This window comes from Aegilops tauschii, chromosome 1, assembly GCF_002575655.3.
Source record: "Aegilops tauschii subsp. strangulata cultivar AL8/78 chromosome 1, Aet v6.0, whole genome shotgun sequence".
NCBI classification, from domain to species: Eukaryota; Viridiplantae; Streptophyta; class Magnoliopsida; order Poales; family Poaceae; genus Aegilops; species Aegilops tauschii.
In genome coordinates, this window is record NC_053035.3 from 88,587,629 (window position 1) to 88,659,717 (window position 72,089).

General features: G+C 45.0%; 1 long non-coding RNA gene across 6 annotated transcripts; it reads left to right on the top strand.

Moving 5' to 3' along the window:
* The first annotated feature begins 7,780 nt into the window (after positions 1 to 7,780).
* Positions 7,781 to 40,051, top strand: LOC109782058 (uncharacterized). 6 transcript variants are annotated; one of them, XR_012203215.1, is made up of 8 exons: positions 7,787 to 8,341; positions 8,883 to 8,957; positions 10,338 to 10,436; positions 10,527 to 10,612; positions 36,231 to 36,422; positions 37,283 to 37,414; positions 37,676 to 37,752; positions 37,934 to 40,051. It is a non-coding gene; the product is annotated as an uncharacterized lncRNA (long non-coding RNA). The 6 variants fall into 6 exon arrangements; XR_012203214.1 differs by lacking the exon at positions 8,883 to 8,957 and having other exon boundaries at positions 7,781 to 8,341; XR_002237431.4 differs by lacking the exons at positions 8,883 to 8,957; positions 36,231 to 36,422 and having other exon boundaries at positions 7,781 to 8,341.
* Positions 40,052 to 72,089: the final 32,038 nt, after the last annotated feature.

Consider the following 72,089-nt stretch of genomic DNA (forward strand, 5'->3'; position numbering starts at 1 on the left):
ACCTCAAAGAGTGCCCCAAGATTTCTACCGGAGAAACAAAGACGAGAACATGCATCACCCCCTATGCATAGATTACCCCAATGTCACCTCGGGAATCCGCGAGTTGAGTGCCAAAATATATATCAAGTGAATCAAATAATACCCCATTGTCACCACGGGTATTCATATGCAAGACATATATCAAGTGCTCTCAAATCCATAACAGTATTCAATCCGATAAGAACGAAATCTCAAAGGGAAAACTCAATTCATCACAACAAGATAAAGAGGGAGAAACGGCATATGATTGAACTATATTAACAAAGCCCCTGATATACCAAGATCGTGCCATCAAGAACACGAGAGAGAGAGAGAGAGATTAAACACATAGCTACCGGTACAAACCCTCAGACCCGAGGGTGGACTACTCCCTCCTCATCATGGTGGCCCCGGGATGATGAAGATGGACACCAATGATGATTTCCCCCTCCGGCGGAGTGCCGGAATGGGGTCTAGATTGATTTTTCATGGCTACAGAGGCTTGCGGCGGCGGAACTTCTGATCTAGGGTTATTTCTGGGGGTTTTGGTATTTATAGGATTTTTCAGCGTTGGAATCACGCGAAGATGGGCCACGAGGAGGGCACAACCCACCAGGGCGCGCCTGGGCCCCATGGCGTGCCCCGGTCTTGTGCCCTACTCTTTCATCTTCTGATCCTTCCACGAAGCTTCGGGGGCCTCTTTTGTTCCAAAAAATCGTCAAAAAGTTTCAGCTCATTTGGAGAACTTTCATTTCTGCACAAAAACAACACCACGGTAGTTCTGTTGAAAACAGCGTCAGTCCGGGTTAGTTCCATGCAAATCATACCAAAACCATATAAAATTGTTGTAAACATGGCATGAATACTTCATAAATTATAGATACGTTGGAGATGTATCACGGTGTGCCTGACCGCCCGTGTGGGGTGCGACGTGTATGCGACAGGCGTGTTGTAATTGTATTGCCTTTTGTTTTGAACTTGTAAATTGTAACATTTGGTTTTGCTCCTTGGCGTGATCTACCGATAGAATTCCCGGTTGAAAAGAACGGGGTGCGGGAGTTTAGCCTATTATCCAGACCACTATATATAGTGTCAAAATAACTTTGAATATTGGTTGTTGGATGAAATGGATCCAACGGTGGAAAAGTGGTAAATTCGAATGGTATTGGTCATTATCCTTCATTACATCAGATTTTGCCACGAGTACTATCTAGAATATTCCACTCGAGATGAGGGAAAGTCATAATATAAACAAACCTCAAAGCAAAGACACTTCTCGTTTGTTCTAGATTATTCCTTATTTTAATTCTCCAACTGTTTCAATTGAGAGAATCGCCATTCATTTTTGTTATAGAGTATCATTTAAATTATAGAATATGCACAAAATACAACCACTTCTCATTTGGTCTATGCCGAGAGAGGTTGGAGCTAAGGGAAACCCTCCAAAACCTTGGTTCGAACACTTGGGGCCCTTTCCGCTACCTAGCAACCTGACAATGACCTTGGCGAGACTATGGATGAGCAGAGCACAACGGGGATGCACGCGAGGCACGACAGGGACACGAGGAGCTACCCAGGTTCGGGGCACTGAGCGGTGTAAAACCCTACTCCTGCTTGTCCGGGATTGCTCTGGGATGGTACACTAGTGTTACAAGGTAGGTGAAGGTGAAGTCCACCTCTAAGGTAGTAGCGTTGCCCCTTATATAGCTGCCTTGGTCCTCTTCCCCCAAAATATTGGCGGGAAGGGTTGCCACACAATGGCAATTCAAAGGAGGACAAGCGCTCAACCCTATCCTGACAAAAGCGGTCTTCGCCTGAAAAGACGCCATCCATGACGCGCCAGTGGGCTCGCCGATGACATCTGCCCTAGCGCGTCGTGTCATCATGGTCTTCTTGCACTGAAGTGGTAAGCTTTGGAACTTGCTTTGGGGGAGACAATCGCCACTACTCCTTTATCACCGAAAGTGGAAACCTTTCCTAACCGCACCTGCTGGCACGACCCCTGCCATTGTCGTCTTGGGTAGGCACGTCACCAACATGGTGGGCACGCAGCTACATGGCCAGTGCTGCATAGCTTCCCCGTGCAGAGAGCCTCGCAGGAGGCCGCCTCACGAGAGAGGCCTCGCGAGGCTGCTTGATGTAGGAGATGGTCCTTGGTAGATCTTCCTTCGCGGAGGGGGTCCTCGCGAGGCCTGGCCCTCGCGAGGTGTCTTATGTCCCGGCTCCCATGGCCGAGTCACCTCTTGAGCCCTTCTCCAGCTGTCGCTTCTTGGGCCGCAGGCAGAAGGCCCATGGTACCCTGGCTCCTACTAGGCCGACAGTCTAAACTCGTCTTCTAGTTTTTTATCTTGCAAAGTACTTGGCATGTTTTTTTATGTTTTGATTTAAAGACACCAGAACATCTTCCTAGAGTCCAATACCATATATTATCCAAAAAATTGTAGTCATAATTTGATTTTTAATGTAATGAACGTTGATACTTAAACCTATATATTATATTTCCTTTTTGTTCTAAGAAAACTTTCGGTCTATTTATCATCTACGAAGGTAATACCATAAGTGAAAATTACATCAAGGTTCGTATATCACCTAGTGACGACTACAAGCATTCTGCGAGCCGAAGGTACGCCACCATCATCACACCTCCCTCATCAGCGTCGGGTAAACATTGTTATAGCACATAGTCGGGAAATCATCGTGTTAAGGCCCCGTATGACCAACACACAACGACAACAATTGTCGTTGATGAAGAGAAGTGTAGATTAGAAGGATCCAATCTGCGCACACACATACGCGGACAAACGAAGATCTGATCCAAGCGGATCCACCAAAGATAAACGCCGACCAAATCCCACGAGAACCATGGACGCCGCATCCGTCCGTGTGGGACTAGTACGTGGACACTAATTCGGGAGCTGAAGTCCAAAGCTAGCCATAGATGTCCAGTTACACTTCGTACGAAATTTGATGAAAGTGAACCAATTTGACGCAAATTTAAACAAACTGGATGATGTCCATTGATACTTGGATAATTTTTACATAAAAATGGATTATATTTCGTCCAGTGAGCTCAAACCCCTAAAAAAGACCAACTGCCCTATACATGATGGTGACCTCGTATATATAGTGTATGTGGATTTCCAAATCATGTTTCACACGAATTTGCAAGTTCAAAACGTGTCTTCTAGATATGAATTACGAAAGCCATGCATGGTTCCCAATTCAAATATTAGGGCTCTTTGATTCACAGGATTATGAAAATACATGAATAGGAAAAGTATAGGATTGGAGTGGCATATCCATTTAAATCCAATAGGATTAGCAAGGAGTGTTTTATGCCACGGGAAAAAACGGTAGGAATTTTAAAAAGACATCAAATGCCCGGAAAAACCCGCAAGCTTCCTTTTGACCGGCGGACATATTTCCTACCTATCTGCTTCATCATGTGTCGCGGTGCCGCACACCCAGAAAGTGCCACCACCGAGGAGACTGCGGGGTTGGCTGTGTCGCCGCCGGATGATATCGAGAAGGATGCGTCCAACAAGTGGAGGCGGGTCGAGCCAGAACCGCAAGAGCCTCCGGCGAGCCTGTGCTTCATCAGCAACCTCCTCGATGAGATGTTGCTCATCATCATCTCCCTCCTCCCCTTCAAATCTGGCATGCGGACAACTGTCCTGTTCTGACGGTGGCGCCCCCTCTAGCACTGCATCCCCCTCAAACTCATCTATGACACCGAGCTCCCCGACGGGGATGACGAACGTATGGATGCATTGTCCCAGATCATCACCACGCACGCTGGCCCAGCCAGATGCCTTGTCATCGATTGCTTCCATTCCAATTGCTAGGTCAAAGCCAAGTTTGACGAGTGGTTCAGATCTCTTGCCCTAGATCAACTCCAGGATCTCCGTTTTGCAACTGGACATCAGCGCTTGTTGACGTCGTCCGTGCTCCACACTCGCGCCGATGCTACGCCGCGCCAGGTTTATGTCCTATTGTTTCCCTGAGATTAATGTCGCACCTGCTCTTCTTCTCCCTCAACTCAAGCAGCTCAAGCTCTTCGAGTTCCGAATCTCGAATGAGGCTATTGAGCACCTACTCTGTTGTTGTACTACCCTTGAGTGCCTTCGTCTTGGGGAGATCCACGGGTTCAGTAGCCTCCACATCCCCTTGATGAATCTTCAATCGATTTGTTTGTCTTGCTGGTGCGGAAACGATATGGTCATTGAGCATGCGCCTTTCCTAGAGATTGGTTGTACTTTGTGAATAAGTCCATCAATACTCAGGGTCATTGGCGGCGCACCGAAATTACAGTCGATAGGTGTTTTTTCTTTGGATTCATTTGTACTAGTTTTCCACAATACCTAGAGGAAATAGAATTAAGTGTTACCATGTTATTTTATCTAGTTGAGCAAGAGCTTTGAGCTGAATATCTTTGCCTCATTAACACTTGCATAATAACCATGCCACCGCTACAACTATACTAAGTTTACATGTCAAGAAGAGGAGGGCTATCTAGGTGTACCGATCGTAAGTGAACCAAAACCTTCTCGTTATTTCATTTTAAACAACTGAGTTCCTATGATTTGGATTTGTCTCTATGTTGCTCGAGGACGATCATGTTTAAACTTCAGGGAGGTGATAAGTATTATTTTTACACTCCTCTAACCTGAGTTTAAAACGAAATATTTCATTAAAGCCGATATATTCGTATCAATATTGCCACTAATAACCAACGAACGCGAAGGATTCCAAATATCCAATCTTTATTTTGTTCCCCATGAAAAGGGCTATTTATGGACGAAATCAAGCCAATACACGGAAATGAGTAAAGTAAGGATAAAGGAGATCAAGTGGGAGGTGCAGCAGAGGCGCTAGAGAACAAGATGGTGTTCCATACGACCGCGCCTACTTGTATAGGCGGTCGTATGGAATGCCAACGGAGGCGTCGGATCCACCTGAACAACCTTTATAAAGGGCCCGACGCCAAATGAACAACATAACATAGGAGAACATCGTCATCTTCACATAAACCACCTCCATCAACCCTAGCCACCGCCATTTCCCATCTCCATAGCCACCACCTTCATCACCACCATACTTCTTAGCCATCTAGCCATACTTTTAATCATGCATCGCATTTGACACCTATTGTAAGGCATATTACCAATCAATCAATCTTTATGATGTGTTCTTCAATGAGTTCTTCATGTTAGCTGATCTGCATGTGTGAGTAGTTCGGAAAGGTCATGGGTTGAGGAAAGGGACTTTCAACCCGATGTATTTGTTGGAGGGATCAATGGAAGTACTTTGAATTAACATCATGTATGTGTAGCATAAAGTTATTCTGTAGTTTTATCTTGTCTCGTTCGCGTTCTTCATCCATGCACGTACCCAGGATCATGGAGAGAGAGCCACTGAAAGGCTAAGGGCAGGGAGACCGTGATGTGTTATTCTGAACACTAGTGACAGAGAAGTTTAGGGCTAGTTCTTTTGGTGGCTTTTTTGGGCTTCTAGAATAAGCTCCCCACATAAAGGTCTAGGGCCATTTCTTTTGGTGGCTTTTTTGGGCTTCTAGAATAAGCTCCCCAACCCAGCTTATTCTAGAAGCCCAACCAAAAATATTTTTTAGAAGCCTACTAGTCAAGTCTTAATGAGTAGGATTTTAAAATATAAATTTGGTTGGGCTTATCGAATAAGCTGGGTATAGGGGCGTCTTATTTCAGCTTATTCTAGAATGCAACGAAAGAACTAGCCCTTAATACGGTAACATGGATCCTATCTCTAGGGATACAAGAGGTGTAGTCCTTAAACGACCAATGATTTTGTTTAATTATTTCTATCTTAATTACCGGGGCAACACCGCGCGGGGGATAAGGCCTTCAGTTGGACAACTGACTCTTGATGAAGGACGTGTGTCGGTCAAGACGTAATTTGCACACGCCCCTCACTTCCATACATAGCGAGCACATCTCGATGGATGACTTATAGGGCACAATTTAATATCATAATGATCCCGACACAAACATATGGTTGTAAGCATAAGTTCTCATACCCATGCCTATTTTTATTATAAGTGTTTTCAGTGTCAGCTTGATTTACGATCTAGTCGAAAGCTAGATTTAATCTTTTGCAAAAGTTTGTTAGAAACCCTTGCTTAAAGGGCACTGCCCTCGCGTGGGTTCGATAAATCAGGGTCACCTCTGGGAAAAATCCAAGAATCATTTATGCTCCTTTATCGGATCACTAAAGGGGCTAATCAAATGGAAGGTCCTCAGTAAGCAACAGGAGCGCGACACTATCAATGACTTATCAGTTAGATTCACTCTCTTGCTCAGTGTCTGATGCCACAACCTTCTTCGAATCCGGATTAGTGTACCCTCTATTTTAACTTATGTGTGTGGGTTTATTATTGAGCTGGTGCCCCCAGCAGACTTGATGTTGGTGTATTTGTACCTTTATTGTGTTTGAACTTGGTTGTTTGACATTGACTTTATCTATAAAGCGGGGCGAAAGCCTATATTCCAAAAAGATCTAGATCCCGCATCATGGCGTCATGTTTTTCCTTTTCTGACAATTCAAACAATAAAGCCCAATCATCCGGTGCCATGAGAGTAGCTACCGCGATCAATCTTACCCAAGATCGAATAAACCCGCTGACTTCCCTCATAATCCAAACCATAGCTCAGAAAGGCCGGAAGTCAAAGGAGAGTACGAGACCACCCCTTGGTCAGCCCGAATAAGACCGCAAATGAGAGGAGAAGAGATAAACACAAATGCCGACAAGAGCGATGAGAGAAGAGACAAACCCTAGCGAGAGGGAAAAGGCGACACCAATGAGTACTTATTTCGTTATCGTTCGACTGAGCTTGCGTAACAATCGGGGAGCTCCTAATTGACACCTTGACTGGGCCGACCCATTGGCGTGCACGCTCGTTCGCCTTGCTGGTACTGTAGTGCAACCCTTGGTCAGCCCGAACAGGACCGTGGATGGAAGGAGAAAAGATAAACTAAAACGCTGGCGGAGCAACGAGAGAAGAGACAAACCCTAGAGAGAGGGAAAAGGCGACACCAACGGCCACTTTTTTCGTTGTTGTTCGACAGAGCTTGCATTACAACTGGGGAGTTCCTATTTGACCCCTCGACTGGGCCGACAAATTGGCGTGCACGCCCGTTGGACCTGTTGGTACTGTAGCGCAACGAAAATTCACAAAAAGCAGTGCACGCACAAGGAATCAAACTATAGACCTCTCACTGGTTAAGGACTGTCCCTAGCCAAAGTTTGAAATTTCAAAATTTTGTTCATGTTGTTCAAGAAATGTTCGGCTTTTCAAACATTATTTGTCTTTTGAAAATTGTTCATGATTTCCAAGAAATTTTCGAAAAAAATATTTGAACCACGCGGATTTTGAAAATGCATGAACAATTTTTGAAAAAGTAATCATTTTAAAATTGTTTTTCTTAATTTTTAATTTTTTGAAACTGTGAATAATTTTTACAATTCTAAACTAAATTTAAGTATTGAGCATTTTTATTAAAAAGTGAAGATTTTTTGAAATACTCTTTTTAAAAAGTGATCATATTTAAAAAATACGAACGACCGTCATATAGGAAACTCCTTACAATTGGTCGTCCGCTGCGGTTGTCGCTTGGTTGGGCCTGCGATTCACTTGGGCCTCCTCTCGTGTCTACTAGCTGCTGTAAATCGGCCCGGTTTTCTGCTAGGTCGATTTTCTGTAAAGGAAACCGTCGGAGCCCACAACGCAGGATTCTACTCCTGAGTTGTTCCCCTCCTTCCTCCCAGTCCCCACCGCCACCACGAACTCTGCTCCGACACGAACTCTGCTCAAGCCCGCTTCCATGATTCCGGTCATCGGCACCTCTCGCATGTTGCGGAAGCCGAAGGCACCACCTATAGAAAGGACTCGAGTCCTGATCGAAATCCCTGATCAGACAGGATTGCGGCGGCGCCACGACAGGTTGCCGGCCTGCAGTCCTTCTCACGGGACAAACTGCATTCGTGGTGCGCTCTCGCTGCCTGCCGGCTTCGACGGTGTGGGCCGGGGCGCCACCCTTCGGCAGATCCGCAATCGAGTCGCGCGTCCGATCTGCCGCCTCCCCTCGACGTCCACGGCTCTGTGCTCTTCCGTGTTCTCTCCTAGCGCAGGCTGTGGGGGCGCTACACCGCTATCTGCCAGCTCCTCATACAAGAGCGATGGACAAACTGAGCCCTGTGGGAAACAATCGCATCAGCTCAGCGACGTCCAGCGTTTCTCCCCGTTGTTTCTTTGCACGCCTATCTCCAAGCACGAAGCCACGACGAGATGTAAGTTTCATCATCATTGATCTGTTTTCTTGGTCATGACTTGATTCCCTCTTTTGATCTGGATATTCTGATTACTGCATGCCATTGCTCTAAATTTCTTGATTACTGCATGCCGCTGGAGTTGCTGTGTATAGGTGGTGATCCAGAATACATGTGTGTTATGCCTTCCACATGTTTGACGTAATGCCCGACCGAATTGCGCACACAAAATTCGATGAAAACAGAAAGCAGCATGGCTTCCAGCTGTCAATCTTCGAGTTTCTATAAATTTTAAGCCCAAAATGTTCCTCTATGTCCCCGTTTCTTACCTCCTCACTCACCGAGCAGATCAAGAAGCAGCACCGAAGTCCCCCTGATGTTCCAATCTCCCATCTTTCCATGTTTGTCTCTCCATCTCTCTGAAAAAATTAACAAGAACTAGTCCTCTCTATCTTTCTTTCTCTACATAAGGTCCAGTGCACTATTGAAGGATACATGTCTTGACGGAGAGATAAAACTCACATTATGCGTTGTAATTCAAATTATTAGTTATTTTTATTAGGTGGGTCATCAGCCTAAGGAAACAAGCCAAGAATCTTGAGGGGAGAGAATTTGACATCACAAATGATTATCTCTAGTAAGACCTTTTTCCTTACATGTTTTTTGTCAATTATATTTCAACCTGCACCTTTCAAATATTATTTCTCTGTGTCCTTACTCCTTATACTAAGTCTACAAAAACAAAATACTAAGTCTAGCAAATCTAAGTATGCTCCTGAAGGTGCCTACACTAAATTTCTCCAAGATTTCTAAAGAAAGCAAAAATAAGAAAATATTTGCCCTAAGATTTCTCCAAGAGATGCATACCACGAGCAAAATTAATATATTGATGTAGATGACTTTAATCTTCATGTAAGGTGGATCAACTGCCATACAGGAGGGTCCAGGTACATGCTCATAAACTTGGCTCATGTTGCCGTGGCTAATCTAGCCTTATTTCTTGCTGCCGGTTTCTATGAACAAGAAACCAACAAAACTAAAGTTCACTTTAATATAAAGTTTTAGCTGCAGCCAGAAAGAATTGCCAAGCTCTTGTATGTTTAGTCGGTGGACTTTAAAGAAAAATCATGGATAAATGAAGAAGCTGGATCTGGCCATATAGTGCAAGAAACAAGTAGTGAGTGAGTCAAAAGCTTAGTGATGAGAAAATAATACATTGGTATTGAAGACAAATACCAGGGAAGCCTTAACAAATCGACTCTCACCCTTTCGGCGTCCGCCCAAGCAGGGACCATGAGAACTCCAAGAACCTCGCTTGAACCCATGGCTCATGTACAACTGGAGTAGTTGCTGCACCTTGAGTCCTGCCACGGTGCCTCTGTTCGATACGTTGGGAAAGAAGGTGGAGATGAAGGTTGTACGTGACATAGAAGATGGCGAGCTACATCTTGCATCTACAAACGAGGGCGACCTAGGCTCGTGTTCAACACTGCAGTTTTTGGTTGGTGTGTCAGATAGCAACCCGGGCAGCGGTGTGAGGCGGCAACGGCTGGACCCGATAGTAACCCTAGCTGTGGTCGCGCTCGCTCTTAACGAGAGAGGAGGAAGAAATCAGATCGGGGCTAGCGGGTTGATGAGGCAGGGAAGAGAGCTGGCGGGTCCACTCGTCGACGAGTATTTGTTTGAGAGAGGAGGCGAGGAAGCGACACACGAACATGCGAATCGACGTACCACAACCTACCATCACAACCGCACTCCCCTTTAATAGTAAAGATAGTAGGAATAACAATAGTTTCTTCCTTCAGAGGTTCATGAGCTCATCAACAAGTGAAGGATTTCTATTGCTGGTTCTTTAAAGACCGTTGGCTAATATCCTTTATTTTCATACCGTGGGATGGTACTTCCAATCGGTACAATGATTGTTGGATTTGATGGAACTGCGAGTGGCCCTTTGACATATGTTAGTGTCATTAAGCAGTACTTAGGTCTATGTCTAACAATTCTGCTCTTTCTCTAGGGTCTGGTCTTGGTATTATGTTGATAGTGAGGGTGCAAGGCTGAAGGGAAGCAGCTGGTTCTGTAGTTCTTTGTATGCTTATGGTATCTTGGATGAGGGGTATGTTTTTTTATACCTTTATATGTTGCTTTGCTCACAGTTCATATTATCTTGAAGTTGCATCCCTTATGTTTGTGCTTTACATTTCAGTTACAAATTCAGCTGCTGAGTTAGCATGGCGGGCTTTTATCACGCAATATTCTGTGACAGAGCTAGTGGTGGCTGTGTTCCTGGTGGTATGCATTCTGTTTCTTAGTTTCTATCCTGATATTTGTTTTGTTCACACTCAATAAGCACGATACAACATGCATGCAGATTTGTGAACATTGTTTTAGAATCCACGACCATTTTTTGAATTCGATGCGAACATTTTAACAATTTTTCGTATTCATGTACTTTATTTGAATTCATGAACTTGTTTAAATACATGAACTTTTTTTAATATGTGATCATTTTATTAATACGTGGACATTTTTGGAATTCACAAAAAAATTTAATCCGTGAACTTTCTTTGAATACGTGAACTTTTTTGGAATTGGCAAACATTTTTCGAATTCGCAAACATATTTTTTGAATTTGTGAACATTTGATTCGCAAACTCTTTTTTTTTCAAATTTGCCTTAGATGTTAGTAGATTCGAAGGATATGGTGTGATGTATAAAGAATTATGGTCAATGCTATATTTAGTGTTTGGGTCATTATTATTTGGAAGCAGGGTAAAAAAAGAAGATTATCATTTGGGCTTGATAGAGTATGATTATATCCCACTCAAACGCGTGTCCCACCTTGGTAGAATACACCAACCATTTTGGTAGGGGGCCTATAACTAAAAAAAAGGCAGCCCGGTGCATGTAGCTCCCACTTGAGCAGGGTCCGACCACTTTGGGCGAGCCTATAACTCATCTCTACAATTCTGTTTAGGCCTTGTTCCGCTAATACGCTAGGCATCATCTCCTTTCCCGTATTTCTTTTAGTCTCACTCCCAAACACTTCACGATCCAACAGAGGGAATGACAACATCCATGGTGACATTGTCCCCTTTGGTCGTTCATGCCACTTGAGAGGATGAAGGCTCTAGCAACATCATGCGAGAGGCATCAGCGCTAGTGATTTTGCCACCATCCTGGCCACGACGACAATGCCGCAGAGCATATAGTGGAGGGTAGAGTAGGAAAGTGGAGCGACGGCGCCGCGGGAAGAGGTGCACTCGAACGGGGGGCACTGCAGTTTGTTTCTTCTACCGGGCGAGTGTCAGTCAGATAGACAAGACTCCCAACAAAATGTTGATAAAGCGTTAGATTAGACAATGGATCAACATCAGTAGTAGGGAGGTGAACATTGAGCTCCATGGGAGCCTCAACAGTGCGCTCATCAGTAAGAGCAACACGAGTAAGAAGATCCTGGATTATTATTTTTGAGCAAGAAGGGACCTCAGTTCCAAGAAAGTAGTAGAGAGGGCCAAGATAAGACATAAGAAACTGCATAACATGCCTTCACAAAGGCAATATGCTCACGGTCTGCGTCGATGATGATCATGTCATCAACATGAAGAAGATTCCTACCAAGAGCAGAAAGGAGGGCAAACAACGTCGGATCTTGAGCACTCGCTGAAAACCAACAACATCCACCATCAAGGCAAAACGCTCAAACCAGGCGGGGGAGGCTTGCTTAAAGCCATAGAGAGCGATGAAGACGACTAAGCATGTCATAAGGAGTAGAATACCTAGGTGGTGGTTGTATGTAAACCTCCTCACGCAGCTCACTATTAAGAAAGGCATTCTTAACATCAAGCCTAGACATGAACTGGTGGCGAACAAAGGCCACAAGCATATGGTTTTGCAGGAGCAAGAGTCTCATCGTAATCAGGATCAAGCTCCTGATGAAAGCCATGACCCACAAGTTTTTCTAATGCTCAAGAGAACCATCAGAGTGAGTCCTAACCTTGTAGACCCACCAAGTGATGGGACGAACACGAGGAGGAACAGAAACAATATCCCACGTGCTGATGCACTCAAGAGCAACAATCTCCTGTGTCATCACAAGGTGCCATTTGGTATGAACAACATCACAACAAGAAGTCAGCTCAAGAATAGCAGCGCCAACGCTTGGAAGACCAAGGCGGTCATCAGGCCGAAGCGGACGAGGACGCAAGCCATAAGTAGGCCAAGACGGGGAAGATGGCACATCAGTAGACGCATCGACAACACGCAGACGACCTATCTAGAAGTTAGGATTTTTTTTTGGAAGAATACGAGCTGGAATCATCGAGGGATAAACTCAGGTGATGGAGACAAGGAAACCACCGGTGATGAAGGTGTAGAATCATGTGATAAGCGAGGTGAGGAAATCATAGGAGATGATGACGTTGGTTCTACAATAATCAGAGAAGCATGAGCAGTACGACGATTGGATAAGGGTTCAATAGGAGTGGTAGGAGTGTCGGGAAAATTGTGAGAAGAGATATACTCCACTTAAAAGGCCAAAGAAGATGGACGTGGGTAGAAGGGAGGAGACTCTACAGAAGTCATATCCTAAGAAATAGGCATTCGACGACCAACATGATCCCAACAATGATATCCCTTATGCTCATCGTTGTATCCTAAGAAGACACACTCAACAAACTGAGAAGTCAGTTTGGTGCATTCACGAGGGGCAAGAAGGACATAGCAAACACAACAAAAAAATTGAAGCGCCGAATAAACGATCAAATAGACGGTTCGAAAGGAGCGTCACCCTGCAGAGCAGTGGATTGCTGAAGGTTGATGAGATAGATGGGAGTGGAGACAGACTCGACCCAAAAGTGCGGTGAAAGAGAGGCGGTGACCATCAATGGACGAGCCGTCTCAAGAAGGTGATGATGCTTGCGCTCAGCCACGCCATTTTAAGCATGAGCACCAGGATAAGAGAACCAAAGTCTGCTCAGCAAGGATTCCACGCAACAGCTTGGAGATATACTCTCCACCAGAGTCACCATAGAACACATGAAATAGGCGTAGAGAATTGAGTGTGAACCATGGCAGCAAAAGGCTTATAGATAAGACCACACTACGAGAAGAAATAAAGTATATATCCAAGTGTGTTGAGAGAAGTCACTAGCGGAGGCAAAGGGAGATGATCTCTCGAGATCAGAGTGAACAAGGTCTAAAGGATGCTGAGACACTGTCTCGCTATGAGTACAAGGTAACTGGACCACGTATTAGAGACATCATCGGAGACGGATCCAAGAAGACACGTCGAACTAAGGATGAGAGATCATAAGATCATAAGTGACCCAAGGTGATGATGCCACTCTTGAACATATCTGGTAGACAAGGCAGAGATTGGCGGCACTGGCGGTAGAGGGACTTTGATCCGATATCCCACTTGCATGTCCACTCTTCATACCCCGCTGATCTGGCTGGGTGTTCCTTTCATGTTTGCGGGTTGTGTGCCACGTGCTTGATTAAGCACCCCAGGTTCTCCTACTGTGCGCCCTTGGCCTCGACTTTAGGTAGCGCCTGTCCTCGGCTCGTCCCGTGTATAATCCAGGTACGCGTCGACTGTCCGAGCTCCTGCTCACCATTGGTGGTGCTCGAGCATGCGGTTATGGTGTCACACATAAAGGGAACACGGGATGTGGGATTGAGACAGTGCTTGTAGCAACCCGCAGCAAGGCAAAGGATGCCATCCAGACTGGCAGGGAGCGGAGGTGGTCACAAAGGTGGGCGTTGACTCCATAGGAGTCTCAACAGTGCGCTCATCAGTAAGAGTAGCACGAGTAAGAAGATCCTGGACATACTTCTCTTAGAAAATAAAGAAGTCATTAGAGGTAGAAGTACCGAAGAGGACCAAGATCGGACATAAGAAATTCACTATGATGAGCCTTCACCAAGGATGCACTTAGAGTCATTGCAAGTGATGATCGACATGCAGAAGAAGTGTTCGGCACGAGTTGAATGGTGGACCGAAAGTGTAGGCTAATGAGCACTCGTCAAAAACTAGCCACAATCACTATTGAGACGAAGCGCTCAAACCAGGCACGAGGGGTTTGCTTAGGGCCATATAGACAACGGCGAAGACAACAAACCATGCCATTAGGAAGAGAACCTAGGTGGTGCCTACTTGTAGGCATTCTTGACATCAAGTTGAGAGACAGACTAGCGGTGAATAGAAGCCACATTGAGAAATGTGCGAAGAGTGGTCAAGTGGGCCATATATATAGGATAAATGTCTCTTCGTAGTCATGACCATGTTCTCACCACTAAACGAGCTTTGTAACGCTCAAGAGTATCATGAATCTTAACCTTGTAGAGTCTTAACCTTGTAGACCTACTTACAAGTGATGAGACGAGCATGAGGAGGAAGAGAAATGAGATTCCACGTGCCGATGCGGGCAAGAGCATCAATCTTCGATGCCATCACATGCGGCCATTTGGGATGAACAACCTCACGGCAAGAAGTCGTGTCGGGAAGAGCTGCGCAGTAAACATAGCGGTCAATAGGTAGAAGTGAGCGAGCTCGGAAGCCATAAGTAGGCTAAGCTGGACGCGGTGCGTTGCCAACGAAAGAAGATATAATAGTTGAGGGAGATGGCTTATCATAAGAATCCACAACACGCGGACCACCACTGTAGTAAAGTTGAGGAACATGAGCAAAAGAAGGAACATATAAAAAGTCAAAGTGAGTCATAACATTCCCACCAAGTGATGTGAACACGAGGAGGAAGAGAACAATATCCCATGTGCCGATGTGCTCAAGAGTAACAATCTCCTTTGCCATCGCAAGGTGCCATTTGGTATGAATAACATCACGATAAGAAGTCGGTTCAAGAACACCAGCGCCAACGCTTGGAAGACCAAGGCGGTCAACAGGCGGAAGCGGAGAAGGAAGCAAGCCATAAGTAGGCCGAGAGGGGAAGTGACACATAAGTAGACACATTCAGAACATGCGGACGATGTATATAAAAGTGAGGAAAAGATGGAAGAATACGAGAAGAAATCATCGGGATAAACTCAAGTGATTGAGACAAGGAATCCACAACTCCACAACTGATGAAGGTGTAGAGTCGTGTGATAAGCGAGGTGAGGAAATCATAGGAGATGATGGCATTGGATTTGCAATTATCGGAGAAGCGGGAGCAATACAACGAATGGATAAGGGAGTGATAGTAGTGTTGGATTTTAAAAAAAGAGAGATTTCCTCCATTGAAATGGTCGAGGAAGATGGACGCGGGTAGAAGGGATGACACTCATCAAAAGTCATATCCCTAGAAATAGGCATCTGACGCCCAACATGATCCCAATAATGATATTCCTTATGCTCATCGTTGTATCCTAAGAAGACACTCAACAGACTGAGCAATCAGTTTGGTGCGTTCACCTGGGCATGAACGACATAGCAAGCACAACCAAACAATTAAAGCGAAAGCATCAAATAGACGCTCGAAAGGAGCGCCACCCTGCAGAGCAATATATTGCTGAAGGTTGATGAGATAGATGGAAGTGGAGACAGACTCGGCCCAAAAGTGCAGTGAAGGAGAGGTGGTGACCATCAATGGAGGAGCCGTCTTAAGAAGGTGACGATGCTTGCGTTCAGCCACACCATTTTGAGCATGAGCACCAGGATAAGAGAACCAGAGTCTGCTCAGCAAAGATTGCACGCAACAGCTTGGAGATATACTCTCCATCAGAGTCACCATAGAACACATGAATAGGTGTAGAGAAATGAGTGTAAACCATTGCAGCAAAAGGCTTATAGATAAGACCTCACTATGAGAAGAAATAAAGTATATATCCAGGTGTGTTGAGAGAAGTCACTGGCGGAGGCAAAGGGAGATGATCTCTCGAGATCAGAGTGAACAAGGTCTAAAGGATGCTGAGACATTGTCTCGCTATGAGTATAAGGTAACTGGACCATGTATTAGAGATATCATCGGAGACGGATCCAAGAAGATCACGTCGAACTAAGGATGAGAGATCACAAGTGACCCAAGGCGATGATGCCACTCTTGAACATATCTGGTAGACAAGGCAGAGATTGGCGGCACTGGCAGTAGAGGGACTTGATCCGACATCCCACTTGCCTGTCCACTCTTCGTACCCCGCTGATCTGGCTGGGTGTTCATTTCCTGTTTGCGGGTTGTGTGCCACGTGCTTGATTAAGTACCCCAGGTTCTCCTACTATGTGCCCTTGGCCTCGACTTTAGGTAGCTGTCTTCGGCTCGTCCCGTGCATAATCCAGGTACGCGTCGACTGTCCGAGCTCCTGCTCACCATAGGTGGTGCTCAAGCGTGCGGTTATGGTGTCACATAAAGGGAACATGGGATGTGGGATTGAGACAATGCTCGTAGCAACCCGCAGCAAGGCAAATGATGCCCATCCAGACTGGTAGGGAGCGGAGGTGGTCAGACTCCATAGGAGTCTCAACAGTGCGCTCGTCAGAAAGAGTAGCACGAGTAAGATCCTCGACATACTTCTCTTACAAAATAAAGAAGTCATTATAGGTAGAAGATACCTCAATCTCAAGGAAGTACCAAAGAGGACCAAGATCGGACATAAGAAATTCACTATGACGAGCCTTCACCAAGGCAATGTACTTAAGAGTCATTGCCAGTGATGATCGACATGTAGAAGAAGTGTTCGACCACAAGTTTTATGGTGGGCCGAAACTGTAGGATAATGAGCACTCGCGCAATCACCATTGAGACGAAGCGCTCAAACCAGGCACGAGGGGTTTGCTTAGGGCCATATTGACAACGACAAAGACGACAAACCATGCCATTAAGAAGAGAACCTAGGTGGTGGCTACTTGTAGGCATTCTTGACATCAAGCTGAGAGACAGACTAGCGACGAATAGAAGCCACATTGAGAAGTGTGCGAAGAGTGGTCACGTGGGTTACATATATAAGAGCAGATGTCTCTTCGTAGTCATGACCATGCTCTCACCACTAAACGAGCTTTGTGTAACGCTCAAGAGGATCATTAACCTTGTAGACCCACTTACAAGTGATGAAACGAGCACGGGAGGAAGGGAAATGAAATTTCACGTGCCGATGCGGGCAAGTGCATCAATCTTCGATGCCATCACATGCAGCCATTTGGAATGAGCAAGCTCACGGCAAGAAGTCGTCTCGTCAAGAGCTGCGCAGTAACCATAGCAGTCAATAGGCAGAAGCGGGCGAGCTCGAAAGCCATAAGTAGGCTAAGCTGGAGGCGGTGCGTTGCCAACGGAAGAAGATATAATAGTCGAGGGAGATGGCTTATCAGAAGAACCCACAACACGCGGACCACGTGTGTAGTAAAGTCGAGGAACATGAGCAAAAGAAGGAACATATAAAAAGTTAAAGTGAGTCGTAACATTCCCACCAAGTAATGGGACGAACACGAGGAGGAAGAGAAACAATATCCCACGTGTCGATGCGCTCAAGAGCAACAATCTCCTCTGCCATCGTAAGGTGCCATTTGGTATGAATAACATCATGATAAGAAGTCGGCTCAAGAACTTCAGCACCAACGCTTGGAAGATCAAGGCGGTCAACAGGTGGAAGCAGATGAGGAAGCAAGCCATAAGTAGGCCGAGAGGGGAAGTGGCACATCAGTAGACACATTCACAACACGTGGACTATGTATATAAAAGTGAGGAAAAGATCGAAGAATACGAGTAGAAATCATCGGGATAAACTCAGGTGATGGAGACAAGGAAGCCACAACTGATGAAGGTGTAGAATCCTATGATAAGCGAGGTGAGGAAATCATAGGAGATGATGGCATTGGATCTGCAATTATCTAAGAAGCTGGAGCAGTACAACGAATGGATATGGGAGTGATAGGAGTGTTGGATTAATGAAAAAGAGATTTCCTCCATTGAAAAGGTCGAGGAAGATGGACGCGGAGGGATGAGACTCATCAAAAGTCATATCCCGAGAAACAGGCATCTGACGCCCAACATGATCTCAATAATGATATCCCTTATGCTCATCGTTGTATCCTAAGAAGACACTCAACGGACTAAGCAGTCGGTCTGGTGCGTTCACGTGGGCAAGAAGGACATGGCAAACACAACCAAACAATTGAAGCGCCGAATAATTGGGAGGGAATCAAATAGACGCTCGAAAGGAGCGCCACCCTGCAGAGCAATGGATTGATGAAGGTTGATGAGATAGATGGAAGTGGAGACAGACTCGGCCCAAAAGTGCGACGACCTTCTTTCGACGCAAAGGAAGATGGACCCTCGACATTGTCTCGCTATGAGTATAAGGTAACTGGACCTGTTTATGATGGCGACAACCTTGATGGTTTAGAGACATCGTCAGAGAAGGATCCAAGAAGGCCACATCGAACTAAGGATGAGAGATTTCAAGTGAACCAAGGCGATGATGCCACTACTGAAAATAGTTGGTAGGCAAGGCAACAAAGTCTGAGATCGGGGCGGTGGCAACAAAGGGACTTGATCCAACATCCCACGTGCCTGTGCACTCTTCGTACCCTGCCGATTTGGCTTGGTGTTCTCCTGTTTGCGGGTTGTGTGCCACGCACTTGATTAAGCACCCTAGGTTCTCCTACTATGCTCCCTTGGTCCCGGGTTTAGGTAGCGCCTTGTCCTTGGCTCGTCCCGTCCATAATCCAGGTACACCTCGACTGTTCGAGCTCTTGCTCACATTGGTGGTGCTCGAGCGTGTGGTTATGGTGTCGCGCAACAAGGGAACACAGGATGTGAGATTGAGATAGTGCTCATAGCAACCCGCAGCAAGGCGAAGGACACCCATCCAGACTGACATGGAGCGAAGGTGGGCACAAAGATGGACGTTGACTCCATATCCATAGGAGTCTCAACAGTGCGCTCATTAGTAAGTGCAGCACGAGCAAGAATCTTGGATATACTTCTCTTAGGCAATAATGAACAATCTCAAGGAAGTAGCGAAAAGGATCTAAGATCAGACATACGAAATTCACTATGACGAGCCTTCACAAAGGCATTGTACTTAAGAGTCGTCGCCAGTGATGATTGACATGTAGAAGAAGTGTTCAACCACGAGTTGAATGGTGGATTGGAAGTGCAGGATCATGATCACTCGCCAAAAACCAGCCGCAATCACCATTGAGAAAAAGAGCTCAAACCAGGCACGAGGGGTTTGCTCAGGGCCATATAGACAGTGACGAAGACGACAAACCATGCCATCAGGAAGAGAACCCGGGTGGTGGCTACTTGTAGGCATTCTTGACATCAAGCTGAGAGACAGACTAGCGGCGAATAGAAGCCACATTGAGAAGTGTGCGAAGAGTGGTCGTGTGGGCCATATATATAGGAGCAAATGTCTCATTGTAGTCATGACCATGTCCTCACCACTAAACAAGCTTTGTAACACTCAAGAGTATCATAAGTCTTAACCTTATAGACCCACTTACAAGTGATGAGACAACCACGAGGAGGAAGGGAAATGAGATTCCACGTGCCGATGCGGGCAAGAGCATCAATCTTCGATGCCATCACATGCAGCCATTTGATATGAACGACCTCACGGTAAGAAGTCGTCTCGGGAAGAGCTGCGTAGTAACAATAGCGGTCAATAGGCAGAAGTGGGCGAGCTGGAAAGCCATACGTAGGGTGAGCTGGAGGAAGTGTGTTGCCAACAAAAGAAGATATAATTGTCGAGGGAGATGACTCATTAGAAGAATCCACAACATGCGGACCACAAGTGTAGTGAAGTCGAGGAACATGAAAAGTCAAAGTGCCAAAGAGTGCCTTTACTTTCTACTAGGAGGGAAGTACCATCAGCAGTAAGAACATGGATAGGAGAATCTGGATGTGGATTGGAGGACAAATTGGAAGAATCATAAGTTGTATGACCAAGGATACATGGAGGTGTACCAGATATTGTAAAGTGGTCTCTTGGTACCATTAGAGTAAGTAGCAAAACCTTGAAAACCTGTCAATGGAGAACCAAAAGAAGCAGCTACCAGACACTGACGTCGTATAATCTCTAGCGTAGTCAGGGCTCAATTGAAGAGGTCGATGAAGAAGCATTAATTTTCTAGAAGCGGACGGGGATTGGGGATCGTTCCAACCAGTTTTTTAGTTTAATCTTTTATCTGTTTTTCTCTATCTTTTTGTTTTTTTGTGTTCGTTTTTCCTTTTTAATTTTGTTGAACCTTCTTCAAATTTGTGAACAATTTTCTATCCGTGAACTTTAAAATTCGTGAACAATTTTTTAGTGTTTTTCGCATTTGTGATTTTTGATTTTTTTTAAAATTCCCTATTTGTGAAGATTTTTTTTGAAGATGTGAACATTTTTTGAACACGTGACGTTTTTGGAATTTGCATACATTTTTTAGAATCCATGCACAATTTTTGAATTCACCATGAACAATTTTTGAATTCGTGAACATTTTGGAGTTTACAATTGTCTTGAATACGTAAACATTTTTCGAATATGTGAACTTTTTGGAATTTGCGGAAGTTGTTTTAGAATCCACATATATTTTTTGAAATTGACTTGAGCATTTTATGAATTCACAATATTCTTCAATATGTGAACAATTTTTCGTATTCATGTACTTTTTTGGATTTGACGAACTTGATTTGAATACATGAACATTTTTTCACAAACTTCTTTTGGAATCCGTGAACAATTTTTAATTTGTGAGCATTTTTTAATTCACAAACTATTTTTTGAATACGTGAACATTTTTGGAATTGGTGAACAACTTTTGATTTTGCAAACACATTTTTTGAATTTATGAACATTTATTTAATTCGTAAACATATGTTTTGAATTTGTGAACATTTATTGAATTCGCAAACTCTTTTTTGAAATTTGCCTTGCATGTTAGTTGATTCTAAGGACATGGTGTGATGTATAAAGAATTGTGGTCAATGCTCTGTTCGGTGTTTGGGTCAAATTATTATTAGGAAGTAGGGGTTAACGTTTGCCAAAAAAGTAGGAGTATGACTATCCCACTCGCTCCTGTTTGCATGGCCCGCTTTGGAGAAGAATACACCAACCATTTTGGCAGCGGGCCTATAACTCATCTCATCAATTTAGTATAGGCCTCATTCGTCTAATATGCCAGTCATCGAGTCCTTTCCCGTATTTCTCTTAGTCTCACTCCCAACCACTTCATGATCCGAGAGAGGCAAAACGCTCAAACTAGGCACGAGGGGATTGCTTAAAGTCATAGAGAGAGCAATGAAGGGAAAAAAGCATGTCGTCAGGAGTACACTACCCAGGTGGTGGCTGCATGTAAACCTCCTCATGCAGCTCACCATTAAAAAAGACATTCTTAACATCAAGCCGAGACAGACTTATGGCGAACAGAGGCCATAAAAGAAGTGTGCAAGAAGTGGTCATATGGTTTGCAGGAGCAAAAAGTCTCATCGTAATCAGGACTCGTAATCAGAACCATGCTCCTGCTGAAAGCCACGAGCCGCAAGACGAGGTTTGTAATGCTCAAGAGAACCATCAGAGCGAGTCTTAACTTTATAGACCCACCAAGTGATGGGACGAACATGAGGAGGAAGAGGAACAATATCCCACGTGCCAATGTGCTCAAAGAGCAGCAATCTCTGCCATGGCAAGGTGCCATTTGGTATGAACAACATTACTATAAGAAGTTGGCTCAAGAACAACAGCACCAACGCTTGGAAGATTAAGGCGATCAACGGTTCGAAGCGGAGGAGGAAGGTAGCCATAAGTAGGCTGAGACGAGGAAGATGGTACATCTGTAGACGCATCCACAACACATAGACGACGTGTATAAAAGTGAGAAAAAGATGGAAGAATACGAGCAGGAATCATCGGGATAAACTCATGTGATAGAGACAAGGAAGCCACTGGTGGTGAAGGTGTAGAATCATGTGATAAGCGAGGTGAGGAAATCATAGGAGATGATGGCACTGGATCTGCAATAATCGAAGAAGCAGGAGCAGTACAATGAATGGATAAGGGCTCAATAGGAGTGTCAGGAAATTTTTAAAGAAGAGATATCCTCCACTGGAAAGGTAGAAGGAAGAGACTCATCAAAAGTCATACCCCAAGAAATAGGCATCTGAGGACCAACATGATCCCAACAACGATATCCCTTGTGCTCATCGTTGTATCCTAAGAAGACACACTCTACAGACTGAGCAGTCAGTTTAGTGCATTCATGTGGGGCAAGAATGACATAGCAAACATAACCAAACAATTGAAGTGCCGAATAACCAGGAAACAATCAAATAGACGCTTGAAAGGAGTGCCACCCCGCAGAGCAGTGGATTGCTGAAGATTGATGAGATAGATGGAAGTGGAGACAGAGTCGGCCCAAAAGTGCGGCGGAAGAGAGGTAGTGACTATCAACGGACGAGCCGTCTCAAGAAGGTGACGATGCTTGCACTCAGCCATGCCATTCTGAGCATGTGCACCAGGACAAGAGAACTGAGCAAGATTACCTTGCTCAGCAAGGACTACACGTAACAGCTTGGAGATATATTTTCTCGAGCAAAGTCAGCATAAAACACATGAATAGGCGTAGAGAACCGAGTGTGAACCATGGCAGCAAAACACATATCTAGATAAGACCTCACTACGGGAGAAATAAAGTATATCAATGTGTGTCAAGATAAATCATCTATATATATTCTCCAGTAGAGTCAGCATAGAACACACGAATAGGCGTAGAGAACTGAGTGTGGACGATGGTAACAAAATGCTTATATATAGATAAGACCTCACTATGGGAGGAATCAGGGCCGGGCAAGCAAAATCAGAGTCCCTGTGCGAAACTCATCCCCGCAGTCTATATCTATATCTATATCTATACCTACTAATAAAGCAAGGTGATATTCTTGGTTTCGTCCCGCTTAAACAATATTTTCCTACTTGAGGTGGTACTAAAAATTCGTCCATCTAGAATAAGCCGTAAGTTGTTTTCGTGACGCTCAAGCTGGGCAGATTTTGGGCCTAGCAACGAGCGAGGCAAGTGGGCTTTCTACTGAAGTTTTTTTAATGGGTCGTGAGCACGTGAGTGGACTTTTCAAAATCGGTGTACATGAGTTGTTTGAACCGAACTCACGAGCTTTCGTCCTGTCTCACCTCGCTTCTTTGGATATAATTTTGCCGGTTCATATACGTAAGCTGTTTGGAGGATCAACAAGCAGGAAGGAGGCGAAAAAGAATTAACCCCAACACGGAACGAAGGAACACCAGAATCGATCGAAAGGAGCAACCGCCGGATCCGGGGGAATCCTGCCCGTTCCGCGAGTGAGTGGACGGCGGACGCGTGGCAGCGGCGGCGCTGGCGCCATTCCGGCGAGGCGAGCTGGCAGTGGGATTGGGCGCTTGGGCGCGGGAGTGAGTGGACGGGGGACGCGGGGCGGCGGCAGCACTCCGACGAGGCGAGCTGGTGGCGGGATTGGGTGCTCAGGCACGCGATCTCCCACGAATCCACTGGGCCTGCCCCATCATCCGCGCCGCAGCGCGACTCCACCGGCATGGAGGCCCGTGCCTGGGCAGCCGCCGCCTCGGCGTTTCGTCTCCTCCGGAGGCACTGCGAAGGGGGCCATTGATCTCGGTGTAGCTTCACTTTATGCATTTCGGGTGGAGTTTCTCTACAAGAGGTCGGATAAGTACTTGGCAGTTGGCATGGCGGCGTGTCAGGCTGGTTGCAGCGGTGCGGAGGGAGACCTTGACCTTCGCCGCTGGCTGATCTGGGGCGGTGCAGAAGGAGAGTTCAAAAGCAGCTCGCGGCTGCACTACGGCTGGCCGGAGGGAGCTGGGCAAGAGATACTGAGGGGCTCTACTGCCTCGAGCATGGCATACAACCCGATGGCATCATGCCAAGTTAGCTTTTTTATCTTTCAATTCTTTCACTTGTTTGTCTTTTACTTTCAGAGCTTACAAAATCTTAGATGTTGCTTACAAAAAATTCAGATACAATATTTTGATTGCAGACTGCATATATTCAGCAAGTAGATGCCTTCTCGACTGAATTGTAAGCCATGATCGAAGTTTAGTGGTATTGAAACAGAAAGGCAGATGACGATTAATTTTGTTATTGCCAGTCTCAACTTTAATCTCAGAATCTAGCCGGTCAGTGTTTGTGTCCAGCTTGGGCTAGCTAAACTCAATAGTGTTTGTCCGGCTTGGGCTGAAATTTTAATTAGTCTAGCTAGCTCTTGCTACGTACTTGATCCAGCCTACGGATCAATTAAGGCATTTCTCTGAATTAATTTTGCATCTACCGCAAAGCAATTCACTTGATGTGTTTCTTCGTCCAAAAGTACCGACTGCTAGGATCACACATCGTGCTCGTCAAAATGTATACTACGTGTTCAGGTGTGCGCCAACACTAACCAAACACATACGACAACACCGACGCCACCTTGTAAGATTCGAGGACCCGGTGAAATCAAGCGGACAAAATGGGGCGGCCATGTCAAATGAAGTCCAGCATGACTTGGTTCATTGTGTACGTGTGCATCTACTCACCAAAAAAATAAGGTTGCTCGGCATACTAGCTAGCAAGCCTCTCAGAAATTTCATCCATTTTGCCTTCTTCCAAAATCATGTACACGTGTGTACATTGTTGTGGCCAAAAACATCGACCAGCAAGTTTGTCCGGGATACTTCGGTACACAACGACATTCGGGGCATCACCAACATGGCAAACAAGCAAATCCTGAACTTCTTTGAACAACAAAGGGGCTATATTGAGGAGGTGTGGTGCGAAGGCCACACACGATAAGTGCGGGGAGCTGCGGGGGCACACAGCAGAGAGGTTGAGGAAGAGCTCGTGGAACGAATATGTTGATAGGGTAGGCAAACACACAACGCGCTTCACCTCTTCCACGAGACCTTGCGGTTTCTACTCTAGCCGGGGCTCCACGCCGATATTTTCGAGTTGAGGTCAGCATCATGAACAACTGTGGTCATGTGACTGTTAGAAATACTATCCTGCTCACTCTGTCAACCGCATAGCCTCGCCGCGGGTCGAGATTGTAATTGCCACTTTGAGGTCGAGACATCTATTTTGTATCTGGGAAAAAGGATGAAGCCACGATAATGATTGGACGTCGTGTTGATCTCCCGTGGCAACGCACGGGCATGTTTACTAGTAGAAAATTAAAACATGTGTAGTGTATATATCATAGTGTCTTACATAGCAAGGAATATATTCAAGAATCATACCTATTCGAAGCTTGGTTGCATAGTCTTTACTTGAATAACAACATTCTTTTAGTGTTCTTTGAAATGAAATCTTCAATATCCTCGTAATCAATGTTCTCCAACACTTCACTCTCAAGTGCTATTGTGGCCAAATCAGTAAGCCTTTGTTGTGTCATTGTAGTACACAAATACGACTTCAATAGCTTCAATTTCGAAAAGCTTCTTTCTGCTGATGCAACAGTCACAGGAATGGTCAATAGAACTATGTATGCAACACCTGCATTGGGAAAACAATCATGTCACTCTAAAAACTTTAGAATTTCAACTGGCCCATATCATCCTTTGGAATGGAATCTTTAAGTAATGTAAACTCCACTACAGTTCATTGGCATCAATGTTAGATTTGCCATTTTTTAAGGGTTGCCTCAAGATTATCACAAGATTTCAAGCTCTCATTATCCAATGACTGCAATGATTTGGAAGTAAATAAAAAACGAAAATCTTTTTGCTAACCTCATATTGTTCAAATCTGATTGTAAGTGACATAATTGCTTGATCAACAATAGTTGTAAAATAACCGTTTCTAAATGATTCCTCTGCAGACTGTGTGGGAACATTTGTGTCATCCGGGTTCTCATCAAAATGTCTCTTTCTTTTAATTCCCCGTCTTTCATGAAATGTTGTGCTAATAACCATATCAAGTGCAATTTTTTTGGCTATCTCCAATGCTTCTAAAAGCCACTTTCTCTATACCCTTCGAAAAAAATCAACCCTTTCACTTTCTCAATAGCAACATCTATAAGCATATCCTTTGCTTGCAAGTGTTTGCTTACTAAATTAACAACATATAATACCTCAGACCAAATTACTATTGCCACTATAAGTTCATACTCCCTAGGTTCATTATTTGCCAAACCTTTGCCTTGCTGCTCGTTTTATTTTTTTCGAGAAAACGCAAAAGATTTGCGTTTCATTGTATTGAAAAGAGGGGGTTTGTTACAATCCTCCTAGAAGGCGAGTTGCAGGGCAAATACAAGGGCATTAGTGAACATCCCAGGTTTGGGGCAGGATGACGCGGAGGCCAAGGGCCCCAGCTCTGGCCCAAAGAGCAGCCTCGGCCTTGATCGTGGCGATCAGGGAGGTGACCGAAGGGCGGTCTCTCTCGAAAACGCAGCCATTGCAATGTTTCCAAATCATCCATGGCACGAGCAGAGTGGCGGAGGCGAGGCCTTTGTGCATCGGCTTGGGCGTGTTCCGTTTAGCCAAGCGCCACCAGTCGTGAAGCGAGGCGTCGTTGTTGGGTGGCGGACAAGGGAGGCGCAGCCACGAGAGGATCTCATGCCATACCTGGCGAGCGAAGGGGCATCCCAGGAGAAGGTGGTGCAGTGTCTCTGGGGCCTGATCGCAGAGCGGACAGCAGGGTGGGCGAGGCAGGTTACGGCGCGGGAGGTGGTCGGCAGTCCAGCAGCGGTCGAGGTTCGCAAGCCAGTGGAAGAAGCGCACCCGTGGTGGTGCCCAACACTTCCAAGTAAGCCTCCAGGCCTGGCAGGTTACGATGCTGCTCGTTTTATATCATTATCAGTTTCAGATACCTAAAATGAAAAGAAAGGAAATATATGTTATAGTTGGAGATAGCCAAAGGAATTACATAATAATCAATATAAAAATATTTGGGACCTAATAGAGCCTCCCAAATGGCTGCACATTGAAATCTGATAGCTTTAACACTGTTGACACAACTCTCCCAATGTGTTGCTGATACTAACTTGAGCGTCACTCCTATATATGTTATCTTTTAGAATTGCATTTCTTCGTAAAAATTGCAGAAGTTATATAAATGTCTTGGATGATATCACAAAGTGTTAAATTAAGGCTATGGCAACCACAAGTAGAATAGATCGCTCTAGGATTTACATTCAAAACTCTCCTTTGTACCCCATGATGTTTTCCTTTCATATCTGACCCATTATCATGCCCTTGTCCTCACATTATCTATATCAAGATCAAGAAGCTTAAGTTCATTCTCTAGCACTTCTAAAAGTCCTTGCCCAGTCGTACCATTTACATCTAAAAATCCTAGAAAGGATTCTTCTACACAAACATGACTTGAAGATGAATCCACATACCTAACAATTGAAGATATCTGTTCTTGGTGGCTTGCATCAAGGTACAATCAAGTATGACCGAGAAATATTTGCACTCTTTATTTTCTTAACAATCTCAAACTTAATAGCTGAAGCAAGCAAGTGTATCAACTCATTCTAAATCTTGTGATCAAGATGATGAGCATGAGTTTCTTCATTTGTAATACGACAAGCATGCTCTTGAATAACTGTGTTAAATTCAGCCAACATCTCTACTAGATCCAAGAAATTCCCATTGCTATCTTCATACAGTTTGATGTTACTACCACAAAAGGCTAGATTATGCTTGGCAATAAATTTAATAATGTAAACAATTCTGGAGAAAAAAATTCTCCAGTGCTCCTTTTCATTCTCAAGTTGACCTTGAGCATCTTTATCAATAGTTTGATGCTTTTGCAATCTAGTAGTAGAGAGCTCATACCAAGTGGTCATATTCAAAACATGATCTACACTTGTCTCATGCTCTTTTAAGTGTATTGCCAAGATGTGTCCAATCATCACTGCCAACTGACCTTTTCTATGCCCTTTTGTAAATAATTTACAACCAAAGCAAAATAGTCTATTCAGGTCCTTAGAATAGACAAGGTAATCTCTATCGCAATGCTCCCCATTTGACATAATTCTAGTATAGAATAGTGCAGAAAACCCTGCTAGAATATCTATCCTTAGGACCTTTCTGAAATTGTGAGTCTCTTTTAGGGCCCTTTTGTGCTAAATTGTCAATCTGCTTAGGATCAAGACAACCCCAGTTTCTTGGATCCAATATATCAACATGAAAAGAACCACCGACATCCGCAACAGGTGAAGTATTTGAGTTAACATCAATACTAGTTGTCCTGATGTCATCACCATTATTATGCATATCAATATTTGTGTTACCAATAAGATCATCATCAACCTCATCATTATTTTCTTTATTTGCTTGTTCATCTCTATGATCATTGTCAACATTATTATCAACCATGAGGCCTTGATCCTGTGATTGATTATTAGAGGACACGTGTGGTTCTTTTGCAACAAACTTATCCATGGCTCCTTTCTGTAATCGACCTAACTTCTCTGTTTTTTGTTTTTGTCAAACGCTTTTGGTAACCGGATTCATGTTCTCTATCCTGAGAAGACATGACTTGGATCTTGAAACATGTAGAGAAAAGATGTAAAATAACATAATTAACAAGCTATTGGCATATATTAAAATTGCTAGATGGAATGCGATCTGCGGAACTCACGGATCGATGGCCGACAGCTGATAGAAGCACATGCTGAATTGGATGGGGATGGATCGATGGAGGATCGCCGAGCTTCAAGCGTCGTATTGGAAAAAGAGGAGAGGAGCCGAACAGACAAGAGATGAGGGTAGGAGGCGGCGTTGGAGAGGACTTGTCCACTCGACTTGGTGTCCTCGATGGCTCAATGCCTTGATTGCTCGTCGCCTGGGCTCCATGGGAGACTCTATGCATCCTAGACGCGCTAGCGCTAGCGGGGCGGCTTACGGGCCCATGCTGGATATCGAGCAGCAGGCCTGTTGGCTGCTGCTTGCTATGGGCTGCCTTGTGCTAGGAATTTCATGGCCCCTGGAAATTGGCCATGTTCCGTTGCACGGACTACACGCCCATGGGCTCAGGCCTGGAAGAAATCAAGTATATGCATGTGTGTTAAGAGAAATCATCTATAAAGATAATATACTAGTGATGACCTCCTTCCAAGGCAAAGGGAGATGGACCCCAGACATCAGACTGAACAAGGTCGAAAGGACGCTTGCTCGTGCTCCTGCTCGCCGATGGTGGTGCTCGAGTGTGCGGTGATGTGGCCACCCAACAAGGGAAGACAAGATGTGGGATCGAGGCAACACACATAGTAACCCACAACCAGGCAACGGATGCCCAGCCGGACTGGTAGGGAGCGGAGGTGGATACAAAGGTGGACTTTGAGCTTCATAGGAGTCTTAATAGTGTGCTCATCAGTAAGAGCAGGAAAATCCTGGATATACTTCTCTTGGGAAATAAAGAAGCCATTAAAGGTAGAAGAAACCTCAATCTCAAGAAAGTAGCGAAGAGGACCAAGATCAGACATAAGAAACTCACTATGACGAGCCTTCACAAAGGCAATGTACTTATAATGTTGTCGGTGATGATCGACATATAGAATAAGAGTTCGCCCACGAGTTGAAATGTAGACAAAAAGTGCAGGATCATGAGCACTCGCCGAAAAACCAGCCGCAATCACTATTGAGATGAAACGCTCAGACTAGACACGAGGGGTTTGCTTAAGGCCATATAGAGAGCAACAAAGACGACAAACCATGTCATCAGGAAGAGAAGCCACAACGAAAAGTGTGCGAAGAGTGGTCATTTGGGCCATAGGGGCAAATGTCTCATCATAGTCATGACCATGTTCCGACCACTAGACGAGCTTTGTAATGCTCAAGAGAACCATCAGAGTCTTAACCTTGTAGACCCACATACAAGTGATGAGACGAGCACAAGGAGGAAGGGAAATGAGATCCCACGCGCCAATGCGCGAAAGAGCATCAATCTCCGATTCCATCACATGCTGCCATTCGGGATGAGCAACAACGTCATGATAAGTCGTCTCGAGAAGAGCGGTGCTAGAATAACCATAGCGGTCAGTAGGTGGAAGCAGGCGAGCTCGAAAGCCATAAGTAGGCTAAGTTGGAGGTGGTGCGTTGTCTAACAGAAGACAGTAGTCGAGGGAGATGGCTCATCAGAAGGTTCACAACACGCGGATGACCAGTGTAGTAAAGAAGATGATGAGGGGGGATCAATGGGGAAGCCTCAGGTAATGAACGAGGTGGGGAAGCCGCAAGTGACGGTGTGGGGTCTACAACAGTAGTATGGGAAGACAAGGTGGGATGGGTGGACGAGGGCAATACTTGAGTGATAGGTGTATTTGAAAAAGTGAGGAAATAAATATCCTCAATGGGGGAGGTCAGAGAGCATGGACGTGGATATAAAGGACGAGACTCATCAAAAGTCACATCCCGAGAAATGTGCATCCGACGACTGGCAGGATCCCAACGCAGATAGCCCTTGCTCATCATTGTAACCTAAGAAGACACATTCAACAGACTAAGTAGTTAGTTTGGTGCATTTATGGGGGGCAAGAAGAATGTAGCAAATGCAACCAAACAAATGAAGTGTTGAGTAGTCAAGAGAACAACCAAAAAGATGCTCGAGAGGAATGTCAGTCTGTAGAGCAAAGGAAGGATTAATGTTGATGACAATCATCAACGCAAAAGTGAGGTGGAAGAGAGGCGACAATCATCAACGCACGAACCGCCTCAAGAAGGTGATGCTGCTTGTGCTCAGCAACACCCTTCTGAGTATGAGCACCAGGACAGAGAACTAAGGAAGTGTGCCCTGCTCAATAAGGAATCCACCCAGCAAATGGGAGATGTACCTAAGGATCCTGAAGCCGTTGAGTTCCACATGAAGCACACCTTGCTCCAGGCCACCATGCATTGCCCGTCGTTGACTATGTCGGTCCCGCTCTAAAGGAAAACGCGAATGTACTTCTCGACCGCCACAACGAAAACGCGAATGTACTTCTCGACTATGGCGATGGCTTGATAAACTGGAATGGAGAGAAGTACTAATTTGACAAGCATGAGCCAGCCTCCCATGTTTAGTAGATTCTCAATCCAAGTGGGGATGCAGTTGAGAACTTTGTCTAGAAGAGGCTACATGTGGACTGTGCGAATCTTGCACAACAAGGGGAGGCTAAGGTAGGTGCACGGGAGCGCTGGGAAAGCACATGCGAAGCTTAGCTTATAATCAATTAAATCTCGGTGATGCTGCAATAGATTGGTGCAAAGGAACACTTGTCGAAGTTGGTGCATAAGCTCGATGTGCCACCAAGATCAGGTTGCCGCACGTCGAAGACAGGACGACAACCATGTCAGCATTGTACACTAACATGAGGTGCTTGACGCCATGCCAACACGATGGCTCTAACATGACAATGCTCTTCGCATGGACCAACAAGGAGTTGAGCACCTCCAGCACAAAGAAGAAACAAAGACAAAAGGGGGTCACCTTGCCACAGGCCATGACGGTGAAGAATATGCCTCCCGGGCACCCTATTGAGGGTGTCTACTGTAGAATCATCCACACCAACTCGTTGAATCCGTTGCCAGTGCCGGCGTGCCATCAGACCATATGAGGAAGGGCCATGAGACTGAATCGAATGCCTTCGCAGTGTCAACCTTGAGCATAAGGGTTGCGATGTGTCTAATGTGCAAGCCTGTAGTGGTGAGCATGAAGGAGCTCTGGTTTTCCTTGATCAGTTCTGGGAGCCGAGGCATGATGTGGAGAGCAAGCAACTTCGAGAAAAGCCTACCAAAGGTATGCAACAAACAGATCAGGTGGAATTGTGCGAGCTTATTCGAGTTTTTCTTCTCTGCACTAAGACAATGAGGGCATCATTAGGCTCGACGAGGCAACCCGGTATAAGCAAATAGAGCTTGTGGACGACTACGGCAAGCTCATCTTTGATGATCTCCAAAGCGAGTTGGTAAAATAACTCTACGAGGGATGGCGCACCCCATGATGGACGAGTAGTCTGCCAGCGTCTACTCCTTATCCTCATGGGTCAAGGCGACAATACTGTCACGGGCAATGGTAACCATGTAATTTTTGCAATGGCAGTGGCACACATGGATGTAGAAGTAGCACGTGTTTGCGTCTCCCTCGGCTAGCTAGTGGAAGCGGAGGGCTGGCGTGGGATGATGCACTTGAGGGAGGCCAAACCAAGCAACTTAAGCTTCAACTCTTTGCGTAGATTAAACTCCTTTTGGGACAGCTGTCGGGACTCCTGCACCACGTTGAGCTGAAAAATGATTTCCTTAGCCATGAGCTGTTGTAGCTTGATGCTGCCAATATGCCGGTTGCTCCACAGCTACAATGTGTTGTCCATATGCTCCAGCAGGACACCCAAACACTAGAGTTGGCGAAGGTGCGACGACACATGCTAGGCATCAGCAACCACCTGGCGGAAGCCATCAAAATTGGGCCAGATATCCTTGAAGTGGGACTGGTGAGCCCTAGGCATGAAAATCTTGGTGTACACGCTAAATCTAATGCCATGGAGTATCCGCGCGGAAAAGCAACTAGGATGTCATTACCCCCGATTCGTTGAACAGAACAAGCGGTCTGGCTGCACCAACGTTGGTGACCGTCGCTTGTTGCTCGAACTGTAGCGTCGCCCGATGAGGTTGATCTCGCAAAGCCCAAGGTCAAGGAAACGGTGAAATCTGCCCATCTATCTTCTTTCTAGGTTAGCGTTATTCTTACCCGCCCCCGCCTGCTAGATCAAGTTGAAGTCACCGGTAACGACCCAAGGACCAGGTTGCGAGGAGCGCAACGCAGCTTTTGGAGGAAAGCAAAGTGATTTGCATCAGCTAAAGGACCACATACGGTTGACAATCACCAAGGGAGTGCCTAAGGCAAACACAGAGGGCAAAGGTTCGAGTCAGTGCATTAAGGCCTCACACGTTTCAAGAAGACCACGCCGAACTAAGGATGAGAGACGAGAGTAACACAAGTAACCAAGGCGATGCCCCCACTGCTAAAAAGAGCTGGTAGACAAGGCAACAGAGGTGGAGAGACCGGCGGCGGTAGCAACAGAGGGAAAGTGAAGCCAGTCAAGCTCCCAGAGGCCCTGGGAGTTATGACATCGGGGTCCAGCACCAAGGACAACACCAGTGTGACGGTCCGAAACAGTGCATGAGTCAAAGTCGAGAATTACCCAACAACCAGAGTCAACAATCTGACCACCAAAAATGAGCTGCATGGTATGTTGAGGAACATGAAAGGACAAAGTGCTAAGAAGCCTTTGGCTATTAACAAGGAGGGAGGTACCTGTTAGGATATATGCAACTGTATTTCCAGGTGGCCATATGCCATTGTATACACGTACAAGTGTTTTACAATATGCAAAAAAACCTTTATAGAGTGGGGAAAATACAAAGGGGTACACGACTAAATATATAACTCTTAACTCCCCATCCCTCAAACTCATGGTGGATCAACAACACCGAGCTTGGAGAGATAGATATAGAAGTCATGTTGTGCTCTAGTTTGGGCCTTCCTAAAGAAATGTTCCAACTGTAACTCCGAAGGCACATACTGAGGAGCCATAATCCGAATTTTGCACACAAAAAAAAGCATCAAAGCCAATATGCTTGGTGAGTTCATTCTTCGTTGGGTCGCGCGCAACACTACGAGCACATGTATTGTCAAATAAGAGCAAAGTAGGTGTAGTGACAGAAATACCAAACTTCTGAAGTAACCACTGCAACCAAGTCACCCCTGCCGTCAAAAGAGCCATAGCTCAAGGCTCAGCCTCTGCACTCAAACGTGAAATTGTAGTCTGTTTCTTTGTCTTCGAGGCAGTGAGAGAATTAGTCCACATAGCATTTGAATAGGCCTGACGCTGTAATGAACTAGAGCAGGGAAAGAACATACGGTGAGAGATCGTGCCACGAAGATATCAGAGAACACAAAGGAGAAGGAGGTGACTATAGTGAACCAATGTGGGTGCAAAGACAAACTGACTCAAACTATGCACGGGATAGGAGATATCTGGATGAGTAACATCTAGATAAACAAGACTCCCAACAAGATGACGATAACACGTCGGATTAGACAAGGGTCACCATCACTAGCACGAAGGTGAACATTGAGCTCCATGGGAGTCTCAACAGTGCACTCATCAGTAAGAGCAGCATGAGCAAGAAGATTCTGGATATATTTTTCTTGGAAAATAAAAAAGCCATCAGAGGTAGAAGAGACCTCTATCCCAAGAAAGTAGGCGAAAATCAGACATAAGAAACTGCTCACTAAGACGTGCTTTCACAAAGGCAATATACTGAGGGTCGTTGCCATTGATGATCATGTCGTTAGCATACTCAGGGTCGGCAGAGACGCTCAGGGTTGTAGGGACGGTCATTAGGCTAGCGGCGGATGGAGCATCGAGGCCCAAGCTCTAGGCGGTGCATGCATCGCGGGTGGAGGAACGGTCGGCGTGGGGCGCAAGGAGCAGCAGGTGCGGAACTGTGGGGCTTTATCTCCCCTTGTCTAGCACAGGCTGCTGTAGAAGATGAAGGGAAGTCAGGGCGCCTCAAACGGCGGCAGCTCCCCTCTGGCTTGGACCAGAACCCCGGCAGCCACGGAAGTGCAGAGAAGCAAGCATAGCAAATGGCGCAGCCGCCTCCTCCCCTTGCTTGCTTCCTCTTCTTGGAGCCCTGTTCCAGCTCTCTCTCTCTCTCTCTCTCTCTCTCTCTCTCTTTAATATATATTACCCTGGATGAAGAATAACTTATTCTTCATCCCGGTCAAACGACCCACCAAGTCGGACTCCCTTCGTATCCGCTCGGTTGCCCCACCAAAAGAAAATAACAATTCCCACCACGGCTGGCAGACAATGATTTTTTTTATGTTAGCGAGGAAAAGAAAACTCCGCCTATGTTGTCTCAACATAGCCGGTCCCAAGCCCGGGTAAAGGAGGAGGGTTGTGATGGGCTTGGCGAGCCAATGTAAAAACTCAGCCACTCTTATGGAGATGAAACCCAAAAGATTTTCGTTGGGGCTTAAGCGTGCAAAGAATCTCAAGAGAGGTCGGGGTAGACCGAATTTGACATGGGAGGAGTCTGTTAAGAGAGACCTGAAGATTGGAGTATCACCAAAGAACTAGCTATGAACAGGGGTGCGTGGAAGCTTGCTATCCATGTGCCAGAGCCATGAGTTGGTTGCCAGATCTTGTGGGTTTCACCTGTAGCCTACCCCAACTTGTTTGGGACTAAAGGCTTAGTTGTTGTTGTTGTAGCGAGGAAAAGAAAATTTGGTCGTGGGTATTGCGAGCTAGCCTCCCCGCAGTTTCTGGGAAGCGCGGGCTCCACTACCAGCAGCATCGAGGTCGGAGGCGAGGGTTGATCGTTTCGGCCGCGAGCGGGCGGTTTTGCGTTGGGTGTCCTCGTCGGCGCTTGGCTTCAGCCACGGAGGAATCGGGGCCTCGGCTTCGCGGCGACACATTACAGCGTCCCTACTGTTGTGCTTCTGCTCTCGGTTGATTCGGGAGTGGGCATCAGCGTGTGAAATCGACTGCAGAGGATTAGGGCCTGGGGCATCGCATCTTCCTGCCGGTGGAAGGCCTGCGTCCCCTCGAGGCTGGTACGTATTCTGGCAAGGACAGAGGTTCTTAGCCATTTTTCATTGTGTGTGTATTCTTTAGATTCGCGTATATTCTTCAGTAATGCTCCCAAATCTCTGCTCACTCCAGAAGTCCAGATACAGTGCATCACGTAATTTTCTTGTTTAGTTGCCATTAGCCAACTTCACAGAATTCAAGTTGGATTTATTTGAACGGCAATGTCTCGAGCTTTTGGGGAGCAACAGTAATTACAAGCTTAGCTAGCGCCATACCAACACTTTGCCATTGTGAGGATTTGCATCCCACCTCTACCCCAATGTCACAAGTAAAATTATTGTGATTATCCATCTGATGACATGAGTAATTTAACTTTTGTTCTGTGTTTCATGTTGTCTGGAGCAATGTTTGGTTCCTAGCAGTTTCCAGATGGATTTATTTCCATTGCAATGAGAACGACTGTCAATATTTGCTGAATTTTTGGTCAAGACTCAACCCACAAACCAAGAGGACTTAACCCTCTTCTCCTTGATCTCCTTGATAGTCCAGCAATCAGCAAGTTGAAAAGATTTAAATCAAGGTTCCATGATAATTCTTTTGAATCTTCCTGTAAGGTAGGCTTTTCAGATATTCCATTTCAAACTAAAGGTGCATTCCTTTTACTTCCGGTAATATAAACTATGTATTTTTAATTGTCTAACCTTGTGTGCATAGGGTTTCTTTCACACGAGAGGTAAAGATGTTCCTTGTACAATATTTAGGTTCTGCAGAAAAATATTGTTTTAATTGGTTGTTGTTTGCCTGTCAGTCACACAAGCCTTTATTTATATTAGGCCTTAGATGCTACTCCCTCTGTAAAGAAATATAAGTGTTTAGATCACTACGGAGGGAGTATCAAGTACTATCTGTTATCCCTTTGTAATAGAAGAGCATAATTTCCACTCCCTAGTTGTTGATCATATTTCTCTGTGCCACATTCTAGTTCCAAAAATGCATGTTGATGGTCCACCTTGTTGATTGCCTGCTGATATTGTGAGATATTTGATTATGCTTGATAATATTAGCAGCGAAGAGTGCCTCATTAAAAATCTTAGTTGGAGAGTGAAATTTGCGTTAGTAGTATGTACTGAATTTTATGGCAGTCATAAGATGAAATTGTTCCTGTGAAACTGAGGACTGAAAGAGCTGATTCTGGTGCTCAACAGTATGATATTTTAGCCCCTGCATAAATTGTGGGAAATCCCACATGCATGGAAAATGAAGGACTCAAAGGTTAACATAATCCATTTTATAAATCATCACACGTGAATCTTCATTATGTATGAGATTATTCTGGGATACCGCCTCCATTAATTAATTATGTATTAAAGAGGTAATTTATCTTTTGCGATAAACTGAGGAGGGGAGCAGTTATGTTTGTCCTTGCAATTGTGACGTGTATTTCTACATCTGACGTACAGTGTAACTATTTCAGGGCTTGACAGACCAGTTTTTATCCGGAAGAAAGGCCTTTAGCGTGTGTTTGGATCTGAAGAACAAAGCAAGATATGGCTGTCATTCCTTCTAACTTGGCTAGTTACTAGTATCTCCTTGATCCTTTGATAAGGTGGTCTTGGCGTGTGTGTGTGGGCAATAGAGAACATAACTTGGCAATTTCTGTACATGTTTACTGTATTCATTTATTCAGGATTAGAAGCTTAAATTCTGAATTTTATAGTTCAGGAGTAGCTACCTCCTGATGTACCGGTTTAATTTAATGGTTTCATCGAATGTGAATCAAAAGTATATGTTGTTAACATAGTTGGGTATACATATCATGTCATCTTTCTTTTCTAAGGTGTTTGATGAGTTCAATGCGATGAAACAGATGCGCTGAATATATTCAAGGTTTCTAGCGGGAATCACTTCTTCATGGCCATTCTGGTGATAATGGTTGTACTCCAGGTAAAAAAAACAAATAGTATAATTCTTCTATTCCACATATATAGTAGTTTTGGTTATTGTTATATGTTGTTTCCTTTGTATATATGCAAGCTCTTATCATCGAGTTTCCTTGGCAAGTTAACTTCAACAATCATGTTAAGCTGGCAGCTATGGTTGGTACTGATGTTAGTTGCTCGTTTAGGTGCTGATGGTCCAAGAATTGTAAAGATAAGGCGGGGGAACCTTATTTGTGTGGTGGATGCAATTATGTTATGAGGTCAATTTGTAATTTATTATACTGCAGTTATGGACCAAGCCATGAATCAGTACCAAAATTCAGGATTGGTGAGAAGAAACGTGAACTTAAAATGTTTTTAGTATCCTAATCTTGACTTGTCGCTGATGGACCACAATGTTCAAGCTCGGCAGATACTACCTCCGTCCTGATTTATTGGTACCATCGTATTTTGTGTTAATGTTTGACCATAGATTTAACTAACAAAATACTAATGCATGTCACAAAAATTATATCGTTTGCTTTGTATTTGAACATAGTTTAAGATGATATTATTTTTGTTATGTATAACTTATATTTATTAGTTAAAATCATGGTCAAATTATGACATTGAATACAAGGGGACTAATAAACCAGGACGGAGGTAGTAATGTTGAACAACTAAAATTATTGGATCTCAAGACAGTTTAGAGATGTGTCCAGTCTTGGCATTCCCAAGTAATCATTGGTGTTCATTTTTGAAATACTGCTTTGTACTTCCTCCGTAACAAAATGTAAGACGTTTTATACCCTATGCAAACCAAAAAAAGATCTTACATTTTGGTACAAAGGTTGTAGTTTTATTTTCCTGTAGCTGGTTATTGAGTGGCATGTAGTAGATTGAGATGAAGGATGTGAGTGAAGATTTGACATGTGAGAGGCAATCAACGATGCAAGTCGTGAGAGCAGTTGATGTAAAGTGACAATCATCATGTGCGGAGGTCACGAGAGGAGTCGTTAAAGAGCGACCATGAAGGCCAGCAGAAGACGAGCACCAAGCATTACAGAAAGGTGTATGCGAGACGGAGCCTATGTAAGGGACACCGCCAAGAGTTAGTGGGCAGCAAGGGAGATGTGTATCGGATGAAAACAATGTATTTATTTTTATTTTTTTTATTTTTACCTAAATACTTCATCGTGTGCGCGCACGATTTCGCTAAACCGAGCGGCCGCGCCTTGACCGCTCGTTGCGAGCATATCGCACGACCCACGAGCGCCAGGTGTTTCCTGGTCGGGGTGAGATGCAGTTCTCTCACGCGCTATCCGACAAAACACAGCGCCACCGCCCGCGCCTTATTCGCAGCGTCCCTTTAGCTGCCGCCGTTGGACCCTCGCCGCCCAGCGCCCCTCCAGCTGCCGCCCCACCCTCTAGCGCGTCTGCCGCTGCACCTACACAGCCGGATGCAACCCCGCGCTTTTCCCGGCCGGCGACCCCACCCATCCGAGGTCCTCCTCCCCCTCACGTCGCCCGCGACCCCGTCCTCCTGCTGACCGCCGCTATCCGTCTCTGGCGCGCCGCCGTGCGGGAACCCGAACCGATTCGAGGAGCTTCACGCTGGATCCGCCCATCCCACGGCTTCCTGTGGAGCTCCGCCGTCTAGACGCCTTGCCGACGCCGGTGAGTCCTGCGCTGCCACCCCTCGTGCCACAGCCGCGAGGCTCGGATCTCGCCCCGTCTCAACACCATCCATTTCATCTTCGGCGAGGACTGGCCGCTCATGGAGCTCCGCGTCTTCCAGGAGGTCTTCTCCAGGGCGCCCGCACTGGTGGAGGCTTCTGGGTTCACGGGGAAGCATTCGGGGTGGTCGTGATGTTGCTGCTTCCCGGTGCTCACTTCGTACAGATGTGCCCGGAGGCGAGCCTCAAGGTCTAGCCGCCTCCGCTGTTTCGCGGCGACCACATGGTCAGGTGCATGCCGGAGGAGGCCTTGTCATGGAAGCGTCAGGCGTGTGTGCATTATCAAATCACAGAGGTGATCCTTTCGATTTGGATATCAACGTGAGTATTTAGTGCCCAGGAGCATGGTGCTCACCCGAATGCTAATAAAAGATTTTCAGTGTGCTTTGCGGCTCTCAATGTCCTACTGCCAAGGCTTTAGGTTAGTTGATTATAATTCCTGCACTGCGGCACAACCAAGAATTCAAATCTTGGTTGAATATCATGATCTTACATTTTGTAGTGCTTTTTCTTGAGAAAATTATCAAATAGTTGTAGTTGCACACATAATAGTTTTTAGTTGTATATAAGATTTGGGAAGTTGCGCAACACGGTGATACTATGTTGGCTTGACGTTGTTTTCGCTTAAGTTGATCTATTTTCACTAATCATATTTTTAGTTGGCATCCGCAGTAGTTATAGTTGCACACATACTAGTTTTCAGTTGGATACGACCATTAGAAAGTTGCACAACACGACAATACAAAGATGGTTAGACGATGTCTCGCGCTTGCATTGCTTACTCAAGTATAGCTAGATGGGTAACATTGTAAACTCGATCAACTACTGCTGCACACTGGAAGACTGTCGCACATGCATGAGCAAAGAGTTGCACAGTCTCATCGGTATAGTCGCACATGCACGGCCGCGAAGATGCACACTCTCGTCGGCATAATAGCTCATGCATGACTGCGGGAGTTGCACATGCTCCTCGGCATAGTCACACACACACATGGTCATGGAGCTGCACACTCTAGTTGGCATAGCCACTCATGCATGGCCGTGGAGTTGCACACATTCATTGGCATAGTCGCACACACATGACCACAGAGTCGCACACTCTCATTGGCATAGTCGCACACATGCGACCGCGGAGTGACACACTCTCGTCGACATAGTAGCTCACGCACGACAGCAGGAGTTGCACACATGTGCCAACTTAGTTGCACACGCACGACCACTGAGTTGCACACTCTCGTCGGTGTAGTAGCTCACGTATGACCGCGGAGTTGTAGACTCTCGTCGGCATAGTCACACACGTGTGACAGCGGAGTTGCACAATCTCACTTGCATACTCGCACACGCATGGCCGCAGAGTTGCATACTTTCGTCGGGCATAGGTTCCCACTCTCTTTCACTGCGGACGTTGAATTCTCGTTGGTATAGTAATTCATGCAAGATTGCAGGAGTTGCACACGCGAGGCGGCATAGTCGCGCACATAGGACCACGAAGTTGCACACTCGTTGGCGTAGTAGCTCACGCACGGCCTCGGAGTTGCACACTCTCATCAGCATAGCTGTACATGTGTGGCCGCGGAGTTGCACACCCTCGTCCGCATAGTCGCACACGTAATACTGCGGCAGGTGCTCACGCCCGACCGCGGAGTTGCACTCTCGTCAGCATAGTCGCAAGAGCGTGGTCCGGAGTTGCACACTCCCGTTCGCATAGTCGCACATGCACTGCTGCGGGAGTTGCACATGCACCATGGGGTAGTTGCTCACGCGCAGCTGCAGAGTTGCACACCCTGATTGACATAGTTGTTCACACACAGACTGCGGGTTGGCACACTCTTATAGGATAGTTCCTCACGCGCGACTGTGGGGGCTGCACACACGCGGCGACTACCAGACAGTTGGTTAGGGTAGTTAATCGGGGCAACAAACGAAATTGCACATTCACTATTAGGAAGTAGTATGGGGTGGTGTCATCGGTGAAAACTGCATGTCCACGGTTAGTGAGAAAAGTTGCACATCGACTGTCAGCTAGTTGCACGTCAAGGCTAAACAGTTGCACCAAATGGGGAGTAAATTGCACACAAAAAATTTCGTCGAAACATGTCCATGCGGGATTTAGTTTCGAAGAGCACGTCGCGAGGGTTCCAGCGGTGAAAATGGATCTTAATTCTGACGCCTGATTTAAAAGTTATGACATTTTAAAATTTTGAAAGCTCAAATTAAATGCGTTCACACTTGTTCATATGATACTTTTGTAATACTTTTATGTTTACACGGTACTTTCTCTAATAAATGGATTAGGATTTTTTTTCTTATATCAATCAGAGGGGGAAAATTATTACCCTGTATAGATTAGGGACCAAAATTTCTATTTTAGGCCGGCCGTTCGAGAAGGTTACCGAGCAGCCGGCCGCCCGCAAGACTTGTCCTTATTTTTATTACTTGAAGATCAGAAGCAGTCGGCGGAGTGCACCAAGTGGTCAAAGCAGCGAGTGAGGCATGATTGAGCGACCTTCACGGTAGGATCCAACAGGTAGCGCCGAACTGAAGGTAAGGTGGAGCGATGCACAACAGGGGAAGGAGCGGACTCCTTGTGCTGCCACCACGTGCATGTGGGTTGCCGTGTTAGGATCAGACAGTGAAATACTTTCACCCAGCTGACTCTTTTGTGTAGCGCCCGACAGGTCGGCTCTACATTACACTGAGTAGCGTCGAACTGACTGACGCTACACACCTGGTCAGCGTGGCACCCCGGGGCTAGGTCCGGCCCCAGCATAGGTCGTGCAGCGCCCAGAGCAAAGGCGCTATAGTTCGAAGTGTAACGCTTAGCCCAAAGGTGATGCACTTCGACTTAGTAACCGCAGCCGTCAGGCCCTCCCCCATCCTACCCATTCGCTTCAAACAAAAGCTTCGGCGTTGCGGCTCTCTTTCTCTCCCCCTCTCAATTCCCTCTCCAAATCTCGCAGATCTGACGTTTTTTTCGTGGATTTCTGTCCTAACCTCTCCTAGAAGGTATTCTCCTTCAATCCCCTTCTTTTTATCCGAAAAATCTTCCCCATTGTTCATGTTTGTGGTGAAACCCTAGTTTTTATTGATTCAAAATTTCTATGAGAACTTGAAATAATGTGTGTTGATTTAGCCTATGTAGATTAGTTGTAGTCATTGAGGAACTTTTGTTGTTGTTGATTTGTAGTGTAAATATCCATTTAGTTTGGCCAACTAGATTGATTTATCTTTAGCTGGAGTGGTGCTTTGTGGTAGCTTCAATCTTGCGGTGTCCTCAGTCTGTGACAGAAGGAGTAGCTGTGACAGAAGGAGTAGCGAGACACGTATTTGTATTGTTGCTACTAAGGGTAAAACGACGGGGTTTGATCTTATTGGTTGGTTTTATTCTACTTACTCTTCGTTCCTAAATATTGTCTTTTTAGAGATTTCAAATGGACTACCACATACGGATGTATATAGACATATTTTAGAGTGTAGATTCACTCATTTTGCTTCGTATGTAGTCACTTGTTGAAATATCTTGAGACAAATATTTAGGAACGGAGGGAGTACATTACATTAGTTTGATTTCACACCTATCCAGGAGGGTTGTCCCTAATATAAATAGGCTAGCCCTTCCCTTCGTGGGGGACTTTTGCCATTTCTATCAAAGACCAAAGACATAGACTCCTCCTGAGATTGGAGAGCTCTTGTTATCCATATTCTCATGATTCCTTGAGAAATTGCTTCTAATTCGCGCTCCACGATGATGTCCCACAAGTATAGGGGATCAATCATAGTCCTGTCGATAAGTAAGAGTGTCGAACCCACAGTACTAGGGAAAAGACTAGCAGTAGCGCGGGGTGCCGCGCTATTGATACGGCAGTAGCGTTGGTCTAAACACGCTACTACTATACGTACTTAGTAGTACGCGTTTTGCAGAAAGCGCTACTGGTAAATACTAGCAGCGCGCCTCTATGCCCGCGCTACTACTATTATTGCGTATTCTATTTCTTTTTCATTTTATGTCGTATTCATACACCAATATACAAGTTTTCATGCAGTAGCAATTTAGAGATTGTTTTTACATCATAAATAGTTATTACATCACTGGGTGAAAGCACCGTGGATTAGTTTCAAGTGGATGGATCCATATACTTGAAACTAATCCGTGGTTCTTTCACCCAATGATATAATAAATCATCATCATCATCATCTCATTAACAACTTATCATCATAATACATCATTGTCATATAAGAACTCCTCATGATCATCATTTTCGTCAATGAGACATCATATACCATGTTGGTCACTAGTCATACTCACAACTCCTTCTCCTCATCATTCAATCTAACACATTGTAGCACATAATAACACATTGTACCTAGGACTTACTCCTCTCTCATAGGACCTACTACCCTCTCTTAGGTAAAATAACATAAAACAAGATAGGTCCTGACTCTCCATTATGGAGAATGGAGATTATCCTGTCTCCAATTCTTGCGCTTCGCACAATGTTGCTTCCAAGTAGCTCCCTATGATTGACCATACATTTTTCCAATCTTTGATTGTCATGTCTTCATCGGTTTTAGAAATCCGGTATGAACAGCAGTGATGCGTAGGATGACCTGGCCGTAAGCTCATAACATCAAGGCGACCTTTCGGAAACATCAGATGAGGCACACAATCCTTCGGGATTTTTGTTGAAAAACATAGTAATAACTTCATAGTTAGCAATGTAGTTTAGTTTTAGAAGAATTTATGCAAAAGATGCACGGATGTCGTAATAGTAAAAAATCTTACAATGCCATCTCCATGGATGTTACCATAGTTCAACACGTGCACTAGTGACACGTATTGACCATAATGTGCAGGATTTTGATAATAGATACTGTAATTCTTAAGATCATTCATAAATGAGATTAGATGATCTTTCTCCTAATAAGTTAATTCTGCGCCATCGGTGTAATAGGTTCTGTCTACCATCTTCCGCACATTTTTTGAAGAATGAAGATAAGCTATCAATGGAAATAAGCTGTCAACTATTTTGAAATAAACAATATAAATTACTTAATAACTATGTTTGAGAAACTCACATTGCGGTAGAATTGGAAGCGTATCAACAAGGAACCAAATGTCCATATTTGTCTTCGTCGATGTCAGGATCACCAAGATCCATGGTGAAAAGCATACCCTCATGAAAATCATACGTCTTGCAAAGTGCTCCCCAATTCAGGCAACCAAAATGGGATACGCTCTCAGAATTGTATAGATTTACAGCAAAATCATATCCATGATGGGTCCTTAGATGGACTATCTTTGTTTCCATACTTTCATGATCTTCAAAATCCATCCTCTCCAAGAAATAGCCTCTTGCATGGCATGAGATAAGCTATAGTCGAATTGTAAAATATGAAAATTACACGTTGAAGAAGCAGAAGGCGTGCTTAATTACGAAAAAACACTTGTCGTCATTGCGTACCGTTTCAAAAACGAAGGTCTCCTAGAGCTTAATGCTGAAGCGTCGACCTTCTACCAGGTGAGGCCTGTCGCACAAACCCCGGTAGTCACCACACCAGTCGCATTCCGGGAGACTATCATCATCCGATGACATTTCTTATGTTCATAATTCAAATATTAAACTTCTAAAATTAAATATATGTACTATAAATCCGGGGCACTCGATATTTCCTACATATTCTAGCACAAGTCATGCTTAAATTCACGGGAAAATCCAGCATGTCCTTTGCTAAAATAGGACATATCGAGCGCCTGAAATTTTCCGGAACGGAAATGAATCAACACTCTGGCAAAACATAGGCCACTCGAATTTTCCCTGTGATACAAAGATGTCCATACACATACAACGATGCTTAAACTTGAAATTCCATCCAGATCGATTATCATAAGCATTCGCACATGAGCTCAACGACTAAATACCCTAGTTCTACTGTATTCAAAACACCGAGGAGTAGAGAAGGAGGAGGTGGACTTTTAGCTCACCAACTCGGGTGTAGAAAAATTCTATTACTAAAACATTTTAATATATTACTAAAATTACAAACTATATCTAAAACATCCTAGTTCTAGCCCTAACATTTACTAAAAATACCTTAGTGAAACCCTATGTCTAAAACATCCTAGTTCTAGCTCTAACATTTACTAAAAGTACCTTAGTGAAACCCTCTGTCTAAAACATCCTAGTTCCAGCCCTAATATTTACTAAAAATACCTTGTTCTAACCCTAAATTATCTTATATAGAAACCTAACATAACTAAATTAAGCACTTACTAAATAAACTAGTTCTATTAAGTACTTACTAAATAAACTAGTTCTATTAACCACTTACTAAATAAAATCTACTCTATTCAAATACCTACATTGAAAAATTTCTATTCCATGCAAATAATCTACATTCTATTGTATTGAAAAAACAATAAAAAACTACATTATCAGTGAGGAGAGATGGAGGGAGGCAGGAGGAAGGAGGGGTGGGAGGAGGGAGAAGGAGGAGGGAGGAGAGAAGAGAGGGGGTGGGAGGCCTAGGGAGGAGGGGGTGGGAGGAGGGAGGAGGGAGGAGAGAGGAGGAGGGAGAAGGAGGTGGGAGGAGGGCAGTGGGAGGAGGGAGGAGGAGGGAGGCGGGCACGACCAGAGAAGGGAGGAGGGCGCGGTAGGAGGAGGGAGGAGGGCGGTGGGAGGAGGAGGAGGAGGGGTGCCGCATACCGAGGAAGGAGGAGCAAGGGCGGCGGCGGCCAATGCGGCGGTGGGGGAGGGCCGAACGTCTGCGACGGTGGAACGTACGGGAGAGTGAGAGTGGGAGTGGAGAGGGTAGAGTGAGGGGCGGCCGGTTGGAGAAGATAGGATGAACTTAGTAGTAGCGCATGTTAGGACAAAGCGCTACTGCTAAGCTCAATAGGAGTAGCGCGTTTACTAAACAGGCGCTACTGCTATGCCTAGTTTTGTGGCAAGGTCGTGGGAGTTATAGTAGTAGCGCTCTTTCCTCCTAACGCGCTACTGCTATGTGGAAAACAGCAGCGTGTTTTGTTGTCATGCGCTACTGCTAAGTAGCAGTAGCGCCTTATTTTAAACCGCGATGCTGATAAGATTCTGTGTATAAGGTTTTCCCTAGTAGTTCCAACGAGGAGCAGAAGAAAAATGACAAGCGGTTTTCAGCAAGGTAGTTTCTGCAAGCACTGAAATCGTCGATAACAGGTAGTTTGATAGCAAGATAATTTGTAACGAGCAAGTAACGATAACGGTAAATAAAGTGCAGCAAGGTAGCCCTATCCTTTTGTGGCAAAGGATAGGCCAAAACGGTCTCTTATGATAAGCAAATCGTTCTTGAGGGCACACGGGAATTTCATCTAGTCACTTTCATCATGTTGGTTTGTTTCGTGTTCGCTACTTTGATAGTTTGATATGTGGGTGGACCGGTGCTTGTGTGTTGTTCTTACTTGAACAAACCTTCCACTTATGATTAGCCCCCTCGCAAGCATCCGCAACTACGAGAAAAGTATTAAGACATAAATCTAAACATAGCATTAAACATATGTATCCAAATCAGTCCCTTACGAAGTAGCGCATAAACTAGTGTTTAAGCTTCTGTCAGTCTAGCAACCCATCATCTAATAACTACACAATGCATTCCTTTAGGCCCAAGTATGGTGAAGTGTCATGTAGTCAACGTTCACATGACACCACTAAGGGAATCACAACATACATATCATCGAAATATCGAACACATATCAATCTTCACATGATTACTTGCAACATGATTTCTCCCGTGGCCTCAAGAACAAAAGTAACTACTCACATATGATATTCATGCCCAAGATCAGAGGGGTATTAAATAGCATAATGGATCTGAACATATAATCTTCCACCAAATAAACCATATAGTAATCAACTACAAGATGTAATCAACACTACTAGTCACCCACAGGTACCAATCTGAGGTTCTGGTACAAAGATTGAACACAAGTGATGAACTAGGGTTTGAGATGAGATGGTGCTATTGAAGATGTTGATGAAGATTGGCCTCCCAAAGATGAGAGGGTTGTTGGTGATGATGATGGCTTCGATTACCCCCTCCGAGAGGGAAGTTCCACCGGTGGAATTGCTTTACCGGAGGGCAAAAGTGTTCCTGCCCAAGTCCCGCCTTGAGACGGCGGCGTTCCGTCCCGAAAGTCCTCTCCTTATTTTTTCTAGGTCAAAAGACCTTAAGTACCAGAAGATGGGCACCGGAGGTGGGCCGGGCTGCCCACAACCCACCAGGGCACGCCTGGGGGGCCTGGCGTGCCCTCGTGTCTTGTGGTCATTAGGTGACCCCCCTCCAGTAGTTATTTGCTCCAGTATTTTTTGTATATTCCAAAATAATTCTCTATGAAGTTTCAAATCATTTGGAGATGTGCAGAATAGATATCTCTGATGTAGCTTTTTCAGGTCCAGAATTCCAGCTACCGGCATTCTCCCTCTTTGTGTAAACCTTGCATATTATGAGGGAAAAGGCATTACAATTACTCCATAAAGCATTATTATGCATAAAAACAATATAAATAACAGTAGGAAAACATGATGCAAAATGGACGTATCACACGACTAGATCGTGTTTTGTGGGTTAGAGTTCATGGTTTCCCTTGCGGATTGCACCTATCCCGCGCTCCATGGCTTGAGCGTGGTTGTGTGGGGTAGTATTGCGGATTGTGGATCGGAGAATGTTCGGATTGCAAGCTTCGGTGAGTGCAAGCTTCGGTGAGCATCCTCCTCGTCGGGTCATAATCTCTCATTTTCCGTTTTCTGGCTGCTTGCAGCTAGTTAACCCCATCCTTTATCGATCCTACGTCGTGAAGATCGGACCGCCCCTTGTACACCCTCTTCTCCAAAGATGGTGTCGCATCATCTGGTATTCAGAGCAAGGTTTACACGGTTGGATCTTTATCTTTGTTGCTAGATCTATCGATTTTAGTTTGGTTTTCCCCATCCTAGAGTCCAAAGCCAAAAAGGCACAAAAAAAGAATCCAAGCCTTTGTTTGCTGAGATCTAGTTGTTTGCTTTCCTCTTTGTGTTTGCACCAAGTTCTATCCAAAGTTGCTGCTGTTTTTCTTTGAGTCTGGTTGTTTGATCTATTGTGCTGCAAAAAAGCAAAAAAAAGAGAGGGAAAAAAGCAAAAAAAAGAGAAGAGACAGTGTTGAGCAAGTGTGCAATCATATTTAGTTTGGTGAAAATTTTCAGAAGTTGTAGTGACAAGTGTTGCAGCTCAAACATGGTGCAAGGATCTAGAAATATTTCTTGTGCATTTGGTTTGCATTAATTGGATCTCAGCACTAGCCATCCTCATTCACTACAAGAAATATGTCAACTTGTGACTATCACTATTGGTCGCTGAATGGTCATTGTTTTTCATTTGCGACCTTTTTATGACCAAAAACAATTGGTTAAAAGCTGACCGTCTTTAATGAAACTTAACGACCTTCTCTGTGGTATGGTCATAGAAGGCAACGACCAAAACAAAAGGTCGTTGGTTCAACGACCAATTGTTTTGGTCGCTGGTTGTCTGCCCAGGCCACGTCGGATCCAACGTGGCAAGTTGACGTGGCAAAATTTCGACCAAATGAAAAGTTCGTTGATTAGAATCAACCCGGTCCAATTCAACGCTTTACTTGGGCCAAGCCCACTAATTCAGCCCATTTAATATTATTTTTCCTATTAATTCTGGTCAGCCACAAGGTCCAGGCCAAAAAATTCGGCCTTTTTATTTTATGGGCCATGGCCTTTTAGTCTACTGATTTTCTATTTTCAACCATTATATATTCAAGCTGGTCCCACTAGTCAGATGGATCCCACTTATCATGTTCATCTCTCAAATTGGTCCCACATGTCAGAAATGTACAAATTTGACAGATTATTTTCATAAGTGGCCCCACTGGACATGTTTCCATTTCACAAGTTTTCAAATCACATACATAATCAATATTTCAAATAGAACAAAGAACACATAAAATTCATCAAATATACCACTAAATAAATCTATTACAATCTTTACAACACAGATATGCTACAATATGTCACTCTTCACTGAGTTGGACTTCATGGCTTCACACTTGGCTTCACACTTCACGACTTCACACTTGCTTCACACTTCACTACTTCACACTTGAGCTTCTATAAAAGAGGAACCACCACAATTTTAAGTCTACAATACAACAATTGATACTAATCAAGGATAAAAACAAAAACAAGTAATAGACTCAAATGTGAAGGCGACATGGAACTAGTGATACGACAACATACAGAAAACACTACAATGTAATACTGTTGTAAGTTTATATCAGCGCAAAATCAGCACTGCACAATGAAGCACATAACAATTGGTACCAAGCAAGCTGACAGACTCACAGTTTTATCAACCCTCATAGATAAACAAAGTTGAGTTATCCATACAGCCATCCTCCAATGGACCATCGGACTAACACCACACAGAATAAACAAAAAGAGAAAACTCAAATCTCCATGGAGAAATGGACACCAACTCTGCATTATCACAGTAGTATAATGTGGTGTACGGGATTCAACTCTACTCTGAACAAGTTGACCATTAAAATAAGGATCGTGTGGCCTCCAGGAAAACTGGAGCTGCAGTCTTCAGATCTACTTCAAATTTTGACACGCAGCATGCAAGTAATTCACCATAGAGAACATATATATGGGCATGGGGATCTGATACTCGACGATGACAGCAAACTAAAATCTTGGCCCAGTAATTAATGTCGGAGCCAATCGGACAAGCAGAAATTGTGGCGAGTAGGCTGAGATTGCCCCTAGAAAATTCAATTTTTTGCAGGTTTCCAGAATCCATGAAGAACCCATCAATTCCGCGCCGAAGCGGGAGATGTGCAGGCAGATCAAATAGTAGATTCGAGCAAGAAGGATGTACTACCTGAAATAGGAAACGAGGAGGCCGATCCGACGAGTCCCACCCAAACTGTGGAAGGAGCAGCAGCAACAACAACTACATAAGGACTTGACGGCCCAGACGCCATCGTGGAACTAGTAGGTGACGACGATGTGGTAGTGGTGGAATCCGTTGTCGAGGCCAACGGCGCCTGCGGTGTCCTCGTCGTCCTTGAAGGCGATGACGACGGAGGGGTCGGCGTCGAGCCGGTGGTCGCGGCTCTGGTAAGAACTACAGGAAACTTAATTACTTCTCAATGTTGTGGAGTCACGCTTTAAGAAAACATGTCTATGTATATACAAACATGAAAGATTAGCCGTGCAAAGGTTCAATGGATCCAAATAATCGTGCACATCAGAAAACTAGAGGAATAGACAGTCAACACGTATATATCTAGTCAATAAAGTATGCATGCAAAGTTGTACTAATGTAGACATGCTTTCACATCATAATTCAGAAACATCAAAGTCTCGCCGCATCTCAAAATCAAGCCGATCTAACATGTAGGTACTGGTTAACAGATCCAATAATACTACTGCAATTGTAATCATACGGCAGAACAGATGTGACCACCTCAGACAACTATGTACTGCTAGTTCAATTTATGCTCAGATCTGCACTGAGACAACCAGAAAGCATCATGCATGCAAACAAGGGTACAGCCTTTTGGTCAAGTCTTCATGACATACAAACATGTTTATACAATGTTCAACATTTCTAGTGCACGCATTGTACAAAGCAAAACAAATTGAAACCCAATAAGACATACTCGTGCACAAGAGTCAACCTCTATAAAAGAGAGTGTAAATATTTCCTCATGGGTAGGTAGCTAACGAAATGACCATTTACATGCATCAACAGGACTTCGTTAAATACCAGATCAAGCAATAGCATTTGCTATGTGCAGCTCCAAGACATTAATTCTGTAGTACCATATTCTAGATGAATATATTGGAAGAATTCAGACTTCTGTACAAGTACTGTCACTACAAAAAAATATACTTCCGTGATGATACGTGTTTGTCATAGTAGGTAACATTTTCTGTCATGCATGTACATCCATGACAAATTTATGACAGAATCAAGATAGTCATACCTGTGCTGTCGTAGAAGTGTTCCATGACATTACCAAAATTATCAACATGGAAGTGTCCACTTCCATGACGATAAATCGCGCGTCGCAGAAGTGCTTTCGTCATGGGTGACCGACACGTGGCATCCACCGTAACGGAACCTATCGGGTCCGGTTTTGGATCCAATAACCGGTTAACAGCCCGGACCAATGGGGATTTTCCACGTGTAAAATCATCATTGGCCGGAGGAAACACGTGTTGCCTCACCGTTGGGACAGATGTCATCCACTCATTGGACAGGAGGCGCCTATGATAGGTCGACACGTGGCACGGCCCAACAGTGGCCCATTCCGGTGAAAAAGGCCGGGCTAGTAAAAAATAGCAGGCCGGCCCATATAAGGCCTACTTGTGTCAGGTCCATTTAAGCCCACGACCCATACAAGATGTGCCAATTCGGCCCGTCAACGGCCCGTTAAAGATTTGACACCATTGTAGCCCATCGTTAGTTCGAGCCCGTTAACAGCCCGCTATATATTTGGGCTCAATATCGGCCCGATGAGATTTCGGCCTGTTAACGGCCCATTCAGTGGATGGGCCAATTTTCACAATGTACATCTTTCGGCCTTTTAGCGACCCATTTAAATATTGGGCTAATTTCCGGCCCGGTGTGTCTTTCAGCCTGTTGACGGCCCATAAATCAGTTGGGCCATTTGTAGTCGGACCTGAGTTTCGGCCTTTTAGCGACCCATTTAAGTGTTGGGCCAATTTCCGGCCCGGTGTGTCTTTCAGCCTGGTGACGACCCATATATTTGTTGGGCCATTTGTAGTCGGACCTGAGTTTTGGCCTTTTAGCGACCCATTTAATTGTTGGGCCAATTCCCGGCCCTGTGTGCCATTCAGCCTGTTAACGGACCATAAATGAGTTGGGCCATTTGTAGTCGGACCTGAGTTTTGGCCTTTTAACACCCATGCCCTTCATGGTCCAATACCAGCCCGGTTTCTCTTTCGGCCTACTAAAGGCCCACAACATAGTTGGGCCATTTACAATACGACCTGACTTTCGGCCTCTTAGCAGCCCATGCTCTTCATGGTCTAGTACAAGCCCGCTGTCTCTTTCGGCCTGCTAAAGGCCCACAGTATAGTTGGGCCATATGTAGCCCGAACTTAGTAACGGCCTGTTAACGGCCCGTGAAATCAATTGGGCCCACCTGTTGCCCGCTTTGATGTCAGCCTGTTAACGACTCGGGAGTTAAGAGGGCCGGCCATTAACTTTCGGCCTGGTAACGGCCCATTAACTTAATGGGCCCACTAAAGTTCGTACATGTCATTAGGACAAATTAGATAATTTGAGCCCATTACGACGAGCAATTATGCACAGGACCAAAACCGATCAAGCAAAGGTACGACATCCAGGGGAAAACGTTGCACATCCAGCATATATCACATGAAATTACATCCACTTGGCAATCAAAGATTGATGGCAGTGCAAATAAATGAACAGAACCTAACGATCTCCAACGTCACAATCTGCAACCTCAGCACGGATGACGCCCATAAGCATGTGGGCAAGTTCTTGCTGCTTTGCTACACCGTCTCTGAAAACATTGATCAGTTGTTGTGTCGCACGACTCTGCACCTCTGATTCCTCCACCATTTCCATCATTCCTTCAGCCATTAATTGGTTCACTGTAACATCCCAAATTTTCAATTTGGAATGTTATACGTTAGATCATCATGCATAACATATTTTATTGCATTTTGTTTTGCGATCCGAGAAATTCTACGCAACTCAAGGACCCACGGAGCGAGTTCGGGATTTCGTTATTTTCATATTTGGGTTTTCTCAAATTTTGAAAATAGGATAATTTCTTTTAATTATTTTCTCTTCGAAAATATTTCATATCAAAATATATGAGAGGGGATAATATGACTTCTCCAAAAATAATGAAATATCGGAGGAAAAATATTAAAAACAAATATTTGATTTTATATGGATTTTATTTGAATTAGGAAAAATATGCGTTTTTCAAAATTGCATTTTAGCCCAAATAAATGTTCATCTTGTTCTAAATATTTTATTTTAGACGTATAAAATTTGTTTTGGCATTTTTAGATTTTTATTTATTTTTCTAGGATTTATTTAAGTTTTGGCGAAATTGATTTTTTTAAATATATTTTGCCCGCGGACCGAACTGGGCCGAAGGCCCAGCCGGCCCACCTGCCCGCGCCGCCTCGCCCGAGCGTGGCCGAGCCGGACTCCCGCCGGAGTCCGGGTCAGCGCCGCCGCCGCCCGGGGGTGCCCCCTCCCCCAAGTCGGACGCCCCCGACCCCTTTAAGTACCCCGCCCCGCCGCCACCTCTTCCCCACCCCGAGCCGAGCCGCCCCGCCACCGAACGCCGCCGCCCGCGCCGCCGAACGCCGCCGCCGCCGCCCGCCCTCACCGCTGCCCCGCCGCCCGACGCCGACCCCGCCGGAGCCCGCCGCCGGAGCCGCCGCCGTCCCGCGCCTCGCCGTAATCCCGCCGGACCCGAGGTAGCCGTCGCCGCCGGTCTTTCTCGGAAAACCGATCGGGTTTCTTTTATAAAACCCGCGGTTGTTTTTTTATATAGATCGGTTTAGTTTTTTTTCGGTTTATTTATTTTGCGAACGTTCGATCGTACGTTCGTTTTAACGAACGGTTTTCGTCGTTTAACCGCAGACAGCGGACGTTCGTTCGTTTGCCTGTTCGTCAGTTTTTCTTTTTCTCGGATTTTTCGCGATGATTTTCGATTGCGATTTCTGATCTGTTTTTCGTTTTAGTATAACTTTTCGCTAGTTTATCGGAATCAGGCGATTCAAGCGCCTAGAGTTTCATCTCGAAACCCTCTTTCTGTTTAACCAACCTAAACAAGTTTTTGCTACTGTAAAATTTGACTTAGGTCCAGATTAGTAAACGGAGCTTGTTTTCTTTCGCCGTTTGAGTTTCGTTGCTTCATTCGATTTGATTCCTTTTTGCAAACCGGAGTTCTTAAGGTGAACTTTCTGGTTGGATCTCTTATTTCGAGTTTTACCCATGCACCCTTGCTTGATTGCTTATGTATGTATTGTTTGTTTGCGATAGAGTACCCGGAGTGCGAAGCGTGCTACTACGAGTCTCTAGGTTTCACGGATCATCAGCAAGGCAAGTAACACTTCGATCATACCTCTTTACCACCCAGTTTTATTGTATTAGATCAATCCTCAAACTATTGCATTGGTTAGGATCTGAATAACATGTGGGTTTTTGGGAAGTAGATGAGGTAGTACCTATTGCCCTGTTTAGTATCAAACCTTTGGGTGTTACTTCTACGTTTGCTTATATTGCTATGCTATGCTCGTAGACGTGGATTGGGTTTGAGTGAATTTTCATGACAGATGTGAGATTGTTAATTAATGGTTCAACTTAAGGTGGTTACTTTAATAAACATCTGGGGGGATTGAGACACCTGGAGAACCCAGTGTTGCCTATATTTTTGGATATCCCGGAGTACCCGTGTGATCATCCTATGGACCGCCACCCAGGCTCAAAGGGATCATGAGATTATTCATGCTAGAAACTTCCGTGTGCAGCCACAAGCTATTATGGGCTCTAGCATAGTTGAGTAGGTTACATGACCTCTTGAAGAGGTGGGCTAGCAGATGTAGGGGAAAGTAGGTGTAACTGTCCACCCGGAGTAAAGAGTATTGTTTCTGAAAGACTGTGTCTCGGTCATCCGTTTCTCAAACACCATGTAGTGCGAGAAATCAAGCGGAGGCGATCGAGTCTTGTGGGGAAAAGTGCGCAAACCTCTGCAGAGTGTACAATCTAATCATGGTTAGCCGTGTCCCCGGTTATGGACATCTTGAGTATCTAGTTCTTGGATTATCATGTGAATCTCATCATCATGTTACTTAATTTAATCTGATTGGGTTAATCACGTTCTTAATTGGGATTGAGTTGGAGGTACCTTCTCAATGTTTAACAACCACCATGATAGTTAAATAAAATTTATTCCTTTGTTGTAGGGAAAAATTGGCTTTTTGCAAAACTGTAACCATAGAGCTTTCCACCAGCCAAATATGCTTGTAGTCATAGCATTATTATGTTCATTACTCTCTATGTGTTACTTTGCCAGCATATTCCATGTGCTGACCCGTTTTCGGGCTGCAACGTTCATGTTGCAGACTTTTCAGACGACGAGTAAGGTGCCATAGGTCGTGGTCTTATACTCAGTGATGCCGTTGGAGTTGATGGACTCACTTTATCTTCCAAGCCTTCCGCTGTTATCGTTTTTAGATGGCCTTAAGCCATATTTATTGTATAAAGTTCTCTCTTGAGACTATTTGATGTAATAAGTGTGTGATTGCTACTCTGTTATAAATCCTTCAAGTACTGTGCGTGTCAGCATTACCGATCTAGGGATGACACTGATGCACAGAGACTAGACTGTTTGAGGTCTGGTCGCTACAAAGATGGTATCAGAGCACACGCTGACTGTAGGACACGACCACTAAGCTAAAGCCCTAGATCACTACTCTCTTCTCATTTCTGACTCCTCTCCTTTCTTCCACTCTTTTAGGATGGCGGATGCAAGGAACAAGTTCGCGCAACCGGATGAGGATACACCTTTTGGACGACACTTGAAGGAAGTTACTAAGTACCCGAACATCAGAATACCAAGCTTCACCGGGACCTACAACGCCACACTACCAGAAGAGGAGCGCTGGATGATTCAAGTTCAAGTTCCAGGAAGGACGTTCATGCCAGTCACTGAGCCCATAGAGTTTTCCTTTGATGCACCAACCTCGAGTCTAGGAAAGAGCATGGCAGCCCACATCACCATGGGACGCATTGGAGAAGTGTACCAAAATGATCTCAAGGATACTATCTATCAGATTTGTGGGCGCCGAGACGAGCAATGGGAGATGATCAGCACTAGGAAGGATAGATCTATTGCAGCTTTCATCCAGGAGTTAAACCAGCACATTCGTCGCCAGGAGAACTAGATGTGCGCAGACATGATAGATCTGAAGAAGGCAAAGACTAGGATCACGGAGCTGGAGGAAGAACTCAAGGCTACACGCGAGGATTATATGGAGGAAATCGTCGCGCTAGTGGAGAAGAATGACGACCTGATAAAGAAGATCGGAGTATTCATGGGAGACCCAGCACCAGGAGGAGAAGATGACGATTCTACTTCCCGGAGAACTACATCATCATCGACGACACCGACTCGGACCCCAGTGATGATGATTGGGAGGATGAAGCCGAAGCAGATATCATGGAGTCTTCGACCGATCAATTTTTCTAGTAGACCACCAAATTAGTAGTAGTATTCCACCATGTATATAGTATAGTCCAAGCACTTTGTAATGATAGTTAGATCGATTGTATGCCTTGTTTGAATTGATTGGAGTGATATGATTGTGTTTTTCTCATGTGCATATGGGTAGTGTTTTCCCTCTAGATCTCATTCTATCATATTTCTCATCTTTTCTAAACCCATCAGATGCCTCCGAGACGCGACACCGGATTTGTTTTCCCACCGGAGATCACTCAGTTGATTCAGCAGCAGAATACCCTGATGCAAGCGCTAGTACAGATCCAAGGCAACAACAACAACAACCCACCACCACCACCACCTGTTGATCACTTAGCCCGTTTTCTTAGGCTGAATCCGCCGGTGTTCTCTAGTAGCACCGAGCCGATTGTGGCAGATGATTGGCTCCGCAAGGTTGGAAGGGAGCTGACCACTGCAGGATGCACAGATGCAGAGAGAGTGCGTTTTGCCGCACATCAGCTTGATGGACCCGCAGCATCATGGTGGGAGAATTACACAGCCACTCACCCCATTGACACTGTCACATGGGACCAGTTTCAGCAAGCTTTCCGTACTGCCCATGTTTCAGCAGGAGCTATGGCCATGAAGAAGCGTGAGTTTCGCAACTTACGCCAAGGAGGACGTACCGTTAGCCAGTACTGTTGGAAATATGCCCTAGAGGCAATAATAAAATGGTTATTATTGTATTTCCTTGTTCATGATAATTGTCTATTGTTCATGCTATAATTGTATTAACTGGAAACCGTAATACATGTGTGAATACATAGACCACAACATATCCCTAGTAAGCCTCTAGTTGACTAGCTCGTTGATCAATAGATGGTTATGGTTTCCTGACCATGGACATTGGATGTCATTGATAACGGGATCACATCATTAGGAGAATGATGTGATGGACAAGACCCAATCCTAAGCATAGCACAAGATTGTGTAGTTCGTTTGCTAGAGCTTTTCTAATGTCAAGTATCGTTTCCTTAGACCATGAGATTGTGCAACTCCCGGATACCGTAGGAATGCTTTGGGTGTACCAAACGTCACAACGTAACTGGGTGGCTATAAAGGTGCACTACAGGTATCTCCGAAAGTGTCTGTTGGGTTGGCACGAATCGAGACTGGGATTGGTCACTCCGTATGACGGAGAGGTATCTCTGGGCCCACTCGATAATGCATCATCATAATGAGCTCAATGTGACTAATGAGTTAGCCACGGGATCAGGCATTACGGAACGAGTAAAGAGACTTGCCGGTAACAAGATTGAACGAGGTATTGGGATACCGACGATCGAATCTTGGGCAAGCAACATGCCGATAGACAAAGGGAATTGTATACGGGATTGATTGAATCCCCGACATCGTGGTTCATCCGATCATTGTGGAACATGTGGGAGCCAATATGGGTATCCAGATCCCGCTATTGTTTATTGGCCGGAGAGGTGTCTCGGTCATGTCTGCATGGATCCCGAACCCGTAGGGTCTACACACTTAAGGTTCGGTGACGCTAGAGTTGTTATGGGAAATAGTATGTGGTTACCGAAGGTTGTTCGGAGTCCCATGATGAGATCCCGGACATCACGAGGAGTTCCGAAATGGTCCGGCGGTGAAGATTGATATATTGGACGAAGGGTATTGGAGTCCGGAAGTGTTCCGGGGGTACCAGGCTATGGCTAGCATGACCGAAAGGTGTTTGGGGAGCCCCGAAAAGTGTTGGAGGGCCTCATGGGCCAAAGGGGAAGGGGCAAACCAGCCCACTAAGGGGTGGTGCGCCCCCCACACCCTTTCCCATGTTACTTGGGTGCTTGGGAGGCAAGCCTCCACCTGCTTGGCTTGGGGGGCAAGTCTCCCTTGGATTTTCCCTAGGGAGATCCAATCTGCTTGGCCGCCGCCCCTAGGGGAAACCCTAGGGCGCCTCCCCCTCTCCCCTTGCCCCTATATATAGTGGAGGGGTGGGAGGGCAGCCGCACCTCTTCCCTGGCGCAGCCCTCCCTCCTCATACACCTCCTCCTCCTCCGTAGTGCTTAGCAAAGCTCTGCCGGAGAACCACGAGCTCCATTGCCAGCACGCCGTCGTGCTGCTGGAGTTCTCCCTCAACTTCTCCTCTCCCCTTGCTGGATCAAGAAGGAGGAGACGTCCCCGGGCTGTACGTGTGTTGAACGCAGAGGCGCCGTCGGTTCGGCGCTAGATCGGATCTTCCGCGATTTGAATCGCTGCGAGTACGACTCCATCAACCGCGTTCTTGTAATGCTTCCGCTTAGCGATCTTCAAGGGTGTGAAGATGCACTCCCTCTCTCTCGTTGCTAGCATCTCCTAGATTGATCTTGGTGACAGGTAGGAAAATTTTGAATTATTGCTACGTTACCCAACAGCGGCATCATGAGCCAGGTTTATGCGTAGATTCTATGCACGAGTAGAACACAAAGTAGTTGTGGGCGATGATTTGTTCAATTTGCTTGCCGTTACTAGTCTTATCTTGATTCGGCGGCATTGTGGGATGAAGCGGCCCGGACCGACCTTACACGTACTCTTACGTGAGACAGGTTCCACCGACTGACATGCACTTGATGCATAAGGTGGCTAGCGGGTGTCTGTCTCTCCCACTTTAGTCGGATCGGATTCGATGAAGAGGGTCCTTATGAAGGGTAAATAGCAATTGGCATATCACCGTTGTGGCTTTTGCGTAGGTAAGAAATGTTCTTGCTAGAAACCCATAGCAGCCACGTAAAACATGCAACAACAATTAGAGGACGTCTAACTTGTTTTTGCAGGGTATGCTATGTGATGTGATATGGCCAAAAGGATGTGATGAATTATATATGTGATGTATGAGATTGATCATGTTCTTGTAATAGGAATCACGACTTGCATGTCGATGAGTATGACAACCGGCAGGAGCCATAGGAGTTGTCTTAATTTATTGTATGACCTGCGTGTCAATGAAAACACCATGTAATTACTTTACTTTATTGCTAACCGTTAGCCATAGTAGTAGAAGTAATAGTTGGCGAGACAACTTCATGAAGACACGATGATGGAGATCATGATGATGGAGATCATGGTGTCATGCCGGTGACGAAGGTGATCATGCCGCGCCTCGAAGATGGAGATCAAAGGCGCAAGATGATATTGGCCATATCATGTCACTTTATGATTTGCATGTGATGTTTGTCATGTTTACATCTTATTTGCTTAGAACGACGGTAGCATAAATAAGATGATCCCTCACTAAAATTTCAAGAGATGTGTTCCCCCTAACTGTGCACCGTTGCGAAGGTTCGTTGTTTTGAAGCACCACGTGATGATCGGGTGTGATAGATTCTAACATTCGCATACAACGGGTGTAAGCCAGATTTACACATGTGAAACACTTAGGTTGACTTGACGAGCCTAGCATGTACAGACATGGCCTCGGAACACAAGAGACCGAAAGGTCGAACATGAGTCGTATAGTAGATACGATCAACATGGAGATGTTCACCGATGATGACTAGTCCGTCTCACGTGATGATCGGACACGGCCTAGTTGACTCGGATCATGTATCACTTAGATGACTAGAGGGATGTCTATCTGAGTGGGAGTTCATTAAATAATTTGATTAGATGAACTTAATTATCATGAACATAGTCAAAAGGTCTTTGCAAATTATGTCGTAGCTTACGCTTTAGTTCTACTAAGATATGTTCCTAGAGAAAATTTAGTTGAAAGTTGATAGTAGCAATTATGCGGACTGGGTCCGTAAACTGAGGATTGTCCTCATTGCTGCACAGAAGGCTTATGTCCTTAATGCACCGCTCGGTGTGCTGAACCTCGAGCGTCGTTTGTGGATGTTGCGAACATCTAACATACACGTTTTGATGACTACGTGATAGTTCAGTGCGTAATGTTGAACGGTTTAGAATTGAGGCACCGAAGACATTTTAAAACATCGTGGAACATATGAGATGTTCCAAGAGCTGAAATTGGGATTTTAGGCTCGTGCCCACGTCAAGAGGTGTGAGACCTCCGACAAGTTTCTTAAGCCTGCAAACTAAGGGAGAAAAGCTCAATAGTTGAGCATGTGCTCGGATTTTCTGAGTACTACAATCGCTTGAATCGAGTGGGAGTTGTCTTCCAGATGAGATAGTGATGGTTCTCCAAAGTCACTGCCACCAAGCTACTAGAGCTTCGTGATGAACTATAACATATCAGGGATAGATATGATGATCCTTGAGCTATTCGCGATGTTTGACACCGCGAAAGTAGAAATCAAGTAGGAGCATCAATTGTTGATGGTTAGTAAAACCACTAGTTTCAAGAAGGGCAAGGGCAAGGGCAAGAAGGGATACTTCATGAAACGGCAAATCAGTTGCTGCTCTAGTGAAGAAACCCAAGGTAGAACCCAAACCCGAGACTAAGTGCTTCTGTAATGAGGGGAACGGTCACTGAAGCAGAACTACCCTAGATACTTGGTAGATGAGAAGGCTGGTAAGGTCGACAGAAGTATATTGGATATACATTATATTAATGTGTACTTTACTAGTACTCCTAGTAGCACCAGGGTATTAGATACCGGTTCGGTTGCTAAGTGTTGGTAACTCGAAATAAAAAGCTACGGAATAAATGGAGACTAGCTAAAGGTGAGATGACGATATGTGTTGGAAGTGTTTCCAAGGTTGATGTGATCAAGCATCGCATGCTCCCTCTACCATCGAGATTGGTGTTAAACCTAAATAATTGTTATTTGGTATTTGCGTTGAGCATAGACATGATTGGATTATGTTTATCGCAATACGGTTATTCATTTAAGGAGAATAATGGTTACTCTGTTTATTTGAATAATACCTTCAATGGTCTTACACCTAAAATGAATGGTTTATTGAATCTCGATCGTAGTGATACACATGTTCATGCCAAAAGATATAAGATAGTAATGATAGTACCACATACTTGTGGCACTGCCATTTGAGTCATATTGGTATAAAACACATAAAGAAGCTCCATGTAGATGGATCTTTGGACTCACTCGTTTTTGAAAAGATTGAGACATGCGAACCATGTCTATTAGTACATATGCATGAAGAAAGTCCATACAGATGGATCGTTAGGACTCACTTGATTTTGAATCACTTGAGACATGCAAATCATACCACATGGGCAAGATGACTGAAAGGCCTCGTTTTCAGTGAGATGGAACAAGAGAGCAACTTGTTGGAAGTAATACATTTTGATGTGTGCAATCCAATGAGTGCTGAGGCACGCAGTGAATATCATTATGCTCTTACTTCACAGATGATTTGAGTAGATGCTAAGTATGTTTACTTGATGAAACACAAGTCTGAATTATTGAAAGGTTCAAGTAATTTCAGAGTGAAGTTGAAGATCGTCGTGACAAGAGGATAAAATGTCTATGATATGATCATAGAGATGAATATCTGAGTTACGAGTTTGGCACACAATTAAGACATTGTGGAAATTGTTTCACAACTAATACCGCCTGGAACACCATAGTGTGATGGTGTGTCCGAACATCATAACTGCACCCTATTGGATATGGTGCATACCATGATGTCTCTTATCGAATTACACTATCGTTTATGGGTTAGGCATTAGAGACAACTGCATTCACTTTAAATAGGGCACCACGCAATTCTGTTGAGACGAAACCGTATGAACTATGGTTTAGAGAAACCTAAGCTGTCGTTTCTTAAAAGTTTGGGGCTGCGACGCTTATGTGAAAAGGTTTCAGGCTGATAAGCTCGAACCCAAAGCGGATAAATGCATCTTCATAGAATACCCAAAATAGTTGGGTATACCTCCTATTTCAGATCCGGAAGCAAAGTGATTGTTTCTAGAAACGGGTCCTTTCTCGAGGAAAAGTTTCTCTCGAAAGAATTGAGTGGGAGGATGGTGGAGACTTGATGAGGTTATTGAACCGTCACTTCAACTAGTGTGTAGCAGGGCACAGGAAGTTGTTCCTGTGGCACCTACACCAACTGAAGTGGCAGCTTATGATAGTGATCATGAAACTTCGGATCAAGTCACTACCAAACCTCGTAGGTCGACAAGGATGCGTACTCCTTCAGAGTGATACGTAATCCTGTCTTGGAAGTCGTGTTGCTAGACAATAATGAACCTACGAGCTATGGAGAAACGATGGTGGGCCCGGATTCCGACGAATGGCTCGAGGCCATAAAATCCGAGAGAGGATCCATGTATAAAAACAAAGTGTAGACTTTGGAAGAACTACTTGATGGTCGTAAGGCTGTTGGGTGCAGATGGATTTTAAAAGGAAGATAGACAATGATGGTAAGTGTCACCATTAAGAAAGCTCGACTTGTCGTTAAGATGTTTTCCGGCAAGTTCAAGGAGTTGACTGCGATGAGACTTTCTCACTCGTAGCGATGCTAAGAGTCTGTTGGAATTATATTAGCAGTTACTGCATTATTTATGAAATCTTGCAGATAGGATGTCAAAACATTGTTTCCTCGACGATTTTCTTGAGGAAAGGTTGTATGTGATACAACCAGAAGGTTTTGTCAATCCTGAAAGATGCTAACAAGTATGCAAAGCTCCAGCAATCCTTCTAAGGATTGGAGTAAGCATCTCGGAGTTGGAATGTACGCTTTGATGAGATGATCAAAGATTTTGGGTTTATACAAAGTTTATGAGAAACTTGTATTTCCAAAGAAGTGAGTGGGAGCACTATAGAATTTCTGATGAGTATATGTTGTTGACATATTGTTGATCAGAAATGATGTAGAATTTCTGGAAAACATACAGGGTTATTTGAAAAGTGTTTTTCAATGCAAAACCTGGATTAAGCTACTTGAACATTGAGCATCAAGATCTATAAGGATGGATCGAAAATGCTTAATAGTACTTTCAAATGAATGCATACCGTGACAGGATTTTGAAGGAGTTCAAAATAGATCAGCAAAGAAGGAGTTTTTGGCTGTGTTACAAGGTGTGAGTATTGAGTAAGACTCAAGACCTGACCATGGCAGAAGAGAGAGAAAGGACGAAGGTCGTCCCCTATGCTTTAGACGTAGGCTCTACAGTATGCTATGCTGTGTACCGCACCTGAAGTGTACCTTGCCATGAGTCAGTCAAGGGGTACAAGAGTGATCCAGGAATGGATCACATGATAGCGGTCGAACTTATCCTTAGTAACTAGTGGACTAAGGAATTTTCTTGATTATGGAGGTGGTGAAAGAGTTCGTCGTAAAGGGTTGCGTCGATGCAAACTTTGACACTATCCGAATGACTCTGAGTAGTAAACCAGATTCATATAGTAGAGCAGCTATTTGGAATTGCTCCAAGTAGCGCGTGGTAGCTGCATCTACAAGATGACATAGAGATTTGTAAAGCACACACAGATCTAAAAGGTTCAGACCCGTTGACTAGTAACCTCTCTCACAAGCGAGATATGAACAAACCCCATGGGTGTTGGATTCATTACAATCACATAGTGATGTGAACTAGATTATTGACTCTAGTGCAAGTGGGAGACTGTTGGAAATATGCCCTAGAGGCAATAATAAAATGGTTATTATTGTATTTCCTTGTTCATGATAATTGTCTATTGTTCATGCTATAATTGTATTAACTGGAAACCGTAATACATGTGTGAATACATAGACCACAACATATCCCTAGTAAGCCTCTAGTTGACTAGCTCGTTGATCAATAGATGGTTATGGTTTCCTGACCATGGACATTGGATGTCATTGATAACGGGATCACATCATTAGGAGAATGATGTGATGGACAAGACCCAATCCTAAGCATAGCACAAGATCGTGTAGTTCGTTTGCTAGAGCTTTTCTAATGTCAAGTATCGTTTCCTTAGACCATGAGATTGTGCAACTCTCGGATACCGTAGGAATGCTTTGGGTGTACCAAACGTCACAACGTAACTGGGTGGCTATAAAGGTGCACTACAGGTATCTCCGAAAGTTTCTGTTGGGTTGGCTCGAATCGAGACTGGGATTTGTCACTCCGTATGACAGAGAGGTATCTCTGGGCCCACTCGGTAATGCATCATCATAATGAGCTCAATGTGACTAATGAGTTAGCCACGGGATCATGCGTTACAGAACGAGTAAAGAGACTTGCCGGTAACAAGATTGAACGAGGTATTGGGATACCGACGATCGAATCTCGGGCAAGCAACATGCCGATAGACAAAGGGAATTGTATACGGGATTGATTGAATCCCCGACATCGTGGTTCATCCGATGAGATCATCGTGGAACATGTGGGAGCCAATATGGGTATCCAGATGCCGCTATTGGTTATTGGCCGGAGAGGTGTCTCGGTCATGTCTGCATGGTTCCCGAACCCGTAGGGTCTACACACTTAAGGTTCAGTGACGCTAGAGTTGTTATGTGAAATAGTATGTGGTTACCGAAGGTTGTTCGGAGTCCCGGATGAGATCCCGGACATCACGAGGAGTTCCGGAATGGTCCGGCAGTGAAGATCGATATATTGGACGAAGGGTATTGGAGTCCGGAAGTGTTCCGGGGGTACCAGGCTATGGCCAGCATGACCGAAAGGTGTTTCGGGAGCCCCGGCAAGTGTTGGAGGGCCTCATGGGCCAAAGAGGAAGGGGCAAACCAGCCCACTAAGGGGTGGTGCGCCCCCCACACCCTTTCCCACGTTACTTGGGGAGGTGGGGCGCCTCCACCTGGCTTGGGAGGCAAGCCTCCACCTGCTTGGCTTGGGGGGCAAGTCTCCCTAGGATTTTCCCTAGGGAGATCCAATCTGCTTGGCCGCCGCCCCTAGGGGAAACCCTAGGGTGCCTCCCCCTCCCCCCTTGCCCCTATATATAGTGGAGTGGTGGGAGGGCAGCCGCACCTCTTCCCTAGCGCAGCCCTCCCTCCTCATACACCTCCTCCTTCTCCTCCGTAGTGATTAGCGAAGCTCTGCCGGAGAACCACGAGCTCCATTGCCAGCACGCCGTCGTGCTGCTGGAGTTCTCCCTCAACTTCTCCTCTCCCCTTGCTGGATCAAGAAGGAGGAGACGTCCCTGGGCTGTACGTGTGTTGAACGCGGAGGCGCCGTCCGTTCGGCGCTAGATCGGATCTTCCGTGATTTGAATCGCTGCGAGTACGACTCCATCAACCGCGTTCTTGTAACGCTTCCGCTTAGCGATCTTCAAGGGTATGAAGATGCACTCCCTCTCTCTCGTTGCTAGCATCTCCTAGATTGATCTTTGTGACACGTAGGAAAATTTTGAATTATTGCAACGTTACCCAACAAGTACATGGAGGATTTCAGTAAGTTAGCACGTTATGCCCCAGATGACGTTGCTACGGATGCAGCTAAGCAGGAGAAGTTTCTGGAAGGACCGAATGATGAGCTGAGCATGCAGTTGATGGTGGCAACTTTTAACAACTACCAGGAGTTGGTAGACAGAGCTCTCATGATTGAAGGGAAGCAGCAGAAGATTGAGAGCCGTAAGAGGAAGTATGGACAAGGAAAGTACAGTACAGGAGCTCATCAGAAGCCTCGTTTTACCCTGAACTCGGGAGGACACCTTCAGCATAACCATGGAGGTCACAATCACAATGGAGGGAGCTCGCACAATCATAGTGGCCCCAAGACTGGCAATGGGAATGGAGGAAGCAACGAACAGAACCGTACCAACCCATCAACCCCAGCCAAGAGGGATCTAAGCCACGTTACTTGTTTCAAGTGCCAGAAGACTGGACATTATGCCACTGATTGTCCGGAAGCAAAGAATGGAAATGGCAATGGAAGCTCGGGGAAGAAGCCGAACCCTTTCAACAGAGGACAAGTGAACCACGTTAACGTGGAGGAGGTAGAAGCCCAGCCTGATGCAGTAATAGGTAAGTTTTTGGTTAAGTCATTTACTGCAATCGTTCTTTTTGATACTGGTGCATCGCATTCATACATATCAAGGGGATTTGTGGATAAATTTAAGTTGCCCACCAAAGTTCTTAGAACACCTATGTTAGTAACCTCGCCAGGAGCAGAGTATATGGCAAGCCAAGGATGTTTTCAGATGCCATTGGCCATAGGTAGGCATGTTTTCCTCTCAGACCTAATAGTTTTGGAGTCGCAAGGTTTGGATGTGATTTTGGGAATGGATTGGCTATCGATGTATGGAGGAAACATCGATTGCGCTAGTAAGACGATCTTGCTTACTACCCTAGAAGGAAGAAGGATTAAGTATGTATCCCGGCATGTTCCGAAGAGGACTCAAGTGAATTCCTTATCAGGAGTTGTACAGGAGGAAGTACCAGTGGTGAAGGATTTCCCTGACGTATTTCCACAGGAATTGCCAGGCATGCCACCGGATAGAGACATTGAGTTTTTGATTGAGATTTTGCTAGGCACAGGGCCAATATCTAAGAGACCATACAGGATGCCCGCTAAGGATTAATTTGGAAGAAATTAAGAAGCAGATTAAGGAGTTATTGGATAAAGGATATATTCGCCCAAGTTCGTCACCTTGGGGATCACCAGTACTTCTAGTGGAGAAGAAAGATGGATCGTTGAGGATGGTAGTTGATTATCGTGGATTGAATGAAGTAACAATCAAGAACAAGTACCCACTGCCGATGATCAATGATCTGTTTGACCGACTACAAGGAGCTAAAGTATTTTCCAAGATTGATTTGCGATCAGGATACCACCAGTTGAAGATTCGAGAGCAGGATATACCCAAGACAGCTTTTACCACAAGGTATGGGCTATATGAGTACACCGTTATGTCATTTGGCCTGACTAACGCACCTGCCTATTTCATGAACATGATGAACAAAGTGTTCATGGAGTTTTTGGATAAGTTCGTCGTAGTGTTCATTGATGATATTCTGATCTATTCGAGGAATGAAGAAGAGCATAAGGAGCATTTGCGTTTGGTACTTGGAAAGCTCAGAGAACATCAGTTATATGCCAAGTTCAGCAAGTGCGAGTTTTGGTTAAAGGAAGTTGGATTCCTTGGACATGTTATATCCGGAGAAGGAATAGTAGTAGATCCCATCAAGGTTAACACTGTGACAAATTGGGAGTCACCCACGACAGTTGGAGAAATCCGGAGTTTTCTTGGACTCGCAGGATACTACGGGAGATTCATTGAGAATTTCTCGAAGATTGCAAAGCCTATGACGGAGTTGTTGAAGAAAGACACCAAGTTCAATTGGACGGAGGAATGTGAGGCTAGTTTCCAAGAGTTGAAGAAACGTTTAGGTACAGCGCCAGTGTTGATTCTGCCAGATCAACGCAAGGATTATGAAGTTTATTGCGACGCTTCTCATCGAGGACTTGGAGCCATACTTATGCAGGAGGGAAGAGTTGTTTCATATGCCTCCGACAGCTTAAACCCCATGAGTTGAATTATGCTACACATGATTTGGAGTTAGCAGCCGTAGTGCATGCGTTGAAGACGTGGAGACATTTTCTCATCGGAATCCATTGTGAGGTGTACACGGATCACAAGAGTTTGAAGTACATTTTCACGCAGAAGGAGTTGAATCTCAGGCAAAGGAGATGGTTGGAGCTCATTAAGGATTATGATATGAGATTGCATTATCACCCAGGGAAGGCTAACGTAGTAGCTGATGCGTTGAGCCGCAAGAGCCATGTCAACACACTCATGACCGGAGAGTTACCCAAGGAGTTAGCAGAGGATCTTCACGAACTATGTTTGGAAATAGTTCCAAGAGGCTTTGTAGCAGCATTGGAGATTCAGTCTACTTTGATGGATAAGATCAGAGAAGCTCAGAAGACAGACAAGGAAATTGCCGAAATAAAGGAAAGGATGAGCAAAGGAAAAGCCAAGGGATTTCGTGAGGATGAGCACGATACCTTATGGTTTGAGGACCGCGTTTATGTGCCCAACGATACAGAGATCAGGAAGTTGATTTTGCAAGAGGCCCATGATTCACCATATTCGATTCACCACGGAAATACCAAGATGTACCTGGATCTAAAGGACAGTTTCTGGTGGACCGAAATGAAGAAGGATATTGCGGAGTATGTAGCAGTTTGTGATGTATGTCAGAGAGAGAAGGCAGAGCATCAGAAGCCAGCAGGATTGCTACAACCATTGCCAATACCCGAATGGAAGTAGGATAAGCTAGGCATGGATTTTATCACAGGATTGCCCATGACTCGTTCAGGCTATGACTCGATATGGGTTGTAGTCGATCGTTTGACGAAGGTAGCTCATTTCATCCCAGTAAAGACCACTTATACCAGTGCTAAGTTGGCAAAGATATACATGACCAGGATCGTATGTCTGCATGGAGTTCCGAGGACCATTGTATCAGATAGAGGAACCCAGTTTACTTCAAAGTTTTGGAATCAGTTGCACAAAACTTTGGGTACCAGGCTAGAGTTCAGTACAACCTTTGATCCACAGACAGACGGACAGACTGAGAGAGTCAATCAGATTTTGGAGGACATGCTGAGAGCTTGTGCGCTAGATTATGGATCTAGTTGGGACGACAATTTGCCATATGCAGAGTTCTCTTACAACAACATTTATCAATCCAGTTTGAAGATGGCCCCTTCCGAAGCTCTGTACGGAAGGAGATGCAAGACACTGTTGTTGTGGGATGAACTTGGAGACCGCCAGTTGTTTGGACCAGATTTGATTAAAGAGTCTGAACAGAAGGTGAAGTTGATTCGTGATAGGCTCAAGGTAGCCCAGTCCAGGCAGAAGAGTTATGCGGATTCTAAATGCAAGGAGACAGTTTACGAAGTTGGAGACAGAGTGTATCTTCGAGTATCACCACTTCGAGGAGTGAAGCGCTTTGGAGTTAAGGGAAAGTTAGCGCCACGTTTTGTAGGACCATACAAAGTTTTGGAGCGTATGGGAGAAGTTGCTTACAAGTTGGAATTGCCCGAAGGATTGTCGGGAGTTCACGATGTGTTCCATGTTTCTCAGCTGAAGAAGTGCCACGCAGAGATGGCTGAGATACCACTGAGAGATACAGTGCCATTGAAAGCGATTCAGCTGGATAGTGATTTGACCTATGAGGAGAAACCAGTATTGATTCTCGAATATGCCAGCCGAGTCACCCGCAGCAAGGTTATCAAGTTTTGCAAAGTTTAGTGGAGTCACCATACCGAGGATGAAGCCACCTGGGAGCGAGAGGAAGATCTACGGAAGGACCACTCTCACCTATTTTCTAGCCAACCCGAATCTCGAGGGCGAGATTCATCTTAAGGGGGGTAGGTTTGTAACATCCCAAATTTTCAATTTGGAATGTTATACGTTAGATCATCATGCATAACATATTTTATTGCATTTTGTTTTGCGATCCTAGAAATTCTACGCAACTCAAGGACCCACGGAGAGAGTTGGGGATTTCGTTATTTTCACATTTAGGTTTTCTCAAATTTTGAAAATAGGATCATTTGTTTTAATTATTTTTCTCTCCGAAAATATTTCATATCAAAATATATGAGAGGGGATAATATGACTTCTCCAAAAATAATGAAATATGGGAGGAAAAATATTAAAAACAAATATTTGATTTTATTTGGATTTTATTTGAATTAGGAAAAATATGCGTTTTTCAAAATTGCATTTTAGGCCCAAATAAATGTTCATCTTGTTCTAAATATTTTATTTTAGACGTAGAAAATTTGTTTTGGCATTTTTAGATTTTTATTTATTTTTCTAGGATTTATTTAAGTTTCGGCGAAATTGATTTTTTTTTAAAAATATTTTGCCCGCGGACCAAACTGGGCCGAAGGCCCAGCCGGCCCACCTGCCCGCGCCGCCTCGCCCGAGCGTGGCCGAGCCGGACTCCGCCGGAGTCCGGGTCAGCGCCGCCGCCGCCGCCCGGGGGTGCCCCTCCCCCAAGTCGGACGCCCCCGACCCCTTTAAGTACCCCGCCTCGCTGCCACCTCTTCCCCACCCCGAGCCGAGCCACCCCGCCATCGAACGCCGCCGCCCGCGTCGCCGAACGCCGCCGCCGTCGCCGTTCCGCCGCCGCCGCAGGGAGCCACCGCCGCCCGCCCTCACCGCTGCCCCGCCGCCCGACACCGACCCCGCCGGAGCCCGCCGCCGGAGCCGCTGTCCCGCGCCTCGCCGGAATCCCGCCGGACCTGAGGTCGCCGCCGCCGCCGGTCTTTCTCGGAAAACCGATCGGGTTTCTTTTATAAAACCCGCGGTTGTTTTTTATATAGATCGGTTTACTTTTTTTTCGGTTTATTTATTTTGCGGACGTTCGTCCGTACGTTCGTTTTAACGAATGGTTTTCGTCGTTTAACCACAGACAGCGAACGTTCGTTCGTTAGCCTGTTCGTCAGTTTTTCTTTTTCTCGGATTTTTCGCGATTATTTTTTATCGCGATTTCCGATATGTTTTTCGTTTTAGTATAACTTTTCGCTCGTTTATCGGAATCAGGCGATTCAAGCGCCTAGAGTTTCGTCTCGAAACCCTCTTTCTGTTTAACCAACCTAAACAAGTTTTTGCTACTGTAAAATTTGACTTAGGTCCAGATTAGTAAACAGAGCTTGTTTCTTTCGCCGTTTGAGTTTCGTTGCTTCGTTCGATTTGATTCTTTTTGCAAACGAGAGTTCTTAAGTTGAACTTTCTGGTTGGATCTCTTATTTCGAGTTTTACCCGTGCACCCTTGCTTGATTGCTTATGTATGTATTGTTTGTTTGCAATAGAGTACCCGGAGTGCGAAGCGTGCTACTACGAGTCTCTAGGTTTCACGGATCATCAGCAAGGCAAGTAACACTTTGATCATACCTCTTTACCACCCAGTTTTATTGCATTAGATCAACCCTCAGACTATTGCATTGGTTAGGATCTGAATAACATGTGGGTTTTTGGGAAGTACATGAGGTAGTACCTATTGCCCTGTTTAGTATCAAACCTCTGGGAGTTACTTCTACGTTTGCTTATATTGCTATGCTATGCTCGTAGACGTGGATTGGGTTTGAGTGAATTTTCATGACAGATGTGAGATTGTTAATTAATGGTTCAACTTAAGGTGGTTACTTTAATAAACATCTGGGTGGACTGAGGCACCTGGAGAACCCAGTGTTGCCTGTATTTTTGGATATCCCGGAGTACCCGTGTGATCATCCTATGGACCGCCACCCAGGCTCAAAGGGATCATGTGATTATTCATGCTAGAAACTTCCGTGTGCAGCCACAAGCTATTATGGGCTCTAGCATAGTTGAGTAGGTTACATGACCTCTTGAAGAGGTGGGCTAGCAGATGTAGGGGAAAGTAGGTGTAACTGTCCACCCGGAGTAAAGAGTAAAAGATTGTGTCTCGGTCATCCGTTTCTCAAACACCATGTAGTGCGAG